At 39.9% G+C, this 60,948-nt stretch overlaps 1 protein-coding gene across 2 annotated transcripts; it reads right to left on the bottom strand.

Moving 5' to 3' along the window:
• Window positions 1–396: 396 nt before the first annotated feature.
• Window positions 397–34,098, bottom strand: Ipk1 (Inositol phosphate kinase 1). Of its 2 annotated transcripts, none has more exons than XM_071586511.1 (9): window positions 33,662–34,098; window positions 32,159–32,270; window positions 28,078–28,297; window positions 24,862–25,070; window positions 21,499–21,557; window positions 20,113–20,185; window positions 11,401–11,498; window positions 10,537–11,109; window positions 397–2,243 (listed from the first exon to the last, which is right to left on the bottom strand). In XM_071586511.1, the coding sequence occupies exons 1-9, from the start codon at window positions 33,733–33,735 to the stop codon at window positions 2,075–2,077; spliced, it is 1,587 nt and encodes a 528-aa protein (XP_071442612.1). In that variant the 5' UTR covers window positions 33,736–34,098; the 3' UTR covers window positions 397–2,074. The 2 variants fall into 2 exon arrangements, with proteins under 2 accessions (XP_071442612.1, XP_071442613.1); XM_071586512.1 differs by having other exon boundaries at window positions 405–2,243; window positions 28,090–28,297.
• Window positions 34,099–60,948: the final 26,850 nt, after the last annotated feature.

The following is a 60,948-nucleotide window of genomic DNA, read 5'->3' as shown; positions in this document are numbered from 1 at the left end:
AGGGCACGAAAAACATTATCAGCAAATGATAGTCTCTCTGCTTAAGAAAGAGACTACTATTTCGGATCTTGCAAAACTAGAATAAATGGACCGATACAGGGCTCTGGAGGGAGCCTGGACCGACAGAGGGTGAAGATTCTGACAGAGCTGATGAGGTTATCAGGGATCCCACATGACATTCTGGAAGTTGAGGGTCAACTTTATTCAGGGGAAAAGTTGATATAGAAAGCCAGCTCCACAGGGTACATGAGAAAGGAGCTGAAGGGACAGGCACATAAATGGAAAATCGAGAGGGGTGTAATGTCTGTGTGACAGCAAAGAAGAAGGCATTTAAGAAAGAGACTAGATGGTCTACTGAGGAAGTAATAAACCAAGGTTTACACAGTATTTGCTGGAACAACTACGCAGTTATTAGAATTATCACAAATTGTATCAAAGGGGAAAACAACTAGACAAATGCAACAAAAAAATAAATAAATGCACATATTACACTATCTGTCCGAGTTAAATAGATTTATTGGAGATTCTGACCTCTCTGATAAATTTTTGGCCACATAACAACACAAAAAGTGATGGCCATATTTTTCAGGGCCATTATATATATGCACAAGGTTGGCTACTAGAGGGGCATTTTGGTACTTTGGGCCGCTGGATGGAGCGACAGGCAAATTGCCATGAAAACAGCAAATAGAACACTTACATTGCATGATAATAAAAGGACAATTAAAAATTACATTTTTTGGGAATTTTAAAAAAACCAAGTAACAATGTGAAAAATGTAAAGTTTCCCTTCATTGAATGCTTCCTCAAATACCATCATAAGAGAACTAATTTCACAATGCAAGAATTCATGCACATTGTTGATGAAAAAAAGGTACAGACTCATACATTTTTAAGATAATTTTAAAAATAATTTTTTCCACATAACATACAATTAATTTCTAACATTTTGGCGAATACATTTTATATCTTTCAAATTAACACATTTTTCAAATAATCCATAGTTACAAGTGCTGTCACAAAAATGAAAGACAAAAAAGAGCAATGTGTCCTGCTATTTATTCTCTTGCATTCAAATTCAATACTGCAATTGCCCAAGGGCAACTCAATTTGCACACAAATATCAATATAATAAATACATGTAAAAATTCAAAAAATATATAAAAATAATTTCTATATCAAGAGTTCCCCTTAGGCATAACAACAAAAATTTTGCCACAATGGCCACAGTGCTCAGAGTTACATTTCTTTTACTGCCACTCCACTTTGATTCTACTGCCATGAGTAACCTTTGTTTTTCTAACATGAGACCCAATTATCACTAAATACTTATTGAAACTCACAAGGAAAGAATTAGCCATCTATATTGAATGAATATACCGCATCTGGACACATTGAAGCATTTAGATGGACATTCATAGTTAGTAAATTTATTTTATAATTTTTAGCCATAATCACAGAAACTTGCAAGCTTAACATATATTTTGTCGGAGTACCACAGTGGTGCTTCTTAGGTCCAATTGATCAGCCACCCACAGTACAGGGCTCTGGCCGGACCACCAAGAGTACATGTACTGTACATGGGTCACTTGGCCACACCCAGGAGGGTGGCCGACTTGGGAGGTGTCCAAATATTTAGGAGGGAAGAATGGAAAAAGAACGCATGGTCATGACTAAATAAAAAGTGCATTTATCATCACCTGCAAATATTTTCTGTAATCTTTTTATTCTGCCTTCAATTTTTTGGCCAGTTTGAGCTATACGTTGGACACCATAAACCTTACACTTCTATTTTCATCAACATGTTTCAGGTCAAACTAGTCACAAAATCATTGACAAGGGTGCCAAAAACATTGATGAATAAAGAAGTGTGGAAACGTATCAAATTAATGAATGTAAAAAACATATCGTCAAAGTTGCACCAGATATTATTACTTAAATTTTACTCTGCCTTAAATAGCACTACTTTAATAACCAACATCTAATGAATTATTTATCGTGGAAGAGTAAATTTTCAACAATAAAATTCTTTAGTACTAATCCCTTCTTGAACTATTATGAAAACATTCCTAGGTCAACATAAATGCCAATTTACATATGCATTATATACATCAAAGTCCCTTCTTGCATGTTTCTCAATGCAAGATATGGGCTTGGGCTCTAAATCTATAACACCAACGTTGAAAATAAACCTCTGTCCATCAGGACACTGCAATATATGCTGTTTAAGACTCGGCTTACACCTGAAATGAAAAGAAATTGAAATCATGAGAATGAAAACTTTTGGAAAGGGTTTTCATGGCTTACTGAAAACCACAAACAAACTCACTGAAAAGGAATGAGAACATATGGTATTATGTGATTCACATAAAACTTTGCTGGATTAAAGTAAGTTTAAGAAATGTTTGGTTTGCCTTTCTTTTGGAAATGATTCATAAATTATTGAATGAGGTCCTAATTGTGAGATAGAAATTTCTTAAATCCCCTTTAAACGATTTGACCTATAGCATAAAAATTAACATATTACACAACTGCATCTTCAAGGCCAGCCGCAGTGAAATGGGCATATCACATCTAAGTAATGCGCATATTGGAGAGATAAATACGCATTTATCGACAAATTTGAGCCAACTTCACTAAAGCTGGGCAGCTTTTCCCAGTTTCCGATCCCCTGCGAAACCACAAATGGTACAGGGAAAGGAACTGCCCCTCATAATGTGTAATATTCCACAGTTTTTATACTTAAATTGGACTACGCATTTCCAGATTTTAAAAATGCAGGGCATAATTACATTGGGTAGCATAATGTACAAAGAATGAAAGTACGAACACCTTTTAAAGAATTGCAGAGTAAAAGGCTCCATTCCCATCTTGAGCACACCCACCCTGAGAAATTAACACAGAAAAATAGTTTCCATGAAAATTGAAATTAAATTCGGCTATTTGAAACACACAATTTCTTAAATATTAATGCCATAAGATTTCATTCATTCCTGCAGTGCTAGAAATCCATACATATGGAGTGGCGATCAATGCCTTTTGTAGGATCCTAATGTCCTCTTCAGGCTAGGCAACTATTGCATTCACTTGTACAAAGCAAGAGTTTGTCGTAATTTTTAATGAAATAAATTAAGTGCCACAAAGTTGAACCCTGGGGCCACTCCTTTTCATGGTGTGATAATTTATTATTATGAAGGAATATTATTATTATTATGATTATTTTATTATTTATTATTATTATGAAGGAATAGTACCAGTTTTGTGCGCTGATGACAAAACTTTAATATTATTAACACACCATCATCCCAGCTTTGTGGAAAAATCAATGTCTATTACACTTACAATAAACAACTGGTGTACAGATAGCAGATAAAATCTAGACTTGAATGTAAATAAAAGTAAAATGGTGTACTTTTCACGCAGTAAAAATGTCACAAATATGCGAAAATGTACCAGAGCATAAAAATCATTTGCCTTGACCAGGACACGAACCCAGATCCCTTGATGTCTGGCCGAGTGCTTCAGCCAATTAAGCTATTAGAGTTTCAGAGTTTAAGAGGCCTCCTCTTAAACTCTGAAATCAGGCAAATGATTTTTACACTCGGAAATTGTTGCAATGAAATGCATTTAAACAGAGGACTCTGTTAAAAGTTACTGTTGCGGCATCTCTCGCAGTTTCTTGGAATTATTATTATTATGTAATCTACCGGATAAAATAGGTTTTTGGATGGACACAGCTACCAAATAAGTATTTTGTGAATCCTAACAAAACTCAAAATCCATCATCCCACTCTACATCAGGTCCCTCTTCACCTCTGAGTACTTTCTTCCTCCCTTCATCCCGTCCAACATTCCTATCTTATTCCTTCCCTTTCCTCGATTGCCCAACATTCTCCCCTATATCACAGTCTTCAACATCCCACTGCCGGTCAATACACCCTTCATCCACTTTTCCTGCCTCCATAGGATTTCTCCCAACAAACCTCTCTCTTCGCCCACCATACCAAGTACTTCCTTATTTTTTTTTTCTCTGTCCATTTTACCTTCTCCATTCTTCTCCAAACACACATTTCAAAAGCCTCCAATCTACGTCTATCCTCCTGTTTCAATGACCACGTTTCCGCACCGTACATAGCTATGCTCCATATCAAAGTTTTTTTTCCAAGTCTTTTCTTAATATCCTTACTCAACGTCCCTCTCATCAACTCCCTCCTCCTTGTGAAAACCTCTTTGCCTAGCGCAATTCTTCTCCTTACGTCCCTACTACTTTGACCGTGCTGGTCCAAAACACTACCGAGATACATAAACTGTTCTACCTGCTCTAGTTTTTGCCCTCCTATTTTAATGTTTAGCTTAGCCTTTTTCTTTCTAGAAAATCGCATTACCTTTGTTTTATTAAAATTGATTATCATCCCATACCTGTCGCACTGAATCTCCAATTCACTCAGCAATGCTTGCCACCCCTTGGCTGACTGACAAAATAAAGCTTGGTCATCAGCAAACCTAACTGATTTTACATATTCCCCGCCCACCTTCATTCCTACCTCCAGTTCTTCCCATGCCTCTTTAATCATTTCCTCTGCATACAGGTTGAACAGCAATTGTGATAATGAGCAACCCTGCCTTACACTTCTGCCTAACACTGCCCAACTTGCCCCAGACTCCCCGTTCCCCACTCGAACCTGAGCAGTCTGAGACATGTATAGGATGCGGATTAACCTCCTTCCCCTCCAATCTATTCCTATTTTCTGCAATATACTCATTAGTTTTCCCAATTCACTCTATCAAATGCTTTTTCGAAATCTACGAAACGGGCAAATACCTCCTGGTTGTGTTCTATATTCCTCTCGATTAATTATCTCATTACTGCAATGGCATCACGTGTACCTCCCCCCTTCCTAATCCCAAACTGGTCATCCCCTGATAAATCATTTGCCCTACTCTCTATCCTTTTGTTTATGATCCTGAGAACAACTTTAGCTGCGTTGGATATGAAAATTATTATCCTGTAGTCCTCACATGATTTAGCCTTCACCTTTTTCGGAATAGGAACTAAAACTGATCTCACAAAGTCTTCTGGCCAGATTCCTTCCTCATAAATACTACGGATCAGCCCATATAGCCTCTTCCACCCACATTTTTCTATACATCTTAGTAGTTCCGCAGGAATGTTATCCACCCCACGGCATTATTTAGTTTCATCTCCCTTAATGCCCTTTCTACCTCAACGTCTAGTATGCCTGGACCTTAGCTATCTTCCTCTACGTCATATTCTTTTCCAATTTCTAACTTTGTTGATCGAAGTTCTTTACTATACAGTTCTTCTACATTTTTCTTCCATCTCTCTTGGATCTTTCCTGTGTCAACTATTATCTTACCCGCCTTATCTCTGACTGTTAGCATAGATCTTCCTTTCTTACTTCCATATAAAGATGTAACTTTGCTGTACGCGCACCAATTTCACCATTCCTCTGCGAACTTTCCATATCCTCACACTGCGCCTTCCGCCATACATTCCTTGCCCTATTTTTGCCCACCTCAATTTATTGTTTAACTCTTCGTACTTTATTTTGCCTAATTCTGAATTTACATTCTTCCATTTTTTCCTCTCATCCATCTTTGTAATCATCTCATCCGTGATCAATGGTTTCATAGTCCTTTAAGCGTTAACGGTTCCAATAGTGTCTTTTGCGGCTTTAGATAACCTTTTCTTGATACTTTCCCATTTTTATTCGATAGTACTAAGCCCTTTACCATCCTCCATGATTTCCTCTACCGCCTCTTTGTACTTCTTCCTTTTCAAACCATTTAATGCTTTTACGTTCCATTTTCTAACCTGCTGCCCCTGCCTTATCTTTTTGAAACGGATGCTACATTTTATAACTAAATTGTGTTCAGAGTCCGCATCTGCTCCTGGGAAGCTGTGCGAATTTATCACACTGTTCCTAAACCTGTGTCTATCCAGGATATAAACCAGCTGACACCTTTCTGAGCCACCTGGCATTTTCCATATATACCAGCGTCTTTTGTGGTGTCTAAACCAAGAGTTGGTGATGATTAACCCCTGTCTCCTGCAGAACTCAACTGATTTCTCCCACGGTCATTCCTCGTGCCGAAACCGTAGTCCCCGACCTCATCACCATCTCTTCCTTCACCTACCGTTGCATTCCAATCCCCCATCACTATCAAATGTTTCCCTGCAGGAACACATGCGATTATGTCCTCTAACTGGTCGTATATCTCGTCGACCTCTTCTTCCTTATGGTTGCTCGGTGGAATGTATACCTGAATAATAACCAAGTTCGTCGGTTCTGCTTTTATCTCTACTAGTAGTATTCTATCCGTTACCTGCTCTATGTTGACTAAGCTTCTTCCTACCTCTTCATTTAATGCTACGGCAACCCCTCGTTGGCTCTCATCCTCGCCGCTGTATATTATTCTATAATTATCATTCCAGTAATCCCTGCTATCCTTCCATCTCACCTCGCATAGACCTAAAATATCTATATTTCCCCTTTCCATCTCTCGCTTAAAATTCTCCAATTTCCCTGTCCTCATCATTGTCCTAACATTCCACGTTCCTATTCTAACTAATTTGGTCTTCTTCTGCTGCGACTTCTGTCCTGCTGCTGCTGGTTTTCCCTTGCAAGGGTTTCTTGGGATGACGACCGTGGAAGCCTTGCCTCCCCCGCTGCCAGGCACAACACACGGCCGATTGGGCCGAGCCCCGTAGTTGCCAGGACTCTTATTGTTAGGGCGCAAGGGCGTGTGGCACCCGCCACCCGCTCTTGCGGCGGCTTGCGGGGTATTATGTAGATGTAGATATTCTCTGTATTGTCCATCATATACATCTTGGGAATGATAATTGAGGTTGTTTCCGGTTGCCTTCCTCAATAGTGTTTTTAACGTGACACCATCACCTATTGGCCGCCCCACTTGGGGCAGACGCCATTGCAGCCGCCTCACTGAGGAACAGACGCCACGTGGACTACCTTTCGTCTGGCTCCTAACCTTCGACCTATCTGGCATCGGTGACCCTACCAGGAGCAATTATTATTACTCCTGCCAGCACAGCTCTAGGGGTCATCGGAATGTACAAGCCCTTCCACCACGTCAAGGTTGTAGTCCAAGATGTCACAAATAGGCTACTGGTTAAAATTAATGACTGATCAATTGAGCATGTGACAGAATGTTTATTTTTAGATACTCCTTGGGGTGCAAATATTCTTGAGATACACAGGTAAAAGCCCTTCAACATAAGCTCAGTTCCACACCTGCAAGAGACTACAAGGAAACAGTACTACTTTCTACTACAGGGAAATGTATTCAAATATAACCTATAGTTCAATATTTTGGGGCTCATCTACAAATTTCTCAAACCATCTTTCAAATGCTCATGAAATCCATCAGAATAATCACTGGGAAACGTCATATTGCACCATCCAAGCCTATATTCCACGAATTAAATTTTCTACCACTCCTGTGATTTGATATTATGTTTCTAAGCCCTCACGTCAGGTAGAGGAGGATTGCTTTTGCTTAACTATTAATGCAAAGTTTGGCATTGTGATCACAATTGTTTTTTTGACGAATTGCCTGCCTTTTCTTGCCTTGAATTTCATGTTTATCTCACTTTGGAGCTCTCCAACTTCCCAAGATACACTTTTCCCATTGCACTATTCCACCAATATGGCCTTATCCTTCGGTGAACATTCTTATTTCTTTGAGTCAATGTATGAATTCCTACAAGTTTAGCTTACATCACTGCCTAGGTGAGCTTCAACTTCCCGGAGGCACCTCCTCCCTGGGCAACTACAGTGAAAAATTATGTAGGCAGACAAAAAATCACTTGAAAAATTAAAAAAATATGAAACCTTCTTGAGCTGTCTGTGGCATTATGACAGGTTTATCCATTTTAAAAGTGGCCACAACATTAATTCACAGACAATGGTCATGATCCACGTTCACGCCAACCATAAAAATCCATGGCAAAAGCAGAGTAGGTAATGTCAAAATTCAATGTGATGTTATTCCTTCTATAGGATGAGTGTAATTTATCATGAATTGCTACCTCGAGGAAAACTCTGCCAACTGTTTTCAATACCTCTACAGGCTTAAATGGATTTGAGTGCATGGGGAAAAAAATAAATGCACTTCAGGGGGAAATGCATGTTGCAACAAGACCAGCACAGTTAGCACTGTCAGCCAGTGAGTTCTGGCCAAAAGATGGGATGACAAGACTTCCCAACGTCTCCATATTCCCTTGATCTACCACCTGCAGGAGCATTTCCTAAAATCCACCCGCAAAGGGATGGGTTTAACGAGAGAGAAAAGAGAATTCAGCAGGGGATTTAAAAGGGATTGTGATGAATGAAGTGGAAATGCCATTGGAAAAAATCGCAAACAGAGGAAGGTTGTGTATTGAGGGTGTGTAGTTTCCAAAATGTTTCACCCAAGATCAAATGATTTGGAATTATTAATGGACTTGTTGAACAGATCTCATACATGAGATGCAAACAGGTTGGCACCAGTTTCCCAATATCATGTTCATTATTTATTTTTTCTTAATATTTTTCACTATTAAGTTCACCAGACGGTTTATTTATCCACTGATGCCTTTCAGCTAATAGATAGTGTTGGTTTCCATGAATAGTTAACTCTCCATTACGCATATGAATGCATGCATGATGAAACATGGATACTGGAAAATCATGGATAATCGCAATATTCATCCCTAGTGATTAATTCACATTTTTTAGCAATGGAAAGTACAGTTTTTTGTGTTTTTCAGCCATTTCTATAAGGGTAGAATTATGGTTAAACAAAAACATGGACCTATCATCAAGTGAAGAGCAGAAATCATTTTCCTCAGAAAGCTAAACCAACAGCCAGAAAAAAACCAATGACTGGCCAGGGACCAATATCGACAAAGGATCGCTGGTACAGATTCCAATTTGTAATATGATACTGATTAAAATAAGGCAATGTAGATAGTTAACGGCTTATTTGTTGCTTAGTAAAACATTGCATTTCCTCACTTTAAAGCAGTGTATGCAATTCTCACAGCTAATGACTTTGACAGAAATGATAATGAGATTTTACAAAGGGTACAAACATTTTTATACTAAAACATTAAATGCTAATAGCAACTTTTAATTTTGTGAAATTAAAAACTTCTATGAAATCCCAAGTATTTGAAACTTGTATTTTTTCAAAAGTATTTTGAAGTTTGAAAGTGTTTAATTATCTTTAAGATTGTAATGTTATTAAAATTTTGGGTACAAGATAGATAATAATATCCACAAAACACATAATTTGCACACAGTAATTGAGAACTTACGACATTCCACATTTTCCAAAATTTCACTGACGTGCTCAAGCCCAATGTGACAGTGACCTCCAAACTAAGATGGAGTTACCTCAGAATTTCATCCATTTTCCTTCCTAACTTGCTTCAAATATTTAATAAAAGAACAGCCAGCATTGCTGAACATACTTCTACGCTAAACCAATGGGAGAATGAATTTACGTAAAATGTCTAAAAAGAAAATGAAATTCACTTTGTTTAAAAAAATCAATCAAATGAAAAAGGAAAAGTATTGTTCATTTTTTGTACTGTTTGAGAGTAACAAATTGGTAAATGATTAACGAGGGATACCTATTTAACTGTTTCTATCATGAAGGCTAAAATTTATGTTCATATGATAACATTTTACTAGTTATTTTGATACGAGTTAACCAAACTGGAGAGAAAATGAGAGAGAAACGTTAAATGCTTGCTGTCTACTGATTCAGAACCACGTACTAATGGACACCAACTTAAACCTGCACATTTTTTTGTGTTGATTTATATACTAATTATTTACAAACTCAGTCAAAATTTATTTAGGATCACTAAGTTGCTGAAATTCTGTGAATAATGCGCTATCCAATGCATTCCTTTATTTTGAAATTTTCATTATCTGCAAGAAATGAAATATTCAAAAGTGTAAATAATATAATACAACTATGCTCATAGTGGGGATGGAAAGTGTCTAATGTTATAAATAAAAAAACCTAACCTGACAGAAAAACAAACCAAGCTAGTAAATGTGAGGTATAAACTTACTCCATTCCAAAATACTACAACACCTCACAAAATAGAATAAACATAATCATAACAGGAGCAAGAATTTAATTTACCCAAAGAAATCTTGATTCGACATGTGATTGGTCCAAAATACACCTTACACATGCGTTTCTTCAAGTGGCACTCTCGAATGAACACAAAATTAGATTAATACCTGCATACCATACTTCACTATCAATTGACCATTTCCTCAATGCCGTATCAACAACAGAGAACAAAAAGTGATGTTATTTCATCAAGGCACTCTTTACTCAACAGCACTGAAAATATGCCACTGAAAATGAATCAACCAAAACCTACCTTATAGACTACAAATAATAATACAAAATCTATATCAACAATTGAAAAGGAATTAAATTTATTATGAGAGTTCAATCATAATTATTACATGAGTATGCATGTCTCACCTGCCATCATAATCCTCTTGAAATGCCAGCATTATTGAGCAGTCCTTGGCAGTTGCAGCCAGGAGATATCTATGGATGGGTGACAACATGCATGCCGAGTCCATCAAGGAAGAAAAGAATGAGAAATTCGCTGAAGCACCAACCAGACTCTCTTCCTGATGATATGCTTTATAGGTACCATTCGCTCCCACAGCATCCATCTTTTGAACATTTAAAATTCGCTGCAGGACACAGTTATCCGATAGTAGGTCATCATCTTCCCAGTTGCACGAGTACTCCTTCCCCATGTTCAAGGCTTGAACTGCAACTTCTTTGGCTGTTCTGAGGAGACCATTTGGTATTCGCTCCACACTCAAATCAACATCCTCGTCAACGCTACCCTCCTCGCTACTCAGACTAGGCTCAATGCACAACGTATCAAGAGACATCTTGACTCCACGGCAACCATTTTTTCCCTCTAAAAACTTATCACAGCTAGGCATACCTTTTCCTATTACTTCATAAGTGCCCTCGATTGAAGTCATATCACGTAAAAGGGCTTCGATGATTACAAAATAAAATTTGTCAAGTAACCTGCAGAGTAGAGATGCAATATATATTACAAGAGAGATAGGCAATTGAAGGTATGTCTGCACGTTACATTCTCTTAGTTCCTATTAACAGCATTTAGTACTAGGCAACTCGGAAATAATTAACCACAAATGTTGTTGGTGAAATTGCATACGCTGACATTGCATGAATAACGAGCCAAATTATAATGGTTGAATTAAGATACGACAATAAACACGACAGTGTCTCCGGTGATTCCAAAAATATAAACGGAGAAACAATTCTAATGGCTTACTGCTTTAAATTTGGACTTACTTCTTTGATTCAGTAACATTTGTCGGACCACCAAACCAACTTTTCAATATAGGCAATAAGCTTCCATTAACTTCTTGGCTGTAGACAATATTTCCATCCTGTCAATAAAAAGTAAAAGGGATAAGAATTTATTACCATGAGTAAGGAAAAACAAAGAATGTTAATTATAAAATACTGGAACCTTTAATGAGCTCCTCATTCATTTCTGAAGAATGTAATTTTCGAGAGTGCTTCAAATGGTAAGAAATCCAGTAAGGGGCGAAATAAAAAATTGAAAATAATCATTTCCTCAAAGGTCACTGTACGAAGGCCTGAGAATTCCAGGCATGTAAGTCATTGGGATCTATTTCAAGGGAAAGAGGGAACTGTATTCTGAGGCGCACACATGCATGTATATGAGAGCATGTGAGTTTATGAGATCACAAATCCTACACACATACCACAAGCAGTACACAAAAAAGTAACACTTCTGTATTATTACTATTCGATTTCCACATAATTACAGCAATGGAACATGATCACTTTGAATGTTCAAGGCTTCACTGAGAAATGCCCACGTAGCAATACAAACATTTTTTTAAGCAGGTGCCTAGATACCGATACACCAGCGGGACTCCCTCCTCCCTTAGCCTTCCCTCAGCACTCCTCAATTTGGGTGCTCACACATCAATCCAAATAATTCCATATGGTGGCAATATCACTTTTGCAATGTTCTCCTCAAAAGGGGAGGCAACTTAGGTCACTAAGCATAAAATTGTCTGAGGCGTCACTTTGTGGAAGCGATTCATATCGGAAAAGAAAGAAATACTTGGTTGTTCCACATATATTTTATTAACACGACCTAGGTTTCGACTTACAAAGTCATCATCAGGTAAAGAACAGAAGACACAGGGCTTTCTATAGTGGATAGAGAACTGGAGAGGGGAGGTGTTTGAGAAGAGGGAGGAGGGGAAAGAGAAAGGGAAATGGTGTGTAAGTTTGGGGGGAGGGGGAGAAGACGGTTGTGTATGGCGTCGGGGTGAGAGATTACGGTTGGGTACTGCTTCAGGGGGGGAGAGGGGCTGAGGGCCTCCCTCTGTTCCCTGTGCCTCCCTCTGTTCCTCAGCCCCTCTCCCCCCCTGAAGCAGTACCCAACCGTAATCTCCCACCCCGACGCCATACACAACCGTCTTCTCCCCCTCCCCCCAAACTTACACACCATTTCCCTTTCTCTTTCCCCTCCTCCCTCTTCTCAAACACCTCCCCTCTCCAGTTCTCTATCCACTATATAAAGCCCTGTGTCTTCTGTTCTTTACCTGATGATGACTTTGTAAGTCGAAACCTAGGTCGTGTTAATAAAATATATGTGGAACAACCAAGTATGTCACTAAGCAGATTTCAATGCAAATATTTTGTGCAGCACAAGGTAAAAAAACAAGAAAAATCTCTGCAATGATGGTTGATTGAACAGGCTTTAGTTTTGGCCAAATAATTAATAGTTCCAACTGTATTTACCTTAGTGAATTGATAAGCTTGAAGAAAACAACACATCCGAACTGACTCTGGTAGCCTGGTGGTAAAGGTCTTCGAAGTCTACCATTTTGATGAGATTTCACCATGGGGTTATTATTTTCTGTTTCAATAGAATCCATTTATACATATGTTATATGCATTTGTTTATTTATGAATATTATCACACTATTCTTATGCAAAAACATGTTAAAGTGTACGTAACATAAATAATAAAATGATGAAAAATTATTAAGGAGTTGTCGCTACTTCTGCTCCACATGAGAGACTATTTTTTTAAGTGAGAACAACAAAACAAGTGGTCAACAAAACAAGTCACCAAACCATTTAATCAGTTGCCTGAGAAGCTACTTCCATAGTGGCAATTCTTAAATTTCCTCCCGAAGATCTTTTGGCTCTGAGATTATCATTCTGCTACTCATTCATTGCCATGCCATGAGTTTATTTCATGTACCGTAAAATTCAATATGCATGACAATTTTTAAATTTCAACTTTAATATAATTACTAAGTTATTGATTTATAGCGTGGTTAAATATGTCAGCTATCTATGACAAATTTACAGTAGTTTCTTCAATATAATTAAAAAACAGCAACTTAGTAAGCATACACGCATATGGTTCGTTTAATAATTCCTTAAAAAATCCAAGAGGTGTCACTCATAGCATCGGAAAATGCTTGGGTGTAGGAAGCCTTGTTTCTCACTAGGCTGCTCTTAAACATTCAGCTACATCCATCAGGTGGTTTCATTTCCATAGTCCATTGAAGCAACAAACTTTTGTTTATTTAGAAAAATGGAAGCAAATGAGTTTCCTGCTGTGATTAAACACTTCTATTTAATAGTTTTAACACCGAAAGAGATCAAAGCAGAGTTGCTAAAATTCATGAAACATCTGCTTCTGTCCTTGCGACTGTATAAATTGAGGAAACGAGTTTAAACGTGGCCTAACAGACACAAACGATTCACATCCTTCTGGGACATCTGGTGGAAGGGATTTCCATGGAAATGATTGACAAAATACGCTATATGGTTTTGAGTGATCAACGAATCACATTTCATAAAATGTTTGAAGACACATGTTTACATAAAAGTACAGTATTTCCAATTTTACAAGAAACATTGAGTGTGGGAAAAATTTTGGCATGTAGGGTGACGCATCAGCTCTCAATACTGAATAAACGTAATCATATGGTCGATTCGAAGTCTGGTTTGGCTCTTTTTAGTCAAAATCTTGAAGAGTTTCTGCATCAACACATAACTGCGGATGAAACGGATACACTATTACATTCCAGAGACAAAGAGAGGTTGAAACAGTGGGTTTCCAAAGGAGATCCAGCTCCAAAGAACCCAAAGATGGTGAAATCAGCCAACAAGGCAATGGCCACCATTTATTTGGATGCACATGGAACCATCTACATCAATTACTTGCAAAAAGGAGAAAATATAACTGGAAAGTATTATGCATCATTACTGCCATGTTTGAGCAAATAAATCGAGGAAAAAAGTCCTCATTTGGCAAAAAAAATTCTCTTCCGTAAAGACAATGCACGGATGCACACCTATGCAGTTTTAATGGCAAAAATTATGGAATTAAAGTTTGAATTATTACAACATCCACCATATTCACCAAGTTGAGTTCCCACTGACTTTTATTTCCCAGCTTGGAAAATTGCCTCTGTGGAAAACAATTCTCGTCAAACGAGAAAGTCATCACCAACACAGATGCCTTTTATGAGGCCCTTCTGAAATCCTGCTTTTTGGATACATTAAAAAAGTTGAAGATATACTAGGAAAATTATAATGAGCTAAAAGAGGATTAGGTTAAAAATTAAATAGAATCTACCCAAAATAATTTGTTTCTCTATTTTTTCCTAGGGATTTGTGAATTACCCATTTATTCATAATAATCAAAATTTTTAACTACAAAAATTATGATTTTGGTAGCATTAAATGCAATGTTCACAACATATAAGCCATGGTTTCCTACATAATTTCTTAGTGTTATGTTACCTATTCACATTGCTGCGGCATTTTAGTAAAAAGGTATCTTATTTAAACAGAAAAAGTTTGAGCAAATTCTGGGAATTTTTCAGAATAACACCTTTTAATTCAAGTGGAAGGTGCTTGCATTTACTGTGACACACTGATCTTTTTTGTGTTCCAAATGTTCACCACTAATTTCATAATGCATTTTGTGCTGGCTGGATATTTTGAATGGTTTGACCACTTTCCATACTATGGTGTGCTCATCCCAAATAAATCAAATATACCATTAAAAATTTACCCAGCCCCATGACAATGTGGTGTGTGGTCATTTAGTCCTTTGTGGAGGCAGATATTGCCCGACTCTCCCATCATTTCCTAACCTACTTCTAATCACAAATTCATTCTTTTTCTTTTAACCATCTTCCCTAGCCAACATCACAGTTTTCATGCTTAGTTGCTGTAATATTGTATATCTCATCATTTGTAGCGTGAATTATTTTGGAGATTTAATTTCCAATTCAATTCATCAATGTGTTTCTTCCTGCATTTCTGCCACACAAAGGCACACGAAAAAGACACAGTTAAACCCCATATTTATGTTATCAGAATTTACGTTTTCTCATAATTAACAGCATTTTTATCTAGCCCCATAACATCATTCCAGCATGTGTGAAGTCTTGTATTTACACAATTTAATTTACGCAGTTTTCCCATTACCTGCACTGCTAGATTTAAATAAATTCACATTCCAAAACAGTTACTCATATGCAACAGCTTTTACAAAGAAACTGTTTTGACTTCATTTCATGCAAATACACTTAAAAAATACAAGAGAAGAGCAGTAATTTGAGCAGTTTTAACAAAATATTTTTATATGGTGGACAATTAACAGCTTTACCAGTGATGGAAATTTGAACTACCAAAACTTGTAATCTTAGTCTACCAGGAAAAGATGCACACTATGAAAGGCATACATTGGGCGACTAGGAGTTTGCTACATAATTTATACATTGCTCGAACACTTATGTGAGACTATTCATTTTGCATTGGACTTAAAATTAAACCACTTGGCTTTTCCACACAAAAAAAAACTTTTATTTACGACCTAGGTTTTGTTATGGTATAACATCATCAGGCCTGATGATGGTATACCATAACGAAACCTAGGTCGTAAATAAAAGTTTTTTATGTGGAAAAGCCAAGTGGTTTAATTTTAAGTTCAATATGAAGACTTTCTACCAAGTGACGCCAGAAACTGTTTTATTATTCATTTTGCATTTAAGTTGAAACTATAATGATTGAAAAGGACTTCTGACCCAAATATGATTAAGCATAAAATGCAAATGTATTGGTGACTGAAATCAGGGATCATTTGCACTGCCTCAACACAACCGATACAACCATGATGGGCTAGTGAATAATAATATAAAGTATTGAAACTTGCTTCACTGCATTAAAATTACACTGAGTCAAAAATAATTTTATTTTCTTCATAAAATTTTGAACCTGAACAACTGTTTGCACCAGTTGAACAGCAAGGTAACTCAAATTCTCATGTATAGTTTTCCTCATTAACCCAAGAATGCCTGCTTCATGATGGAAAAATAAGGTGAAAAAAGAACATTTTAAATTGAGGACAAAATAAAAATTTTGGTAAAACATGATTCTAATGATGGAACCCGTAATGATCTGGTGAAATACCTATCTGAAAGATATTTGAACCTCGGGAATGTCCAATGCCCAAGATTGCCAACCTCTAAACTGAATAAATAGTGAAAAATTGTGATTTGATTCTGAAACATGGAAACCAACGCACACATTGGTCTAAAAAGAGAAAATACGACAATTCCGCATATGAAGAATTAAAAGTGTTACTGAAAGTGTGTTTTTCAATTCCTAGATCTTCAAATATCCCGGAGAATAGCACCATCATAAGAGATAAAGCCTTGCACATCGCCACAGGATAGGAAATAGAAGACTTCATAGCATCCAATGGTTGGCTGGTGTACACAAGGCTGTGTGTATGTGGTGAAGAGTTGACGCCATGACTCTAACGCGATGGAAGGTGTCCAAATTGAATATGAGGGTAATCCGAGAAGTGCTTGATCCAACAATGAAAACAAAAATTTTGGGAAAAAATGTATTCATTTTTCAACATAATCTCCTTTCAGCTCCATACACTTTTCCCAGCGATGTTCAATAATTTCAATACCCTTTTTTGTAATAAGAACTGTCTTGCTCCGCAAAATAGCCATTAACTGCCGACATCACTTTTCAAAGTTGGACAATCTTCGACCAACGAGCCCATTTTCCCAGCTTGAGAACTGAAAATAATCCGAGGGGGCTATATCTGGCGAATATGGTGCATGAGGTAACAATTCAAACTTTAATTCATGAATTTTGGCCATTGCAACAATGGATTTGTGAGTTGCTGCATTGTCTTGATGAAGCACACTTTCTTCTTAGCCAAAAGCGGCCGCTTCTGCTTGATTTCTTCACTCAAACGCTGGAATAAGTTCTCATAATTTTTGCAATGATAGTTTTTCCTTTTCCAAGATAGCCAATGAAAATTATCCCCCACACATCTCTTAACACCGACGCCATTACCTTGCCTTCAGATGAAACTGTCTTTGCCTTCTTTGGAACCGGTTCTCCCTTTTGAATCCATTGTTTTGATTGCTCTTTTGCCTCGGGTGTGAAGTAATGGGCCCATGTTTCATCCATGGTTATGAAGCTGCACAAAAATCCTGCTCAGTTGCTGTGAAACTTAGCTAAGCACTCAATTGAAACATCTTCACTACACTGGTTTTGCTTGAGTGTGACCCATCTTGCACACAGCTATCTCATGTCCAAATTTTCAGTTAATATGCAATGCACCGCACTTTTCGAAATGATTACTATGTCTGCTTGCTCGCGCATTTTCAGTCGACGGTCATCCACTATCACTTTGTGGATTTTCTTCACCGTTGCTGTTGTTCCCATGGAGTGATTTGTGAAGATAGAAAAAATTAAGACTTGAACAGTGATTAAATACTTTGTAAAGAAAGGTATGACGACAAAGTAAATTCTCGCAGACTTTCAGAACACTCTGGGGTACTCTGCTCCATATTCGACTGTTTCCAAGAGGACAAATAAGTTTAAGTTTGGCCGGGTCAGCTTAGATGATAATCTGCACAGTGGTCGGCCAAAATGTGCCACTACCTCAGAAATTATTGCTAAAGTGCGTAAACTGGTCCTAGAGGATCACTGACTGAAATTGCGAGAAATTACTGAAGCTGTAAGGAAGTCATCTGAATGATTATTTGACATTTCACCAGTAAAATTGAATATGAGACAATTATCCGCTGGATGGGTGCCGCAACTCTTGACGCAGGATCACAAACGCAGCAGAATGAAAATTTTCGAACAATGTTTGACCCGTTCCAAGAGCAACCGAGAAAATGTTCTGCGCCAGACCACAGATGAAACTTGGGTACACTACTATACCCCAGAGACAAAAAAGCACTCAAACCAGTGGAAACATTTCAATTCACCACCACCACAGAAACCAAAGGCAATACAGTCAGCCTGAAACGTGAAGGATTCAGTTTTCTGGAATGCAAAAGGGATTCTGCAGATAGATTATCTCATCACAGGTCAAACAATGACTGGACAATCCTACACCCACCTCCTGGACCAACTACAGCAAAAAACAAACAAAAAAAGGCCAGGTTTGCCAAGGAAGAAAGTCATCTCTCCTCAAGACAATGCACCCCCACACACAAGTGCTGTTGCCATGGAAAAAATACGAGAACTAAGATACGAATTGTTGCGACACCTACTGTATTTGTCTGATTTGGCTCCATCAGATTTCCATTTCTTCCCCAAGCTCAAAATTATCATCAGTGGAGGGAGATTCTCTTCCAACAAAGAACTAACATCCAAAGTAGATGGGTCTTAGATGCAGGCCTTAGGGAATCTAATTTCCGAGATGGGATCAAGTAATTGGAATATCGCTGCGTTACGTAAATTAGTGTACCGAGACATTACACTGAAAAATAATAAATTTTCACTGATGCAAGTCATTTATTTCTATTTCATTCCAAGAACTTTTCTAATTACCCTTGTATTATGCAAATTTGAGAATTAAGTAAAACTGAGGTATGTAAATTTAATGTTTCACTGCATCTGAATAAGAGCTGGGACGCAAAATAAAAATGGAAGAAAGGAGATGGAAAAACTTTTGATTTATGTATTCCAGAGGTGGGACACTACAAAACACAAAAGTAAGTGAAGGGGATCCATCCCGCAGGAAGGAAGTGATCTACAGCAAAACTAATTTACCCTCCAATCCACTAACCCTCTTAGCACCCACCGAGCCAGAAAAGGCATTGATGAAAGCAATCATCAAAGTCATATAAAATGATCAGACCAAGAGTATGCAAGGGAGCCAGGCTAGTTCAGGAGTTGAGTCCCGTCATGTCAGTCTAGTTGGCCTATTGTTCCGTGTCGAGTGCTAACTTTGGTATGGTCACATAACTCTGTGTGGGGCATTCATTACTGCCCTTCCCAAAGCAAGTTCAGCCAGTCAATAATCAGATATTATGACACCAGTCTGTGTTTACTCTTCTTAGTTATCCATGATGAGAATCGAACATTTGAGTACATGTCGGTGCTACTCTGAAATTATCAACTTCTCTCACCTCATTCCAAATTAGTGGAATCCCCGAGACCCCAGATGGTAAATGCCTTTTCTTTCATAATTATTAAATGCATCTCTGGAAGTTATTAATGACCCATGACACCCACGACAAGAATCCATATAATTTCAGGGATCAACAGTTTCCTGCCCATCGAGAGAGGTCAGGGGCCCATTGGGGCACTACGGATCTATTACACATTTCTGTACATAACACTGTAACAGTAATAAAAACATTTCTACAGATTATAGGCACATTTCTTCTTGGGTGAGACAAATAACAAAATCTTCATTTATACCACCCAGTACTGGCTCCATACCATCAGATAGGCTTATGAATTTCAACAGCTTGTTCAGTCAAGTTCAATACAATTTTTTAGATAACTTATTGAGTATGTATGAGAAAAATGAATCATTTGATAGGAAAATGGCTAACAATGAAATAATTTCAAAATTAACAAAAACATTGAGTCCCACAGTTATGATATTTTTCATGTGCCCTTTTCCCAGGTTAAAGATAAAAGTTGTTTTACACTTACCTGAAATATTTGAAGATTATTTTGTGGTGTTTCAAGTAAAGCACAGAGGGCCTTTTTCATCCGCAAGTAGTTTCTGCAGAGGAGACATGGATTTATATTAGTCACAGAGCAAAAACTAAGCATAAAATGCTTAAGATTTTTAGATGTTTCCATAGATACTAAATCTATGGAAACATCTAAAAATCTTAGCCTATTAGTTCGCAAAGTACACATTATGAGATTTGATTATCTGTAACATAATTTAATAACTTATTATCCATTCAATTCTTAAAATACTAAAAAAACAATTTACATTTGAGATTTACATTTGAGCGAATTCTTGACTATAAATTAGCTAATTAAAAATAAAGTTTTCTTGTGCTTGAAAAACATTCCTAACCAACTTAATGACTCAAATACATATTCTTGCAATAAAGCATACATGATTTCAAAGTATACCCAAAAGAAACTCTTCTAACTTGCAGAGCATATTTGAGGTTCCATGACTAGCACAACTTATTATTGCAATATTTCCAGGATTTTTAGGGTGCCTAGATGCATGGATTATTTAAATATTATTGCAGGCATGTTGATTAGATAAATTAGCACTAGGAACCTGTCTTATATATATATATGTATATATGTATGTATATATGTATGTATATACATATATATGTATATATATATATATATATATATATATATATATATATATATATATATATATATATATATATATATACATATATACATATATACATATATATATATATATATATATATATATACATATATACATATATACATATATATATATATATATATATATATATATATATACATATATATATATACATATATATATATACATATATATATATACATATATATATATATACATATATATATACATATATACATATATATATATACATATATACATATATATATATATATATACATATATATATACATATATACATATATATATATATATACATATATATATTAATATATATACATATATATATATACATATATACATATATACATACATATATACATATATACATATATATATATATATATATATATATATATATATATATATATATATATATATACATATATATACATATATATATATATACATATATATATATATATACACACACACACACACACATACATACACACACATGTATACACACATATATATATACATATACATATATACATATATATTATATATATACATATATATAAATTAAACATCTAATACCTAGGCTAGTACCTAGAGTAGTAGCAGCTACAGGTAAATTTGATGACTACACTACATAGGAATATGCAATTATGATCAACTTCTGCCAAAGCTAAATAAGTAATCCTCTAGGGATGCATTCTTACCCAGAAAATAAGTCTAATGGACAATATCGACTGAGGCTCTCCACTTTTCCAGTCATTACCTAAAAAAAAGAAATAAGGAAAAAATTAGTGCCAAGATATTTAATTATTTTTATGCAGTATCATTATTTTAGCAAGGTATGAAATGGAACTGATAAATCATGTTTATATGTTTCCTTTGCATCGTATTCATGCTACAAATTAAGATTCTATTAGAAATTCCTCCCCCTCCCCAAACTTGCAGGTGCAGTGCATAGAATCATTACATCAAACAATCTTTGCTCCTATTGTAAAATGAGACTGAAATTCCCATTACGCCCGAGCAACATATACGAGACAAATTTGTACTCTGCACTCAGTAGGGGACAGTCTAGGTGAACTCCCAGAACTTCAAACTAAGCCGCTATCAAGAAATATACTCTTTGGAAGTTATGACTAGCCAGTTTGGAAACATTTCATTCACACGCACCATGGATGCATCCAATTGAAATGCTTTCAAATTTTCAACTATAGGTTTTTTAACCAAAGTTTCCAAAACCATCAGAAGCAAATGATTAACATTTTAAGAACCATCATTAACAACACAGTGGTAAGGGCCATTCAGAAACCAGTAAGAAAAATTTATCGAGTAAAGGCATGCTAGTCATTTTAAGGAAACTGGGTTTTCAAAACCTGATGTGAAATGTTTCTAGAAAATTAATAAAAATGACATTCTGGACATTCACATTCAGTAATTGAAATTTTCATTTTCGTCTACACTCCAATGCATGTGAGGAGGTTCTCGGAGAGCTATTGGCATATAAGGACATGACTGGAGAATAAGTTATCTGTGCAAACCCACAATAGAATAGAGTGGGATGGCATGGTACCGACATGGAGTCAGAATTTCCGGCAGTTGTTTGGGCAATGAATTATTTCGGGTGTTGTTTATTTGGTTGGCCCTTCACTGTTGTGATAGATCAGAAGACAATGAAATGGTTACTTTCACTGAAGGGTGCCTCATGCAATGGTCCCTCCTTGGGAGCATTGAGACTGACATTCATCAATGGCCCAGGAAAAGACACGAGAATAAGACACGAGAACACAGAGACAGCCCCAGCCAGGCACTCTGCCGCCCACCTTCAAACCACTACAGGACTGACATCTACCTCATGGCGGGCGAACAAGCAAGGGATACGTAGTGCTCCACAGGAATAGACACGGTGGAATTGGAAAAGAGAGATATTTTCAAGGGAATAAATACAATTTTACATAGAAAAGGCACACAAGGATAAGAGCAATTAGAAGCCACCAAGGTATGAGGCATGAGAGGATAAAGTTGAAGGTCTTCCATCACAGGCAGGTTACATGGGTGCCGAGAGAACACTAGGATTGACCACAAGAACATGTGCGGCCAAAGTGAGAGTAGCATACAGGGTTCGTCCGGAAAATAAGTGTACTGAGCTCAGGAAAAAAAATTTATTACACTTTTACATATCTTAAGCTAATATTCCTCAAAATAGGACCCTTGTGAGTCGATACACTTGTTCCAGCGGCGTTCCCATTCCTGGAACGCTCCCGCGAAGGCATCATCGGGAACCTCTCGAAGACACGTCGTCACGGCCTCTTTGACGGCGTCCAAAGTCCCGTATCGCGTTCCTTTCAAACTCCTCTTTATCTTCGGGAGCAGAAAGAAGTCCGGTGGTGCCAAGTCCGGGCTGTAGGGCGGGTGCGGCAGCGTTGCCACGCCGTGCTTGGCGACACGACAAGCGCGGTGTGAGACGGCGCATTGTCGTGATGCAGCCGCCAGATGTTTTTGATCGCTGGCCGGACGCGGGCGACTCGTTTTCGAAGCCTGTTGAGCACTTGGACGTAAAATGCAGCATTTACAGTTTGTCGTTCAGGTACAAATTCGTAGTGGACGACTCCCCTTTTGTCAAAAAAGACAATGAGCATCGCCTTGATCCGAGATTTGCGCATGCGAGCTTTCTTTTGACGGGGTGATGATGCCACTCCGCACTTTGTCTCTTCGACTCCGGGTCGTACTCAAAGATCCACGTCTCGTCACCCGAAACAACGTTCTCTAAAAAATGTGGATCATTTTTGCAATGATCCGCAAGTTGTGTCGCGATTTCCAAACGATTGAGTCTTTGATCATCACTGAGCACTTTCGGCACCAACTTTGCACAAATTTTTCGCATCTGTAATTGCTCCCTAATAATCTCGTGCACTATTGTTTTTGGCACATTACACTGCTCTGCTATCATCCGAACACTAAGACGACGATCAGAGTTCAGTACATCGCGCACTTTTCGCACATTTTCGTCGGTGAGTGTCGTTGATGGGCGTCCAGGCCGTGGTTCGTCGTCGACCTCTTCTCTGCCCTCCACGAACATCTTGTGCCACCGAAAGATCATGTTTCTGGACATGGCTGACTCCCCGTAAGCCTGGTTAATCATACCGACAGTTTCGGTAGACGATTTCCCAAGCTTTACCGCAAATTTGATGGAATAACGCTGCTCCAAAAACTTCGGCATCGCGTTCCGTGACGTGGGTCGAGCGTGGAGGTTCGCGTTAACAGAGCTCCTCACTACACCACAGCTCAGAGCCGACTGCCTTTTTCAGCGTCGCTTGCCAACATACCCCCCTCCAATCGCAGCCCGTCAGAGCGGTGCTGGGCGCGCCTGGAGCAGCGGGAAAAAATCAGTACACTTATTTTCCGGACGAACCCTGTATTGCGCAGTGTCAATCATTATTACTGACAGAGGATTAGTGATTTGGCATCACTTATTCGGGCCCACTAATGCACAAATTTAGGAGTAATGTACTGAAGAGCATTTCTCAGTGCATTTTCCTCAGGGAGTATTTTACATTTTTACCAAGGTAGGCTGACAAACCGACATACATTTTCCATATTAAAATCCTTAAACAGTTAAAAAATATTTGCATATTATTTAATAAATTACAATATGGGCTAAATGCAAATCTGAATAGAAACTTTTAAAATACTTGCTAAATCATAAAAAACCATCCTAGTCAAAAGTAAAATAATTTTCAAAGGAAAGAGGGAATCCAAAATAATTCTTTACCATTGGCTCAGCTCCACCCAAAAATACCAAAATTTTTAATGGCTTTTAATGACTAGTCAATTTGACTGTTGGTATTGCTCCACCACCTGCTACGTACAACAATTCCAAATCAATTGGTGGATGAACAAATTCAAATGATGGCAGGCTAAGTCTGTTTCTGATCAAGTAACAAGCAATCAAGAAACAGAATTGAGATTAATTGATACACTTAGATAGAGTAATTGATTGAGATAGATTTTCTTAGTCACTCAATGCCTTACAATTTAAACTCTTGCCATTTGCCACTGACTGCACTCACTTTGAGGTATTGATGCAGACAAAATATACATTTGTGCAACTGGCGGTCTGCTTTGGGCACCCATCCTTGCTTTGGTTTTATCTCTACGCAGTACGTGGGAAATCTCTGAGATCTTGTGGATTCATTGCTTAAAGAAAATGGCAATAAAGTGAAATCCATGTACAGGGCTGCTGCATCCGACATCCGAATAGTTTTGTGGCGGCGAAAGACTGGAATAAAGATTTGAATTATCAACAACATGGTTCATTTAAAAAGGGGATATATTGACTCATAAAACCCAGCATTTTAATTCGCACTGACAGTGCAGCTGGCTGGAATTTTTCCACACATTTCATTTAAGACTACAGAGGTGGTTACTTTTTAGGCTCTATCCCAGTCAAATTTATAAATATCTAGGAAAAAGAAATCTTATAATAGTGTAATATATGTGAATTATTATTAAATTTTGATTTTAAGATTTAAGAGAATATTTTAAAAATTAAAACATTTTATAAGCTAGAAAAATTTGGTGAAATGGTATTTAAATCAACAAAAATACACAGTATTTTGTTTTTACAATGACCACTTTTCTAACAAATTTTAACCTGCAAGCCATATCCCCACAAATGCTACATTTGAGTCAAGTGGTAACTCCCGAAAGAATTATCGACACAAGCTTGTTGCAATTGGAGCAATGGAAAACAGCATACACTTTTTAGCCTTGAAGGGAACATGAATGGCATCTGGCATTTTTCCCTTCTTATCCCGATGTTCACCACCTCTCACCGCAAGATGAATGGTATTTGTCGACGCAAGAGATGGACAACCTCAAGGGCAATTAATTAAGTGACTAACTTCCCGGGCTTTCTCCAAAAGATTTCCAATGACAGTCAAACAAAGCTCAAACTATGATTCAATCTGCTCCCAACTGATTAAGGAGATCCACAGGTTCAAGACTGTCAAATCGAGAAGGTGGAAGAACTTCTTCGTCCATTTCCATGTTCATCTGCTAATTGAATAACTATTAGCGACACAGTAAGATTTATCCACATAACCCATGTGCTGGTTACAATCTTTTATTCTAGCAGACTGCACTAATCGCCCTTGCTCATCACAAATTTCCTCTCTGCAGGTGCATCATGGGTAGTGGTCAACACGCTGATATCTCTTTCTTCTCTCCATACAATTACCACACGGTCTCCCCTGGTCCTCACTTTTATATCCCCACCTTATAGTTTCAATCTTTCAAAGGGCTCATGGCTGTTCCCTACAACTCTTCCCATCAAATTTTTCGCAGCCATGTGGCTGTCCCGTCTTTGACATCAGCTGCTACTACTACAGTGGTAGTAGTAGTACCAGTAATGGTATTTAGGGAAGGCGACCGACGCAGCTGAGGTCACATGTGCCATTAGGGATGGATGGGAAAGGAGGAAGGGTGGAGAGAAACTCGGCATTGGCACTAGCCTACTCTTATCGAAAGGTGCCGAGGGGTCCACATCTCAACATCCCATCCGCAGACGGCGTACCACATGAATTGCTCTCAACAAAGCTCCTCAGGTAAGGATCAGGATACCACTGAATAATATCTAGTGCCTCCAGGATTAAAACCCAGGCCTTCTGGGTGGGGAGCCAGGACATGACCCACCGCTCCATCCCCACTGGCATGCCTCACATCTTCCCCAAGGCAAAACAGTCGTGCCTCGGGTGGATCCTGAAGAGTCACAGAGTTTTATCGCAAACCTCATATTTCGTTTGAATAGACTGCTTGAAAGTTACTGCGCCTTTAAAAAGTAATATAATGTCATCCACCACAAGTTACTCTGATGGTCTATTAAGTTTCATGTAATTTCTTTTATTATATCAAAATATTCCAGATGCATCTTACATGGCCTATTGTAATTATCCTCGCCCGTTTGGTTCAAAATCAGTATACGTAAAATGTAAAAAATCAAACAATGCGTAGAAATGTATCAAACATTATGGTGGGAGTATTGACATAAAAAGACCTGAAAAACTGTTCCAACTGTATCCATTAGTCTTTGAGTGAGTCTCGGATGTCAAGTCCCAAATTGCAACGGCCAAGAATGTACACTTTTCAGATTGACTTGAATCAGGTTGACGAGACGAATCACTTTTGTTTGTCGTTTTGGATGTGGATGTGTTTTTGCTGGCGTTCTTGATTATGAGGCTTCCGCAGAGTTCAAATCTCTTCCACTCCCAGAAAAAAATCCACGATGGAAAGCGTTATTCCTGGGCTTTTGCGCCCACTCCTTTGCCCAAAGCCATGCCGTGCCACCGTCAATGTCCCCACCCTCTTCCTCGCAGAAGTCACTCTCCTCAAGTGCCTTGGGCATCCAAACCACTTTCTGTTTAAAGTTCTTCCGCTATTTTTCCACTGAAGAGAAGGAAGTACTAACCACATAAAAAAATAACGATAATCCATCCCAAAATTTCCTACTGATGAACTTGAGCAATGTTTAGTAGGATCACTGAAAGGCATAAATAAATTCCACAAACTCAGAAAAAGCCAGAGCCAACTCTAATATCACTGAGTCCACTCGAGGCGAACTGCTCACAATGAAAGTAGCATCTACAGTGGCGAGAGCGACAGAGATAACTCTTGAGCTAGCAGAAATAATGCTTCAAACAAGGAGGACAAAGAATGACATTTATATGACACAATTCCTTCCAGATAAGGAATGGCTACTCGGGCAATGCGACCCACTTTCTTGTGGGAACATGAGTCCACTTTTATCTGACATAGGTACAGGTTAAATTTTATACGGACTAATATACCCATGGAGCTCAATGCTCATGAATAACGGAGGATGGGCACACATGCATCATGAAATTTCTCTCATTATTCTTCCGTACTGAGCAGAAGTTAACAGATCAAGTGCATTCAAAGTGTCTACAATTACTACATTAGTATATACATTACTTAATTTGGATTCCATTTTCAATTATGATAAGGCTACTGAGCTTGTTGTCAGTGATATGGCAATGGTATAAATCTCATTATCACTCACAACTATTGGATGAAGACTATTAACCTCATGAGAGCTCTTGACACATATTTCCCCTCATGATAACAAAGAAAAGTCAAAAATGGAATTTCAATCTAAACAACTATGGTTAAATGATCTCTCAGGGGTTGTCAAAAATGTTAATGATATTAATTCACAGGCATTAAATGGATATTAAATGAACAGTAAATGTGCTAACTTGTGAACTCACACTCAAACATACCAGGACGCTGATGAGCCAGTTGCGCTTCTATTTCTAAAATTTCGAACCCATCTATTGAGACAATAATTGGAGGCTTGACGTAGCAGGCCCCAAGAAGCGGTATCATTACTTTCAAGTAGAAATTTTCTTCAAGGAAAAATGTGGCTGACTCTCCGGGGGAATATATTCCAGCAGCATTACTCTTTCGAAGTCTTACTACTTTGCGCTCCTGAAAGTGAAATATGAAATTCAATATAACATAAATTCATCATTTGTTTCCACCTTAAGACAGATTTTCTAACTATTGTATGGCTAAAACTCTTCATCCCAATGCATTTAAGATATAACAATTAATAAGTTGCAATACACATTCAACGATCGGTAAACCCCTTTTACTAAAAATGTAATAAGTGTTGATTGTCTGCACCAAAAAATATCACAATATTTCAGACAAGTGCATAAATAAAATCAATTATTGGCAAATAAATAACACTGAAGAAATATCCCACTATATTATTGTTTTCAGAATGTGTATGTCTTTACTGTAAACATACAAAAATTGAGAAATGACTGTTTCGATACACATAAAATCAGGAACATAAATCATCAGACAAAAGAAACCAGACAAATCATCAACATTAGCTACCAACCACTATCACTAGCAATCAAACAAGATGCTTTTTATGAAACTTTACTGAGAATACAATCAATTTATAAATTTACATAAAGGCATCATAAAATGATTTCAATAATGGCATTTAAAATTAGTACTTGGGCATTAAAATGCAGTTTCTTGACAATATATCCCAGCTACATTTGTAGCTACGCTGTAAGGGGCTCTATGGTTGTACTGCGGTCGTTCTATTTAAGGTTCTCTTTCCACAGGGTACTTCGCCAATGTACTCAGAGAAAAACTGACCAACATACAATAAACCTAAAATGCTAAAATCATGCTGTTTTTCCATAAATACAGTAGATTAACAAATAAAATATCAACTACAATATATAGGAGATCCTCTGAAATAAGGGGGGCAGTAAATTTTATTGCATCACCACCTCTGGGAAGGACTGGGGAAGCGATGAAATTTTTAATATCAGTCACAACATCAAATATGCTGCCAATGAAAGTACAGCTTAAATGAGGATTTCATCAAATCGTGGCATTTAATACCCTTTGAATTCAAATATTTAATTAAGAATTAGTACTAAGATGTGCATAAGATGTGCAATTCAAAGAGTCCTGCATATTTAGGCACTCATTTTGAATGGATGGGAATGGCTGTTGAATATAACAATAGTTATCCCCAATCTTTGTACAAATTAGATTTATTTTACTCATTAAATATTTAACCGCAGAAATCGTTGCCAGCTTCAGTGGTGGTGGGGGTTAGGCCATTGCCTGCTGACCCAGAGATCACTCCCCACCTAAGAGCATCTTCCTTTCCATGATCTTATCTAGTCCCTTCTACATACTGTTCCTGATGGTGCATTAATTATTAACAACTTTAATTTATTCCACTCCCTGCAGGCAGGAACAGTATGTGGTCATTTGGTAATTGGGGATAACAAGTTATTTGTTTCATAAGTACACATACTTCATGTACTAAGTCAGTACTTAGGGAGTCATCTGCAAGGTATATCAACATTTTGGTTTTCAGAACTTAATAAAATAGAGGTAGTGTGCGTAAAAAGCGTCAGGAATCAATTTTTACCCAAGATAGGTTATTTACACAAATATGTGACCAGATAATTGTGAATTAAGGATGAACTTAAAGCTTATAAAAATACTGAGGATATGTTGAAGCTTTAATACATGTTCTTCAGAGAAATCTTGAAATGCCACTTCAGCATAGAGTGGGATAGCATTAAACTGGGCACTAACCATTTATTTAATTAAGTGGGTATTGTGTGCTCACATTTTAGAGGAATAAGGCCTGGTTTACAGTAAAATACACGATTATTATGTGGAATGACCCAGTTAGCCTTCCAACCAATACTAAAATTAAGTTTCTCACTATTTCACATTGAGTAATAGGGGAATCAGAGATATGTAAATCAGCAATTGTCCCCATGAGGGCCTAGGTTTGAATTTCGGAGTCGGCAGATTTTTCAGTGGTATCCCGATCTCTACTTGGCGTGCTTTGTGAAGAGCAATTGGAGTGAGTACGGCATCCGTCAGATGGGATGTTAAACTGCGGACCCCTTGGTGGCTTTTGACAAGAGTAGGCCATGCCAACGCTGGGTTTCTTTCCACCCCTCCTTTCCCAATCATCCATAATGGCACAAAAGACCTAAGCTGTCGATCACCTGCCCTAGAACTACTAAATCAGCAATTGTTCTTTCTGTATTGATGCTAACTTTCTCAAGAGTCGACTTAATTCTGCTTCAGACTTGATAGAATTTTGCTTATGATATTAGTTTAGCTCCACTCATTAAGATGTTCCAGATACTTAATGATATAACTAATATTGTTATGTAGGATCCTAACAAGGAAATGTAAGTGAATTTGTAAGTTGTCCACATGTAGGTGATATTTGCACTTTTTGAGCATGGAGGGAGAAAATGGGGAGAGAGAATAATAGGGGACAAAGGATAAAGCAAAGACTGGTGAACCACTTCAAATATCAACTTACAATGAATGAGAGAAATCATGATTTCTTTCTCCTGCCAACCAGATAGGTAAGAGGCAATGAAACTCGTAGCAGACTGAGAAAATCCCATGTATCTAGAATTTGCAAAGATATCTGTATCAAATGAGTCAAAGGCTTCATCCAAATGGAGTTTTGTCATGCATATGGCTGCAAAGAAAATCTTTAACACATACATGGGCAGGTATGAGCATGTACAATGTACAAACAAGCACATGACAATATGTACCAATACATATAAATGCATTGGTTTTCCAGGTGTCACAAACCTAACATATGGCAAGATGAACACTCAAGTATGACTGGACAAATTATTAAATATCTTAAATTTCCACAATAAATATTATCACAAACTTTAATTTCCACCCTATTAACATCAATCAATTTGAAAAACCCTAACCACCTCATCCCTTAACCCTTTCCTCCTGGTGCTACACCCCCTGCCACACACCTTTTTGGTGGCTCGCAGGGCATTGATGTAGAAGTAGAACATACTATAATTTAGGCAATTTTCCTACTACAATTTTCCAATTACTCTAAAATATTTTTTAAATCTTTATTTGTCAGGGCTGCTCTGGGGCAAGTGGAGGATATAGAGTCCAGATGGGTGGTACCAGGAAGCGGGGAAAGACCTGAGAGTCCACTGCTGTGCTGTTCAACGTATATGTGGAGGAAATGATTAATGAGGCACGGGAGGAGCCGGAGATAGGAATGAAAGTCGGCAGGGAATTCATTATATGAGTTAGGTTTGCTGATGACCAAGCTTTAGTTTGCCAGGCAGCAAAGCAAGCATTGCTGAGTGGGTCCAAGTAGTAGGACCTAAGGAGCAGAACTCTATGAGGCAAAGACGCTTTCACAAGGAGAGGATTGATGATAGGGACATTTAGTGAGGATGTTAAGAAAAGGCTTGTTAAAACTTGGATACGGAGTGTAGTTATGTACATCACGGGAGCATGGTCATTGAAGCAGGACAATAGGCCTAGATTGGGGTTTTTTGAAACATGAGTGTGGAGAAGAATGGAGAAAGTGAAGTGGAAAGAAAGGAAAACAAATGAGGAGGCAGTGGGTGTGGTCAGGAGTTAAGGTGGTCGTTGGCAGAAATCAAGTGGCAGCAGGAAGTATGGATGAAGGGCTTATAGGTGAGCAGTGGGATGTTGAAGACTGGTAGAGGGGGGGATGTCAGTCAAAAGAGGAAGGGGTAGGCATGCGATAGGGATGTCACAGAATTTAAGGTGGAAGGAAATATACAAAGATGAAGTGGGACTTATTGTAGAGTAGGATGTTTGGTTGTGCTTTAAGAGGCAAGTAAATGTATTATATTACCCTTGTATAGATTGCGGCTACCAAAATTCTACCTTAAATAGTAGAATACCAAAAATCATAATAATTTCTACAACTATTTCTGAAGCAGGAACAAGAAAATTATATAGATTCACACATACCTGTGGTAGTGCAATTACCACATTGGCATTTCCTTCTCCTCTATATGTCCATTTTTTACCATGCAATGGAAATCTAACAGGTTTAACAATTGAGCCCTTTGGAGGCTCATTTCTGTAAGAAAAACAATGCATGATTAGTGAGAAAACTTGTTTCTAATTGCCTCTACATTAATTGTCTTCGATATATCCCAATTACGGCTTTGCTATAGTATTTCATAGCAATTCACTAATCAGAAAATTGGACTTTTTTAGGAACACTATCAGAAAATACTTTATCCTGCAAAATGGAATACAAACCCTCTATTTTTTACCTCATAGATTTCGATAAGTTAACACCACATTTGAAGGTGAAGAAATGATGGAATACACAGAAAAATCTATACACATTTTGTCTATCTTCTTTGACTCGAGCTAGGTATTCGGGTTAATCAGTATGCACTAGTGAGAAAATGGCACATATTCCTAAACCTGGTCACGAAATACACCGTAAACATACAATCTTAAAATAGTATTATATAAACAGATATCCTAACAATCCCAATCCTGTTATTCCACTCTGTTATGACTGGATATATTTAAAATTATAGCAACAAAACATTTGTACACGTATAACACTTAAGGGCACCTAATTCTCCTGTTAAATATCACTGGTTACCTGATCGGTGGCATTAACTGAAGAATTGGCTAAACGCCAATTTATCCGTGGCATAAGACATTGAATTAATAACGACTGAGGCAGTGGAAATAAAACTAACTGAAAGGTAATGACTTAAAAATCAAAGCTACAAAAAACAGATGCACATGACTCATAAGTGGCACCTGGTACTCCTGGAATTCTTAAAATATTACTCGTACAGAGGTTTAATTCTCGCGATAGAACCTCAATAAAAACCGAGATATTCCTTCTAACAATTTGGATGCAATAAAACCAGCATACAATTTCAAAGGAAATGTCATACAAGCAGGCTTTTGTCAGCGAATAAATCCCATATTTCTTTATTTCCTGAATATTGAATGACGAGTAGGTTGGCTATTATACTTATCTCTTACGTCCATTGGTTTCAGTTTTCGCACACTCAAGCTTACTTCACCACCTAAAGGTGTGTGACATTAATGGGGAATCCGCGAAGCGTTTAGTAACTGTTCATGCAACTCAATTATATAAGGTGACAATTAAAAACGCTGAATATTTAATCTCTTTCTGAAAAAATAAAACTATTATCAATAGTGCCAACTTGTTTTCAACTCAATTAACTGCAACTGCTGTTACTTCAACAACCGACGATGGCAAATATCACCATATTAATGAATGTGCACTGACGAAATACGAGGATAAGACACTATATGTAGTCGCATATCCCAATTTACTTGCAATGGCAGCATAAAAGTTAAAAAAACCTAAATCATATTGAAAGTAACTCCCTACAGAGAAGCAAATATGACTAAAAGTAATAATGCCGGTAAAATATAGAATGTTGGTTCTTAAAATGTTATATAACTTACTCATTAGCTACCACATCTTCAACGCCACTTTTTAATGCATTTTCTGGGTGATCCATGGATAACATAACGGGCATTCACAGCTCACCGTCGCCGTCAATCGCCCGTCCCACAATGTGTGTTAATTCTCGGATGACGTACATGCCGGCAATATCTGACAAGTGAATTCTATATAAGGAAGTGTGTTTGACGGGAAATTGATGATTAACGCCGCCGTTATAGTTCTTGAGAAACAGCACTTATCCATAATTCCTGTAGGTCTTGACAAGAGTATCTCGAGGTTATCTTGAATACTTCCAACGCGTAGAGCAATGCATAACTTTTTGAGGCACTTCTACACACGGAATCAATTTTCCACAATTTAGTGCTCAACAGATTCTAAACATATCACACACAACCAGTTCCCCCAGGAGTATTCCTGCAAGGTGGGCCGCCATACGCCTCTAATTCATTCATTTTGCCGCTATGCGGCAGATATATCCGCAGCTGGCCATAGCCCCCTTTCCGCTGCTCTTAAGGTGGATTCGCATGTATGCATGCATGCATTCAAGCATTTTCACTCGTGCAGCCAACAAGTACTGAAAAAGTTACCAAAAAAGTGTACTTATCCACAATTCATAATTCTATAATTATCTAAAATAACTTTATACGCAAACAACTCTTCGGACGGCAACATCGCGCTTGCGCACGTTTACAAGAGGGAAAATGAACTAATTATGGAGTAGAAGAAACGAAAAAAACATTTAAACCAAGAAAAATGGAAATCAGGAAAGCTCTACAAACGTAACAAATGCACAACTACAGGCCAACTATTTTGTTTGGCTCTTTTTGTTTAACTAACATGTGCCGCCCGTGTCCCTATCGTCGTATTTACAATGTGCTGTAAAAATGTTTTTTTGATGTTTTGGCAAATTGTTATTCGTATCCGGTGTAGAGGATTCGACCATTTTTAACAAACGAAAAAGAAGAGTTGTCCAAATTGTTTTAAGAAATACATTAAACTAATGACCGTGAAAAAATATACATTAGTGTGAACAACAAATTAGCAAGGGAAGCTGGTGGAGGTGCTAAAAAAATTCTCTAAGGTCAGAATTACAAGGCCTTAAATTAGACAAACAAATTGAAATAAAATATATCGGCCTAATGGTTTTTCCCCTTCCAAGTGTATAAACTAAGTGAATTTGAAATGTATTTTTGTCCAAAGTAAATTTTTAAGCATGTGGGCAAGGTTCATGGTAGACAAATCGATAATAGCCTCTTGCTTTTTCTGCCTCAACTATCTTTGACAAAATTAAGGAAAATGTTGAAATATAATCATCATCATGGATAATGATGAGTTCATCAAAACACATTAACCAACCAGAAGGTTGGTTTGATGAGGATAGATCAGGGGTTCCAAGTATGGAACCCGTGACCCGGTGGAAGACCAGAGAAAACTTCATCAAATATCAATGTACCTTTCAAATCGAGATGTATATAGTAAATGCCACCCGGTACAGAAGGTGAGCAAAGGAAAAAATAGTGCAATCAATTACGAGGGAATGAAAAGATTGGCAAATAACAAAATAATTTGGAGAATTGCCACAAACAAAAAAAGTCCTAGGATCGATCAAGGGTACAAAAAATTCAATCCACCAAGAATTAATATTAATGATCATTGTCATTAATTACTTCTTAAATACTTAATTCGATTCTAAGATAAAATCGGTAATAACATGCAAAAACATGGCAACTATGCATTGTTGCATACGTGTAAAAAAACTACATTCAGCAAAAAATCGAACAGCAATTAAACTAGCTGGCAAAAGTTTTTCATAGTTTAAAAAAAATTGAGATATTATATGCAACTAATAAAAAAATGTATGCTACGAAAATTTTCCTTCGCTGCACCTTCAGTGATCCTTGAATTGCAGGCTATTTGCCAAGCGCTTGTCTCCTTCATATGTCCACAAATATTTCGACCATTTTGGTCCAAAACACTTTCGAGATAGGTAAACTGTTCCACTTGCTATATTTTTTGAACTTCCATTCTAATATTTGACTTAGTTTTACTCTTTCGAAAACCAAATAACCTTCGTTTGGTCTACATGTATTCCCATTCCATACCTATCGCACTAACTTTCCAATGCGCTCAATCCTCCTATTAGCTCCTACTTTCTATAATAACTTCATTATTTCTATGCACTTCACTTAATCTAACGCCTTTTCGAAATCAACGGAATATAGTAGACACATCCATGCTGATTGTATCATTCTATGTTCTTCTCTTATAGTGACTTCATTATTGCTATGGCATCGCGCGTGCCTCGCTCTTCCCTTCCTTTACCAATAATGATCATCCCCTCAGCAATATATTGTTCTGCGTTCCACCATCTAATTAATGATCCTGATAGCCACTTTATTTGCGTGAGGAACCAAAACTTATTGTTCTGCACTTCTCAATGGCATTTCTTGTCATCAGTTAACGCTTCTAGTTTATATTCCTTAACCGTCCTCCCTGTTTTATCTTTTGGACGCCACACTTTATTATTATTAAATGACTATCCGAGTTCTCATCCGCTCCCGGGAAACCGCGCGAATTGATCCCGCTGTACCTAAATCTTTGGCTAGCCTAAGCTCAGCCTCCATCGTTTTCTCCCCGCGGTTATTCCCTGTTCCTAAACCGCCGTCCCCTTCCCTCACTACCATCTCTTCCTTTGCCCAACGACGTGTCACTGTCACCCATCCGTATCAAATGTTTCCCTAATGGAACACCCGTAATTATACCCTCCGATTGATCGTGTACCCTATCGACCTCTCCTTCTTATGGCTGCTGGTAGGCATGCATACCTTAACTATGGCCATTTTCTTGGTTCAGTTTTTACTTCTACTAATAATATTAGAACAGTCGCATCTTCTACCTTTTTAACAATCGAAATATGAATTTAAATATTTTTAAAATCTTTCGTTTTTAAATATTTCTAATTCACAAGATTCTTTATTATTTTAAGAAAATAACAGAATTATCACTATAAATAACGCAAAATGCGGCAAGAAGCTCAATGAGAAGAATTGGTGCTTGAATTACGCACAGAAATACTCGAGAAAGGGGTTAATCATTACCAACACTTGGTTTAGACACGGCAAAGGGCGTAGGTATACATACATGATATATGCCAGGTAATATTATATAGATTTAGGAACAGCATGATCAATTCGCTCAGTTTCACGGAAGCGGATGCGGACGCAGGTCGCAATTTCCAGGTCATGGAGCATAGCATCTGATTTAAAAAGATACGGCAGGGAGGTGATTTGGATATGGTTTTTACAAGCGTTAACTGGATTGACAGGGAAGGAGTATGAGCAGGCTCTAGATAAAGGCATGAGAGAGTAAAGGGAGCTGAATACGATTAAGGAAAGAAGGGAACATATGAAAAAAGGATTATGGAAACCGCAAAAGAAACTATAGGAACTGTTCATGGGAAAAGGACAAGGAAATCACGGCTGAGATGATTAGAAGGATGGATGAAATACGGAACTGGAAGAATGTAAACCCAGACTTAGGCGGAAAGAAGAACAAAGAGTTAAATAATTAATTGAGACGGGTAACATATTGAACGAAAGAAGGGTGGTGGAGGACGCTTGCGAGAATATGGAAATATTAGAGAGGAAAGTTGAAAGTGTTGCGCTATAAAAGAAGGTTAAAACACTATCGGGAATTAAGAAGGGAAAATATGTGTTATCAGCTGGAGATATGTTGGAAAATAATAGTTGAAAGAGAAAAGATCCAAGAAAGATGGCAGGAATACATGGAATTTCCCTATGGCAAAGAAATTAGGCCAGTAAGGTTAGACATGGAAAGAGAATATGACGTAGAGGAAGATAGCCAGACCTACTCGAAGATGAGAGAGGAAGGGCATTATGGGAGATGAAATAAAATAAGTCCGTGGGGTAGACAATATTCCTGCTGAACTATTTTATGTTTAGGAAAATCTGGGAAGAAAAGTCTAAATGGACTGATTCGTAGTATCTATGCGGAAGGAGAGGGTTCGGGTTCGATTACCGGAAGTAGCAGATTTTTTTCAGTAGTATCACATTCCTTCCTTGAGGTGCTTTGTGGAGAGCACTTCGAGTAAGTGCGACGTCCGTCGGATGGGAAGTTAAACTGCGGACCCCTTGGCGCCTTTCGACTAGAGTAGGCTAATGCCGACGCCAGGTTTCTCTCCATCCTTCCTTTCCAATCCATCCCTAATGGCACATATGGCCTTAGGTGTCCGTCGCCTCTCCTTAGACTACTACTACTATTAGGAGGAAGGAATCAGCCCGGAGGACTTTGTGAGATCAGTATTAGTTCCGATTCCGAAAAAGATAAAGACTGCATCATTTCAGGACTACAGGACAATAAGTTTGATTTCCCACGCAGCTAAAGTTGTTCTCAGGATCATAAGCAAAAGGATAGAGAGTAGGGCAAATTATTACTTAGGGGATGATCAGTCAGGGTTTAGGAAGGGGAGAGGTACTCGTTATGCCATTGCAGTAATGAGATTACTAATCGAGAGGGATTTAGAATACAATCAGGACGTATTTGCCTGTTTCGTAGATTTCGAAAAATCGTTTGATAGAATGAATTGGGAAAAACTAATGAGTATATTGCAGAAAATAGGAACAAATTGGAGAGAAAGGAGGCTAATCCGCAACCTGTACATTTCTCGGACTGCTCAGATACGAATGGGGAACGGAGATTCTGGATGCCTTTGTATAGAATAGTTGAAAGACCGGTCTGTCCATTGTCACCGGTGCTGTTCAACGTTTATGAGGAGGAAATGATTAAAGAGGCATGGCATAAACTGGAGATAGGAATGAAAGTGGGTGGGGAATTCGCAAAATCAGTTAGGATTGCTTTAGACCAAGGTCTAGTTTGTCAGTCATCCGAGGGGTTGCAAGCATTGATGAGTGGATTGGAAATTCAGTGCGATAGATATGGATTGATAATCAATGTAAATAAAACAAAGGCTATGCGATTTTCTAGAAAAAAGGTTAAATTAAACATTAAAATAGGAGGGTAAAAACTAGAGCAGGTGGAACAGTTTACGTATCTCGGAATTGTTTTGGAGCAACAAGGTCAAAGCAGTAGGGATATTAGGAAAAGAATTACGCTAGGAAAAGAAGCTTTCACAAGAAGGGGGGGAGTAAGTGACCGGAATATTGAGTAAGGGTGTCAAATCACTCGTAAAATCATTCATATGGGGCGTAGTTATATACGGCGCGGAAACATAGCCACTGAAACAGGATGAAAGAAGTAGAATGGAGGCTTTTGAAACGTGGGTGTGGAGTATGACCGAAAAACAATTAAAATTATAACATTCAACTGCCGTAGCATTAAAAACAAAATATCGGATATTGAACATATTTTTGTCAGTACAAACGCAGACATAGTAGTTGGAACGGAAAGTTGGCTCACGGGAGACACAGCAAACAATGAGGTTTTTCCAAACGGTTTCACAATTTACAGAAGGGACAGACCAAATAGGGTGGGGGAGTATTCATTGCAGTAAAGTCACATCTTAGTAGCCAACGATATGAATGCGACGTAGATGACATAGAAAGCGTTTGGTGCAACATTAAGGACTACAACGGCAGAAGCCTATTCGTGTGTTCATTTTATAGACCCCCAGATTCTAACACAGATGTCCTACACAAGCTCGACGAACAAATATCCACTATCAGCAGCAGACAAAGCAACAGTATTACTATAATCGCTGGTGACAAAAATCTACGCCCTTGCGGCGGCTTGCGGGATATTAAGTAGATGTAGATGTATGTATGTCTAACCTTGTTGGTCGAAGTTCTTTATTATACAGTTCTTCTATATATTCTAGGGATCTAGGGATCATCGGAACGCACAAGCCCTTCCACCACGTTAAGGTTGTAGTCCGGGGAGGGATATATGTGTGTGTGTGTATATATATATATATATATATATATATATATATATATATATATATATATATATATATATGTATATGTATGTATGTATATATGTATATACAGGGTTCGTCCGGAAAATAAGTGTACTGAGCTCAGGAAAAAAAATTATTACACTTTTACATATCTTAAGCTAATATTCCTCAAAATAGGACCCTTGTGAGTCGATACACTTGTTCCAGCGGCGTTCCCATTCCTGGAACGCTCCCGCGAAGGCATCATCGGGAACCTCTCGAAGACACGTCGTCACGGCCTCTTTGACGGCGTCCAAAGTCCCGTATCGCGTTCCTTTCAAACTCCTCTTTATCTTCGAGAACAGAAAGAAGTCCGGTGGTGCCAAGTCCGGGCTGTAGGGCGGGTGCGGCAGCGTTGCCACGCCGTGCTTGGCGACACGACAAGCGCGGTGTGAGACGGCGCATTGTCGTGATGCAGCCGCCAGATGTTTTTGATCGCTGGCCGGACGCGGGCGACTCGTTTTCGAAGCCTGTTGAGCACTTGGACGTAAAATGCAGCATTTACAGTTTGTCGTTCAGGTACAAATTCGTAGTGGACGACTCCCCTTTTGCCAAAAAAGACAATGAGCATCGCCTTGATCCGAGATTTGCGCATGCGAGCTTTCTTTTGACGGGGTGATGATGCCACTCCGCACTTTGTCTCTTCGACTCCGGGTCGTACTCAAAGATCCACGTCTCGTCACCCGAAACAACGTTCTCTAAAAAATGTGGATCATTTTTGCAGTGATCCGCAAGTTGTGTCGCGATTTCCAAACGATTGAGTCTTTGATCATCACTGAGCACTTTCGGCACCAACTTTGCACAAATTTTTCGTATCTGTAATTGCTCCCTAATAATCTCGTGCACTATTGTTTTTGGCACATTACACTGCTCTGCTATCATCCGAACACTAAGACGACGATCAGAGTTCAGTACATCGCGAACTTTTCGCACATTTTCGTCGGTGAGTGTCGTTGATGGGCGTCCAGGCCGTGGTTCGTCGTCGACCTCTTCTCTGCCCTCCACGAACATCTTGTGCCACCGAAAGATCATGTTTCTGGACATGGCTGACTCCCCGTAAGCCTGGTTAATCATACCGACAGTTTCGGTAGAAGATTTCCCAAGCTTTACCGCAAATTTGATGGAATAACGCTGCTCCAAAAACTTCGGCATCGCGTTCCGTGACGTGGGTCGAAGCGTGGAGGTTCGCGTTAACAGAGCTCCTCACTACACCACAGCTCAGAGCCGACTGCATTTTTCAGCGTCGCTTGCCAACATACCCCCCTCCAATCGCAGCCCGTCAGAGCGGTGCTGGGCGCGCCTGGAGCGGCGGGAAAAAATCAGTACACTTATTTTCCGGACGAACCCTGTATGTATATATGTATATATGACCACCACACACCTACCGTCGTCCTACGGCTGGCTGCCCGCGCATCCGCTCACGGTCCTGACATTATCCCATGCGTGCAGTCTCTCGGCTGACGAGAATTTGGGAATCCATGTATAACGTTCCGTGGTGGACACCAGGGGGGCGTCCCAGCGGCGTTAACAGCCTGCAGCCGCAGAATGAACTTCAAGCCAGTATGAAGTTATTAAACGTAAACCGATGCCAACGACAGGTTGCATAGAGCCGATGAATGTGACTTTGAGTTGAACGGGGACAAGTGGCTCAAATGTCGTTTCGTGATATTCGAGCACAATTTGATGCCCTCATTCTCATTTAAATCCACTAACATGCATCTGTTGTTCTGAAAGCGCCAGGAGGGCACGGTGTATGAGAAGTTAGGTCGCCAACCAATTTGAATAATTAGCTGGATCAAAAAACTTCACATCTCTATACTTTCACGAATGAATCTGTGTGCGTATATTTAAAATCTGCGCACATTTAAAACAATTTAGTTTATCCATGAAAATTCGGACAGTGAAATACATTTCAAGTTTAATTTGTAACTTTTTAAACTCTACGGTTTCAGGCTTCACTTGGTGGAAGTATTTGGTATCATATTAAAAGAATTAGTACTTTCCCACAACTTTATTTGGCGGTATATCGCGCTTCGCAAAATAAATTCTTTGGAATAGTAAACAATCCTTTAATATTGTTACTTTTTGTTAAACTTCCAATATTTAATTTTCAAAAGAAAATATTTGGTAGAACTTGTCACAGTTCTCAATTGTACGTAAATCAACATTATCTTTATCCGTAAATTTCGATTTAAATGCTGACTCCGATGATTTAGGCTTGCATTCGAAAATAATACCCACCGTTATTGACCGCCAATTAGCTTAATGATTCGTATAACGCCTGCTGCCACACGCCCTCGTGGTGTCCTGCAGGTTCGAATGTATGCGTAGGCGAGCGCTAGTTTGGCGCATTTCCCCGCCCAACTCTCCAATCGGTGAACATCTTTATGCTTTCATCTATCGCCTCCCTTTTACCTCGGCTACCATCAGCTATCGGTTCCAACAGCTCCACCCGTGGTACTTCGCTCTGCAGTCTTCCTCTCGGTCGCTTTTACTTCCACAAATATCCCCAGATGGCCAATGAGTTCATAAATATGCTCGATCAGTGATTGGCCTCTTTTTTCACGGCCTTCTTTTTCCTTGGTCTTCGGATAATATCATTCCTGCTCATTTGATTCGTCACCTTCATTACTCTCTCGCGGAGCCGCGTTTCCATGGCCACCGAAATACGTTTCTCTGCTTTTGCTGGCGGCCAACGCGAGAGGTGAAATGGAAGACTTTATTCATCTATGTCCACATGACACCCGGCAAACACTGGCAAGGAGTGTGGCAGAGAGTACCATTGGCACACAAAGTTTAAGGTAAATTACCGTTCATAAAAGAATGGAAATTACACAAATATTCTGCCATATTATAAAAAGAAAAAAAAATGTGGTGTAAATTCGTGGAGATAGGACCATCATCTTAAGGAAAGAGGTCGCGCAAAATGAGATGCTACATCGCTTTCCATAAACTCATTTATAGTATATTAAGCAGGTATTATATCAACTACGTAAAGTAAAAAAGAAAAAATATTTCATACTCCTCCTCATCAAGTGTTAACCAATTTTGAGGCCTAATTCCATCTGTAGTGCATAGGTTTTCATTCCAATTTAAATCGTTCTCGCCTATGCCTGGTAAAATGGAAGAAAAGACCCTATTGTCACAATTACTCCCAGCGTAAAATTGCACATTCATTCACCCTCCTCGACTTTTCAATCGATGGCGATCCTGACCGGCTCTCCCAATACCGCTGAACCGCAAATGTAATATGCGGGAGTGTTTAAGAACTAAATTACATAGGATTATGGATTAAGATGATCATGTTAAATTAATGGCATCTCATATCTCACCGAAGAATTCCCATTGGAATACATACGGAATTATCGTAGCAAAAACTGTCCACTGATTTCCATAAAAAAGGCCATACATGTAGTTTTCTATATAAAATCTATATTAATTTCTATGTTAATTCCTGCAAAGGATGCTACCAACCACTATAATCAGTCCAAAGACTGGTTTGTGGGATGAATAATCCTTCTTCAACTGTAGAAGTACTTAGGGTCTACATTATTATTGCAGTTTGATGTGGTAGGTTTTGTTTTGGGAGATGTCTTGGGAGAGGGACATGTCCCTGGAATCGACAATTATTCTATACCAGGGATCTAATAAAGACTTTCTACGGGAGTCTGTAGAAGGATTATGAAATTTCTATGCACATTCGTGGCTACTTTGCGTCAGTATAAGTACGATGAATACCAATAAAAATTTCGATTCATACGTGATAGCTCAAAGCTTACCAGAGCACAAGGGCAAGGGGCTTGCTGTCTTACGACCGATGTCAATGTCGACTCACAGCTACCTTTTACCCCGAAGGACGGGTGTACAAGGGAGTACAGCAAAGAGTAACTAATGAATGAATGAATTTATTTGCTTCCACATATGACACTTTCATTCCACAAATCTAAGCGGAAGTTTTAGATAATCCCGAAAAAGAACTTTCGTGTCGCCGCTATCCATTGCCCATCCCACCTGGTGCTCGCACCCCCTACCACACACCGTTTTGGCAGCAAACCCTGCCACCCGTCTTTGTGGAGGATTGCAGTGTACAGAGTAGATGAAGATGAATCTCAAAAACTTAACCAATAAATTCTAATAAACATTCATCCACGAAAAGTGGATGAATGTTTAATAATTGTCTTTTGTCCTCTTTTATGTTTGTTATATTTTTCACTGTAAATTGGCGCCACTGCTGTATGTGAACAATGTTTTAAAATAAATAAATAAATAAATTTTTAAATTTTGGTCGTTCAAGAATTTTTTTTCCATATATTTTCCATATATTTCCATTTCGCCCAGGGTAATGCATTAGTGGTCGGGAAGAGAGGGAACCGTCATATCAGGTAGTTCCAATGTCCGGCGTATAATGAATCCGCTGCGCCGCAGAGTCCAACAGGAGGGAGGTGTTGGATTCTTGTCGTCCTGGTGTATACCAGGCGGCGGGATACCCCAGGCGACGCTGGGGGTGAAGGCGGCCGTCAGTAAAACGGGCTGCTCCAAGTTGTGGCTCATGTCGGGACAACGACGCCTCGGAACGTGGATCTGAAGAGATCCTGCGCTCCTTTAAGGAGATGCAATCGGAGGTGAAACGAGTCGAGCCAGAGTTGTAGGTCACAATTGAATTAAGTATACTAATGTAGTATTGTGCCGCGTATAGACCGCGGAAGGCTCGTTTGGAGCCGAATTGAGGGTTTAAATCAGAGATTGCTGGGATATTGCCGGGAAATCGAAGCGGACTTCGTTGATCTGAGGCCTGTCCTCTCATCGCGTCGGGTACCCCTTAATCGCTCCGGGATCCATTATACTGCCGAGGCATCGCAGTTGGTAGCGCGTAGGTTACACAAACACATTTCGAGGGTTTAGCATAGCTGGTAGGCAAGAGCGTAAGTCATATATTGGGATAAATAAAGTAGAATCCAGCGCTTTTTGTCAATTCAGATCAGGTTATGCCTCTCAAATCCCCAAAAAAATTGAACAAACAAACACTTGCGTTAAAACAACAGATAAACCACGTAAATTTAATAAAATTGGTGCCTCTAAATACATAAAAGATTGCAAGTTCTACACAAGCTCAACGACCAAATATCCACTCTCAGCAGCAAACATATAAAGGGTGCTGTAGTGCTGGGTAAATGTGACGAAAAAGTGAAGGAACGATGTTTTCTTGCCCTAGGCAGGCCACACCTAGAGTATGCTGCCAGTATATGGGATCCTCAAGAGATAAATGTGATTTCGGAATTAGACCGAGTTCAGCGGAGGGGGGCTAGATTTGTTGAAAATTGTTATGACCAACGCAGTAGCGTAACTACTTTGCTAGAAAATTTAGGCTGGGATTCCCTTACACAGCGGCGTTAACAATATAGATTAAACTTATTTAAACATTTAAATATGGGTCCTCTTCCGATGACATCAAGAACATAATACGAACCCCAACGTATTACGGGCGGAGGGATCAGGAATATAAGATTAGAGAGATAGACTGCAAGACAGACAGGTTTAAATGGTCATTTTTTCCCAGAACAATAAGAGACCAGAATGCTTGAAATTGAAATCCCCCAGGCTCCCGGCTCGACATAATAAGTATTAACCTACAGGGTAGGGACTGCGCATGGTTATACTAGTATATTTATAACATTTTTTTCAGGTTCCCCCCACCTTTCCCCATCCATTTGAAAAACCCTAACCCCCTCATCCCTTACCCTTTCCTCCTGGTGCTGCACCCCCTGCCACACACCTGTTTGGTGGCTCTTAGGGTATTGATGTAGATGTAGATTATTTTACAATGTTTTCCAAGTGTCAACGCTGCGCATTTCTAACCTGAAGTTTTATATTTTCTGGAAACCATAACATTTTCCGTTATTGATAGATATACTTTACTCTTTTCCTTAATAACTTTCCCGAACTTAAAATTCATTCCTACAAATACTGGTACAGGGTGCGGCAACATAACTACCTTTTTTCAAACGCAAGACGCTTTCAAGAAAGGAAGATATGTTGCCGCAACCCGAACAGCATTGTGGTTACTAACGTCCTCATTTATTTCCACTAACATGGTGATCTCTGGGATGCTAGTCGCAAACATGTCGTTACAGATGTAGTGAAGAATGGGGAACGTAGTTACTGAGTACGTTTAGAAGACGGCCTTTAAGGAGCTCGAAAAGTAGTTACCCAAACCATTGAATTTACGGTTAGCCTTGGAACCTTCGAAGAAATGCTTTGCAAAACTGGAAATCACCTGAAGTATCATAGATATATTGTGATACATAGTGCTGGGTGGTCACACGCGGAATCATTTTCAGAAGACCTGAGGACGTTGTTTAAGACAGTTATCTTAGTAAAAATATGGCAGAAGATAATGCCTTTGTGGTTTTCTGGAGGCCACTGAACCGAAAGTAAATTAGACAGCAGATAAGTCAGTCCCGCCAAGGACTCGGAGAGGGGATGCATGCATTACGAAAGTCGAATGTTTATTTTGAGATTAAAATCGTTGGGCCGACGCCATAGAGAGCTCGTAAATGAAAAATTATAGAGAAAAATATTTTCGAGACCCACAGCGTCAGCTACTTAACAGACAGAATGAATCTGAATACTTAATCATTAAAGAAAAAGATTCCTTTTTGATGTGTGCCTTGGATTGCTACCAAACAATTCCCCAACTCATGGTCAGAGCCCTCGATCCCACCACAGAGAAGCATTTTACAATTTGTACGAGAAGATTCGTTCAGGAAATAATTGCAGACACTTTGAAATGTTCATTCGGAGGTACAGGAGAAACATTTCGAATAGCTACACAATACCCCAAAAGCCGCCGCAAGGGTGTATGGTGGGTGGCATCGTTGCACCAGATAGTTTGTCATAAATGTACCATATTCACTTAAAAACATATATGTGAACATAAATTTGCGCATACATATAAACATGTACATGTGTGTAAATACAGATAAACCTATCAATATCATTCAATAATCGGTGTGCTGTTCGGCTTTGAATTTTGCTCCTTGAATTGATAACACGGGGACGCTCACGTTTGACTTTGCTGCGCGCATGATTGTGTATCTCGCGAGAGAAGAGCGAGTTCTCTAATCTGCCAGTGGTGGTGCCTACATTGTAATCGTCTTCATTGCAATGTGTGGAGGTAAGGTGAAATAAGGGACTATGGAGCCTCAATCTCGCCCGAATTAAGTCTTTATATCTCACTTGCTTCATCCGGTTGGTGGTCCAATAGCCCGATATCATATGTGACCATTAATCTACATATACATCTACATAATACCCCACAAGCCGCCGCAAGGGCGTGTGGCGGGGGGTGTTAGGTCACCAACCGTAAAAGGAAAAATACCACATGCAAAAAAACAACACGGAAAATCACACCCACAGCCAGATGTCTTTGCAGTGTTTAATTTTGTTCCGTTTTGTAAATTCAATCCTCTTAATATTTCTAAAATGACTTCGGTTCCTTACTACTATGATATCTGATTTCGGGGAAAGAATGGGTATTTGTATCTATCTGTACTGAAATATATCTCCCTTCTTTTATCTTTGTGGTCTGATCTACCTAAGTACTGTGATCTACCTAGTAGCAAAGTATCTACTTTAACTCTGTGATTCACCTTCATATAGCTACGAAGCAGGTATTAATGCTGTAGAACTATTCACTTTTTGGGGGTAACATTTAATTTGAAGATATACTTTCAAATGAAATTTTTAAAAGAACACTTATTGATATGAAGAATTACAATACTCATCGATATCTACAAAATAAAACCTAAAAGCAACCACAAGAGCTAGTGACAAAATGAGTGCTTTGTGTACATCCACATCCGTACGCTGCCCCGCAAGCCGTCGCAATTGTATGTGGCAGGGGGTGTTAGGGCACTAGGCATCCTACTTCCAATTCAATATTTCCACAAACATACGATAAACTGCTATTCACCGCAGGGGCACGTGGAATAGGGCGATCGGACATCATTCATTCAAACAGCCTTGACACACACTCGGAATATTATCATCTAAGTAACTACTCTACCAACTACACTACGAAAAAAAATAAGGAAAGCAATTACAAATTCCGGGCCCACATGTAACGCAGTAGCTAATTATTTGTGGGTTGGCATTCTACCCATGTAGGACGAACAATTCGCAAATAATTAGCTTAGCATTTCCACGACATCCCGCGACAAGGGCGCGTGGCTTTAGAACTCCGGCCATGAAGTCTGTTGAGGGGGATGGTAGCTTCCATGCTCCGAAACATTTGCGCCTATGGAAATGGAACTACCCATCTCTGTGCTAGTGTTTCCACATTGTGTGGCTGTCGCGAATTGTGCGACGAAAAACGAATTTTTGAATTTATCCTCTCGACAGTCTATTTCTCCTCTTTGGTAACATTATTCTGTGCTACATGTGCCATTGGGGGGCTAAATTTTATCTTCTATCCAGGATGCAAAACCAGACGATTTGAATTTTCGCAGTAGGTTTTATCTTGCTCCGAGTCCCCCTCTATCTCGAGGTTCATAGAAAATGTGTGACGCTTTGCGTTTTTTTTGTACGAATTTTCCACGGATCTGTCCGTCAAGTTCCACTCTCGTGCCATAGCTGCTCTACGCTGCAACAAGTTGGTGAATGGGATAGTTGACGTCGCCTCAGAGTCATGCGTTGCCGCAAGCTGCCGATCATGCAACACGCAGCTAGTACAGCGTCGAGTACCCCGGATCTCAACTCCACCAGGCGCGAGGACGGGTGACTTACCAGCGAGACCCTTCGCACGTGGTAAATTTTGCCAGCTAGTACTCGGTGGCAGCTGGCGAACCAGCCCAGGGACAACTTGCTATGCCACTTGTGCCCCCTAGGAACCACTTTTTGTCATCCATCCAAATCTCCTCCCCCCCCTCCCGGCCGCCCGTGGCGACGGACAGCTGAACCCTCCCTTCCCTCTGCAGCAGCCACTCGCCCCCCCCCCTCCGCAGCACCCCTCCAAACCTCCCGCTCCACCCTTCCCCCTCCATTCCACTCCCGGTCCTCCCCTCCGCCGCCTCAACCCCAAACACACACGCACGCACATAAACACGCCGTTCCCGTTATGTCAATGGAATGGCGGCGTGCTCCCGCCACTCCGTCAAGGTCTTCAAAACAAACTCGGCAAAACAAACCGGAGCTGGTTTTTGAGCCGTCGAAAGACCATCTTCCTCCGATCCATTCGAGAAACGCAATAAAGATACGTACACGAGCTGGACTCGTGCGGCGGAGCGCTCCACTGCTTGATGTTTCTCTCGCAAGGCGGGTCCGATGGCCGAACCACGGGGGGATTTTATATACACGCAGGTCGATCTTTTTTTGAAAATTTCAAATCTCCCAAAATCAAATCGGACGGTCGAAATAGCAAGGGAATGGAGTTTGAGATATCTAGCTCGAATGCACGTGGATCGAATCACCGTGGACACAAACAAATAACACGCATACGTAAACAGGGGGGGAACTTCGTCTGCCTCGGTGTCGCAGTTATCCCAACCCACGAAGCCGAACGCAGGCTTTCTTTTCCTCAAGCAAGGTAAAAAATTGCGTGAAATGCGTGTGGAGTGAATTAATCGGAAGCATGTCTATGATCCGATGCCGTCATTGCCCATGCAAAAAATGTCATCATAAACGTCCAGCAGTTGAAAAAAATGAAGACAGTATTCAGTAAAGAGCGTGAATTTATTTTGTAATATAAAGCGTAGTCCACAACCCCTGCGGTGTTAAAACGAGCGTCTGGCATCGTATCATGTTCTGTGGAACGGAAATATCAGAAATTGAACGATTACTACATTTACAAGTCCTCGTCGTTTCCTCGTGCTTAAGAAGATGCCGACAAATGAGGAAATTATCGATTCTTAATTGACCTAAGAAAATTATTGTTATTGAATCTTCTAGAGAATAGGGGGGCTTAACCAAGGGAAGGGGCTTGGCACTCGGACAGGGGTAGCGCGCATCTTACAAAAACATTTGACGGAAGCGCCTCAATCGTTCGGGAGTTCAATACAAAGCAATCTTCATCTACACTCGGCACGCTCTTCGCAATGCGCCGAAAGCGCTTGCGGGGAAAGCGAGTTTTGCGGCACCCGCCATGCATGCAGGAAAATAAGTTCTTGCGAGCATATTAATATACATATTTTCTCATATAAACAAAGACTCGAACACTTTCATACACACGACCCTATATTCAAGCCTTTCGGCAATATATCTATGATTTCATTATACGGTGCCTGAAAGGATATCGTATGCATGTAGAAGAGTCCATCTACGTCTTAACTATCCCATAAGCCGTCGCAATTGCGTGGGGTTAGTCTAGCGGCCATAGTACAGCTAATCCAATACTTCCTTCCACAAGAGTTGCGATCGAAAACAAAACTTTGGACAGAATGCAAAACAGTAACGAGATAAGCGAAGTGAAATATTACAACAAGCTATTTATTCCATTCCTTGTCGATTCCAGAAATACAACAATATACCTTCCCGATGCACTAGGAGGTCACCAAAGGAAATGACGAATTACTAAGCAACAGCCGTCTCCACCACTTCAACGCGCCCGAAACAATGATATTTCCTTGTGATATGGCTCAGATTAAGAAATAATGCCACCATGTAATATACGCTATTGTTTCTAGCGATACTTTGAGGAAGCAATCCATGACTCCTAGAATACGCGTTGTAGTTCAACATAAAATATTAACTCAAAGACCAAGGTTTCAACGCGTAGCGTCATCTTTAGGTCTGATGATGACGCTACGCGTTGAAATCTAGGTCGCTGAATATACGTATATTTTATGTGGAAATATGCGTATTCTTGGAATCACGTGCCACGCTACATTTAAGAAAATACGGGTGCTAATATGTGAGCATCGAGAAAAGTTTTTCCAGCCCCATATTTGAAGCCAAACATTTTAGAGAGCGTAGGGCAAGAAGCAAGTGCTCGAGAGTGGCGGCACTTCCACTCGGCCTTCGCCAAGCGTTAATGTTTGTATCGGCCACTGGGTTAGCTGGAAGAACGTAAATCGTTATGACCAGAAGGTTTCCAATAAAGAGAAGGCATGACTACCAGCGGCAACTCTTTTCTACTTCGATTAATGACCTGAACGGCGTGTAATTATTTGACGATAGTACTCCAAATATGACCGCATTACCCCATATTTAATCTTTGTATTTGAGACCAGATGTATGTATGTAATTCCAGGTTGGACGTGGTAATCCAGTGGGTGCGCTCGACTACAGACCGGAGGGCACGGGTTAGATTCCCCGGCATGCCTTTGGGAACCATCAGATTTATTCCGGCCGTGTGATTGTTCAGATACAAAATCTTCCTGGGATGCAATAGGCGGCCCAAGGAAAGGAACTGCCCCCTACCATTATTTGTGAATTTCGCACGCCGTTGGGCTAAGTACTAGGCGATCTCTACCCTCACCTATCAAAGTAGCATTCGGGCTGATATCTGTGTTCGGGGAATACATTTCCACTCAACCATTGCAGGGAAACTTATAGAGTTATATTATCTGTAAATTTATTTACGTAGGAATTGAGTATATCTACGAAACCAACAATTAATATTGTACCGGTCTCCGAAACTACAAAGTAGTTCAATGTAGACAAACCGAAACTACAAAGTAGTTCAGTAGTTCATCCTCAGTGTATGAAATATACACTGAGGATGTAGCAAAATCATGATTACGAAGGAAGAAGACGTTTTATCCTCTATGGGAAACAGACAAAAGTGGTGTAATTAAAAAATTCTAGATAAAAATTTCGGATTGTATGCATGGATGTTGAATCTATTTTATGGTTGAGCGAGGGCGAATTTTCTATCCATCAAGTTAGCCTTCGCATTGCTCCACATTCGCGGCCGTTGGACCCGACAAGACGTACACCTGTATGCTTTAATGGACCAGGTTGGACCCCTATTCAATAAAGCTGACTTTAAAATACAGTTTTGAATGTAAGGCCATTTTTATACAGTTGCATATAGTAAAACATACATTATAAATAATAAAATTTGATGATTGAGTCAAACACCAATTGCTGCATGATACATATATGAACTCATTCAGGCCAGGCCAGCGTCACTAAGAGTCAAATCCCATGTCACAGAATACATTTCACCGCGATGATATGCTGAGGCGATTGGCTTTCAAATGTCCATGCCCTGAAAAAGTGTCGATGCCACTGCGCTCTCTTCTCCCTCCTTCTCCGCCCTCAATTTCGCTTCATGTCGCTTCTCTCCCTCCGCCAGGGAGATATATCGAATTATGGAGGCTTCTAATTCGTCTGGCGGAGTGAATTTCTCCAGCCTAACTCATTTGATTGTGCTTCATTGCCTCATGGGCATATAGACAACATAATAATAAGTTGTTTGTGGACCCTTCTAGTAACTTTTTAGTGGTCACGTGATTGAATCGATGGATCGCGAAATATAATGATCCACAAATACGCTCCCAAAAAGCTGGTATTGAGGAGTGTAGCAGGGGTCAGGTCAGGTCACCAGCCTTCCGTAACTTAATGGATCATAACGCCGTGGAGGGAATAAGCTCCATCGCATAGTGTGATATATTGTGGCAACGAACTTGCCATTTTAAAGCATTTCGATTAAGCGTCCACGAAACCGAAAGCTTGCCTCGTATTTGCCTCCTATGAATGCTAGGATTCACACTAACACATCAGGAACAACTGAGTTCGAGCTTTGGTATTCTCACTCAATCTAAATGGAACTCATCGAGCCAACGGCACAATAGTAACACACACGCCCTCCCGGCAGATAGCGAGATGTTGGGTACACGTTGTGTGGACGGGAGCAGGCGATGACTATGCGTGCAGCATCTTGTGCAGCTAATTGCTCGTCACCAGTGATTGTGTCAAATAAATCAAACTACGAAAGTAATTTTAACCGGTTCGTGCACTAATTGCATAATGATGATGTCCACGCAAATGAGTAGAGCTGCCAGTGTGAAGAACAATAACATAAGAGTTAAGCCTATGTGTCTCCCAAAATAAAGATTAATAAATGTTAAAAATCCCGCTGCTAACGCGGGTCACGAATCTTATGAACACGCCATCATACAACTTGTAATATTTACATTCCCCCTGGCACAGTTGGGAGTCCGTGCATCTCCATATTATCATCGGCCATTGGAATGAAACCTAGTTCACAGCCAATAGCTCACACGCATTCTTTCTCCAAGAGTATAAGGCAATACCGTCAACTCGAGCTTAATTCCTAATGTGCCGTGCAGTCAGTCCATGGCCATTTCGTCGATGTCGAGCTTCCCCATTTATTTCCACGCGATGGCCTCCGTCATATGTGCGTGCCCCACAGACCAGAAAGTTTTCGAGGAGCCTGCCTACGAAAGCCCTTGCCTCCCCCGCTACCTCCCCTCAGCTGCTCTTCTCGCTTAGCAACAGAACTGGCCTCCTTTCCCCGACTCCGTGACCAGGCATCGAGTGGAAGAGAGGGGCGGGAGGAGGGGAGAAAGGGGGGGGGGAGCGGATGTCTGAGCGGCGGTGGCGGGTCTATCTGCAATCGGCAGATGGCTAGTCGGGACGGACGCACTCCCCCCACCCCCGGCCGATCCTCTTCCTTCCCCCCAGCGACCGCCAACCTCTCGCACTCCCCCACCCCACCCCCCAGCCTTCACAACAAAAAGCGACTATCAGCTGCTGCCGACGCCACCACACTACGAAGGCAATCTGGAAACTATGGACGGAGGCTCCAAAGTACTCTCGCCCCTTGCTGGAAGCTCCCTCCATCGCAACACATGCGGCACCCGGACCTGGCGTCTCGACTCCCAGGGGAGGCATAAAAAACATGACTGGATCACCGGAAAGAAAGGAAGGGCCTAGGACCCCTGACGTGTTATGTATGGCATCCCTCCGACGGCCTCTGCTGCTAACCGGTCGTGAATGAATGAACGAGTACGCTCAACATGCTTATTTAATGAAATCCTGATCAATGGGACTTTACCCAAATGGGAGTAATTCTCTGACTGGGAAAGATGGAGTAAATACAACTGGGATAGGTAGGTTCGTTAAATTAAGACCTTGATCATAATCACAGCGATGATCCCCATGGACATGTTAATATTACCCTGAAAGCCTCCTAGAAGACGTGAGGCAAGGGGTGTTAGGCCACAAAACATTTAGTAGAAAAATAATTGAAATATTTCCCCATTGAGCATTTGATGAACCCAAGCATCTCCAATTCAGCATACAGGTATTCTAATGTGCTTTCCCCACGCACAGTTCCGATGTCCATGTGATTCCCGAGTAATCGACGTGGCCCGCTATTCTTGTCTATTTTTCTCTCGAGTCTATAGGTGCATTGATTTGACGAGAATAGACACTATTGTTCACTTTTTGTTTGCGTGCAAAAGGAAATCCCCGGACCCAATTCGTAATTTTGTTCAAAATTACACAGTCTCGATGAGTTCATAGTTTTGAAATTGGTGCAGATGGCATTCCGAAAGGAAATTCCATCTACCTCCGCTGGTTTCTTTTTTTCTTTAATAACACTAGTGTTTGGAATTTTTTTTTTGCCTTCGGCGTTGCGTTTTGGAATTTACACAGTGTATTTAATTTGAAAGAAATAACTTGGTAATTCCACAGGAACTTTATGAAAATACGACCTAGGTTTCGACGTTGTGCGTCATCCTCAGGTGGTGGTAAATACTGGCGTTTGACTGCTTCTACTTGCCGACGACGCAGTGGTTTACAGAGAAGCATACCATATCGAAGATAGTTTACAGTAACAAACGATCTATGAATAACGAATGATTTGATGCTGGCAGTTGGAACTGAATTATTCCAATGCGTAATATATAATTTTAGGGTCAGAAGTAGGCCTGCCCCAAACACTCGGTCGTCCCAAAATGGAGACTTGATTAATGGTTGACGAGCTCACACTTCTTCAATTTCAAGCAACGCAATTAAACAATGCGCTTTAGCTTAGCGATCGTCAGTTATGCAATGCATCTCCATGTGGACGACAGCACGCAAGCCGCCGGAAGGACGAGAGGGATGAAGGAGAGGTGTACTACCTTGAACAAAAAGTTCCCGGAATAACCACCGTGTGGCGCTCCCATCGTTCCGATTTGAGATCTGTTTTTTTTGTTAAATTGGTACATCTGTTGTTGATATTCCCTTTAAATCTTAGTGTCATAACTTGACATTTGCAAAAGTTACGTAGCCAAGAGTACATCTATCTCTGTGTGTGTTGGCGATTTTTTACAATTTCAGAAATGGATTTAAATTTGCAACAACGAACTTGTATTAAATTTTGCGTAAAAACGGATTTAGTGGCGCACGGACGTTGGAAATGTTGGAAAAGTGTTTCGGCAACGATTCTCTAAAAAAAACGGTCGTTTACCAGTGGCACGAGCGGTTCAGAAGTGGTCGTGAGTCAATCGAAGATGATGAACGCAGTGGCAGACCATCGACATCGAAAGTCGGTGAAAAAATTGATAAAGTAAAAGAAATGTTGGTCAATAACCGCAAATTAACCATCAGAGAAATAGCGGAGGACTTGAACATTGCCTATGGATCCGCCCAAGACATTGTGGTTAATGATTTGGGTTTCCGTCGTGTAGCAGCAAAGTACCTCAATTTCATGCAAAAAAGAGACCGTGTTGACGTCGCAAAAGACATGATTTGCGAGGCTGAATCCGATCCCACATTCATCAAAAGGATCATTACTGGAGACGAGACGTGGGTTTATGAGTACGACACGCAATCCAGACATCAGGCAAGTGAATGGCGTTCACCAAATGAGCCGAGACCAAAAAAACCACGTCGTTTTCAGTCAAAAAAGAAGGCAATGCTGACGGTTTTCATGGATTACAACGGTGTAGTGCATCATGAATTTTTGCCAGAAGGCCAGACAGTAAACAAAGAGTATTATTTGGGCGTTATGAGACGTTTGCGTGAAGCAATTCGCCGAAAGAGACCTGAAATGTGGGCAGAAAACTCGTGGATTTTGCACCATGATAACGCACCGTCGCACAGTGCTATCATTATTCGTAATTTTTTGACGAAAAATGCAACAAATACCATCCAACAGCCACCGAATTCACCTGATTTGGCTCCCTGTGACTTCTTTCTGTTCAATCGAGTTAAAAAACCATTACGGGGAACGCGTTTTAGCAGCCGAGAGGAAGTAATGGAAAAATCGCAGGAAGCACTGATGGACATACCGAAAACCGACCGTAACTTTTGCAAATGTCAAGTTATGACACTAAGATTTAAAGGGAATATCAACAACAGATGTACCAATTTAACAAAAAAACAGAACTCAAATCGGAACGATGGGAGCGCCACACGGTGGTTATTCCGGGAACTTTTCGATCAAGGTAGTATATTCATGTGTATTAGTGTCTTGTACGAAAGTCTCACGGATGTGAATAATAATTCAAACATAGGAGCGAGATGACGTAAGGCAACAAAAATATAGAAAAACACATAAATAAGGACATTCACACCTATTCCGAAAATTTCGGTGGTAAGACCTCCTTCCTCTGCGGAAAGAAGGAACTGAATTTTTGGAATACGCGTGTCCTTTTTTGTGTTTATCTTCGAAATGCAACGCTCATCAGCGGCGAAACAAATATATAAAAACTTAGATTAAAACATTTATGCACAGAGGAAATACAGACATTTCTAGTTGACGTTTCGACGGCACGGCCGTCAACATCAGAATCGAAGTGATGATGTCGCCCGTGCCGTCGAAACGCCAGCTAGATATGTGAGTGTCCTTTCTCTGTGTTTCTGTGTGCAAATAATTTAATAAAAGTTTATACATATATAGTTAAAATCATTATTATTCACACCCGCGATCATTTCCCTCTCTCTCTCTCTCTCTCTCTCTCTCTCTCTCTCTCTATATATATATATATATATATATATATATATATATATATATATACATAAGAGTTCTGTCCCTCTCTTCCTTGATAAAGGTGGTCACGACCACCGAAAATTCGAAAAATAGTGAGTCTCTTTTTTGAGTGTTTCTGTGTGTTTTTATCTGTGTCCACTAGTGCTAAGTGTTATACATTATTATTCACGTATGTGTTACTTTCAAAAAGTGTTATACAAATATATACACACACACACACACACACACACACACACACACACACACATATATATATATATATATATATAAACCATAAACACAGTAATCAACCCGAAGGTCGGTTTGGTAGCTGATAGTAGAGTTCACCCAGTACTAAGCCCGACGGCGAATGAAATTCACACATTAGGGTAGGGGGCCAGTTCCTTCCCCTGTACCACTTATGGTTTCCCAGTAAGATCTGGTACCCGAAAAATCACATAGCTTGGGTAGAGCTGAGGGTGCCCATAGGGGTTGCCTCGGAATCGATCCCGGACCCTCTGAAGGAACCTAGGTTGGGTTCCTTCTTTCCCTAGGAGCTTCGAAAAGTGCTTTTGAATTTAAATTGTTGTGGGACTGTGGGGTTTGTGTTTGTTATGAATTTGTATTTTGAGAAGGAAGAACTAATACTTGAATCTGTCTGTAATGAATCGTCAGGTAAATATAATGCAGGTATTGTACTCCGAATGATTGCTAAGTATACGGAAACGTGTGAGACAATGAAGTTTGTTTTAAAATGGAGAAGTGCAGTCATGTTTTTCATTCAAGTTTGGACTTCTTCCACGATATCACGCCTAATATGGGGGGGTCAATTAAAAGGATTTGTGTAGCTCTTGTTCAAGATCGCTCCATTCCAGAAGGGGAAGATAACTTGATAGAGGAGGGCAAGCAAACAGAGAATTGCACTTTACCTAAATTATTTGAATGAGGAAATGTCATGAGAAGGCGAAAGAGCGATCTAATTGCTCAACTGCCAGGCTTCATGTGGAATCTACCGCTATTTTCTGGGTTCTCTGATAGGTAGTTTTGACGATATAATTAGATCGAGCACAGAGAAGAGCGTCTATATTTGTGGAAATACTTAACTGAACGAAGGAGGGTTTAACTAGAAGACCGGATATTAATGTACGTGTGATATCACTTGTAAGAAGACCAACTTGAAAGAAGACTAATTTCAGAAGGCGTAACGAAATCCAACTCCGATTGGGAGGTTCAAAAATATAAGATCATAACTTATCTGTAAGTCGAGGAGGCTTGAAAATACCCCATCTTCCTTTGCGACAGCCATACTACGGATGTTTAGGACATTTTTTTAGGAGAGCCGGACATTTACTCTCTAACGATTAAGACAATATGCTGAACTGGTGTTAAAAATGGGGTTTAGAATTAAATTTAAGAAAACTGAAAGCACTGGTATGTTGGAAGAGTAGAAAAAAAGCCAGAAAAATTATGCAATAGATGAGGCCGAACATTTCTTCACAGGTAAAATTCCTTGCATCCACACAAATACCCCGAGAGTCACCTAATTGGTGTTTGGCAGGGGGTGCAATCAACAGCTGGAAAGCTAATGGATGAGGATGTGGAAGGGCGTTTAATGGGTGAGGCAACGGGAAAAATATCCATTTCAAATCTCTGAAAACGACGTGCAAGGTGACGCACACATAAACATGAATAATTGGGAGAGGAACACTTGTTTTAAAACATGCATTTAATTATCCACTGAAGAAGTTCTCAGGAATATTCAATAGAGGGGAAGAGAAATGAACATCGACCATTTCTGCGATGGAGCGCCGCCATACAAAGACAGGCAGGCCATGCAGAACTGGACGAAGAAAGGAGGGGAAGAAAACATCACCAAGCCCCGGTCATGAAACCTGAGGCCCCATCCCCGACGCCGCAGCTCGAAAAAATTGATGCTGCCTCGGCGTTGGCAGTGGACTGCGCGAGGCATCGCTACCGCCGAAAGAACTGAACTTCGAACATTGGATAAACAATCGAGACTGCTCATTGGTGAATGTGGTGATGCAATATGACGACAGAATCGAACCACTGAACATAGCTTACAACTATAAACTGAGTTTTCGCTTTAACTGGAAGTTAAAACCCATCTTCAGATTAACGAGACATTATAAAACCTCGCCTAATCGTCTTAGTATGCCCCCTCTGTGAATTATAATTAATTAGACAGACTGGTAAAACGTTTCAGAGTAAGTGGATTTTTCCAAAATATATCAATGTTGACTATTCCTAATCCTTGATCTCCAAGTATAGTGAGGTGCTTATTATGATATAATTGGAGATCAGGAGACAACACTTTTAGCGGTTGGGTGAGAGTGGCGTCAAACCAATGAGCTCGGGAATCCCTGCTGTAAGCTATTGAGTACTCTAAAGTGTGACACAATTCCCTTCAAATCCGACATTTAAGAGCTCATAGAGTTACGCAACCGGAACAATTTATGTCCTGTGAGCGGAGCTTCCTGCCAACTCCCCGAAAATATTAATCTACATAAATGAAAAACTTGATAACGCACGAGGAGGCGCTGAAATAGCATGTGATTATTACCATACAACAATTACCGCAAGAGAAGAAAAGCAGCAATAGATTGGGTCACGAAGGTCCCACCCGAATAAGCCCGTCGGAGCCACGGAAAGAGATGAGACCGGCGAAGCGCCCCCTGTCTGACTGCTGGTGCTGGCTGGCTGTGCGTCGAAACATCAAAAGGCCGAGTTCACTTACTGCTTGAGTAATATGTTGGGGTGATAGCACTTTCCATATTTCCATTATGCAATGACAATGGGCTGCTCAAGAGAGCTTGGAAATGCGCAACATGAACCACGGCACGTACCACCGGGTTGACGTCGCTGCAAATGGAGGGACATGATTCGGGCGAAGGTGCGACGCATCACGTGAAAAATCCGAATCAGAAAATTAAAGACTTGTCCAAACCCTTCAATTCTTTGAAGCAGTAAATAGCAGACTAAGTACTGGGGGCATCATAAAAATGTCATCAATGGAAACACTTTGTTGGCATTTTTTTCATCGTTTCGTCGCTTGTGAAGACAGTGGATGTGGTAAAATATCATTTAAATTCACTTAAGACAGGCAAAACAAACAATATCGACGCTCGCGTAAAATATGGAATCCAAAAATCGACCAATTGAAAGCTGAGGAACAAAGCCATGTAAAATAGCACTTCATTTTCATTCGCAACTTTGAGTATTCCTTCATGCTAAACCTATGTACTGCTAAGTCTTCGTATCCTGCCTCGGGTCAGGGTGGAGCGTCATGCTTTATTCGAGCCTCAGCTCCTGGGGCATCCATAAAACATACACGGTGGGCGTTCTCACATGAAACGAAAAAGAGAACAACTATTGAATTTCATTGCATAAAATTGGTATTGTTTTCAAAATTTCCAAGCCATGCTCAATTGGCGAGTTATCATTAGAGTTGGTTCGTGAAATTTAGTTAAGTTTGAATTGAAAATTTAGATAAGAGTGACATTTATTAATGATTATTTCATTAAAATATGTCCCTATTCAATGTATAATTAATTTAGGTCATGTAGCCAGTGTCGTGCTGTCCGCAAGTGTCAACAATGCAAAATTGGACAGTTATGCAACATGAGGGTATTGTGTAGATGCACAATATTACGGCAATTACCAAGCAGACGATTAAAAATGGAACCCTTTCATCACTTAACTAGCTCAAGGGGTGCCCATTCCGAGGGTATAGCCGTGTTATCCATCGCCGGCCGATGGAACATGCTCAATTGATTACGAATGGCTTCTGGGCCCAATGGATACGGAATTGTTTCAATAGTTTGCTGCAGCGGCATGACGAGACATTGACTGACATGTGCCGTGGTTCGACGGAGGGATGCCTGTTGAAGCACCATCCCTCACGCCATGCCATCCCAACAACTCTGCTTTCCCCAAGCAGCGGAACACGAAATTCCCCTTCCCGACTCGGCCCATTCTTCTCCTCCTCGCCCCCTCCCCCTGGTAAGTCCATCCCGAGAAGGCCTCCCCCCCCCCAACTCCGAAGCCCCAGCAACAACATCAACAGAGAAGTGGACGCTAGCGGCGTTGCCAGGCCAGGCCAGAGGGTTGCCTCTCCCCAGAGGGTTGCGGCGCTGTCCGATTCCGGGGGCCGCTTTCCCTCCCAGGCCGCCCGCCGCACCCACCCCCCTGCAAGCCAACAACCCTCGCTCCCTTCTTGCATTTCCCGACTCCTCCCGTCAACCCCCTCCAAGGTTCCTGCAAGCAACGCCGATTGCCAAATTTCCGGCTTCTTCGACTGCGATTTAACGATGCAAAAAGGAAAAAACATCTCTTGCTCCGTGTTTTTGCCCATCGTGGTGATCACACAA

Source organism: Hetaerina americana, unplaced genomic scaffold (genome assembly GCF_022747635.1).
Source record: "Hetaerina americana unplaced genomic scaffold, ioHetAmer1.1.p SCAF_23, whole genome shotgun sequence".
NCBI lineage: Eukaryota > Metazoa > Arthropoda > Insecta > Odonata > Calopterygidae > Hetaerina > Hetaerina americana.
This window is presented reverse-complemented; position numbering and strand designations above follow the sequence as displayed.

Coding starts and splice junctions, on each gene's coding strand:
- Ipk1 (XM_071586511.1), bottom strand. CDS start 33,735: ATGCCCGTTATGTTATCCATGGATCACCCAGAAAATGCATTAAAAAGT. Junction 32,271..33,661: donor GAAGATGTGGTAGCTAATGA/GTAAGTTATATA, acceptor TTTTTCTTACAG/AAATGAGCCTCCAAAGGGCT. Junction 20,186..21,498: donor CCATTAGACTTATTTTCTGG/GTAAGAATGCAT, acceptor TCTCCTCTGCAG/AAACTACTTGCGGATGAAAA.